Source organism: Magnolia sinica, chromosome 19 (genome assembly GCF_029962835.1).
Source record: "Magnolia sinica isolate HGM2019 chromosome 19, MsV1, whole genome shotgun sequence".
NCBI classification, from domain to species: Eukaryota; Viridiplantae; Streptophyta; class Magnoliopsida; order Magnoliales; family Magnoliaceae; genus Magnolia; species Magnolia sinica.
In genome coordinates, this window is record NC_080591.1 from 46916143 (window position 1) to 46988231 (window position 72089).

At 38.0% G+C, this 72089-nt stretch overlaps 2 protein-coding genes across 3 annotated transcripts; both read right to left on the reverse strand.

Moving 5' to 3' along the window:
* Positions 1 to 27896: 27896 nt before the first annotated feature.
* Positions 27897 to 29220, reverse strand: LOC131234770 (DNA repair protein RAD5B-like). Of its 2 annotated transcripts, none has more exons than XM_058231721.1 (3): positions 29039 to 29213; positions 28344 to 28571; positions 27897 to 28054 (listed from the first exon to the last, which is right to left on the reverse strand). In XM_058231721.1, the coding sequence occupies exons 1-3, from the start codon at positions 29096 to 29098 to the stop codon at positions 27956 to 27958; spliced, it is 387 nt and encodes a 128-aa protein (XP_058087704.1). In that variant the 5' UTR covers positions 29099 to 29213; the 3' UTR covers positions 27897 to 27955. The 2 variants fall into 2 exon arrangements, 1 of the variants encoding a protein (XP_058087704.1); XR_009165773.1 differs by lacking the exon at positions 27897 to 28054 and adding an exon at positions 28809 to 28860 and having other exon boundaries at positions 28133 to 28571; positions 29039 to 29220.
* Positions 29221 to 30679: 1459 nt separating this feature from the next.
* Positions 30680 to 33752, reverse strand: LOC131235281 (cysteine-rich receptor-like protein kinase 11). The gene is made up of 3 exons (XM_058232415.1): positions 33157 to 33752; positions 31376 to 31475; positions 30680 to 31264 (listed from the first exon to the last, which is right to left on the reverse strand). The coding sequence occupies exons 1-3, from the start codon at positions 33282 to 33284 to the stop codon at positions 31040 to 31042; spliced, it is 453 nt and encodes a 150-aa protein (XP_058088398.1). The 5' UTR covers positions 33285 to 33752; the 3' UTR covers positions 30680 to 31039.
* Positions 33753 to 72089: the final 38337 nt, after the last annotated feature.

Below are 72089 nucleotides of genomic sequence, written 5' to 3' on the forward strand. Positions count from 1 at the left end.
CCCAGATCCCTAGTTTGAATTCAGTAGTAACGCATGAGGGCAGGTCTCTAAAGCAAGATGGGCCCTCATTGATGGATTCACGGCCTTGGATTTGGTACCCCAAGGTAGCCTTATGCACCCCGCGAACTCTAGAGAGTTACCGTGGCCAACCCTGTGCGTAAATCCTATCGAGTTCACTACCCCGCTAGCTGGGCCCCGCCCCTTTGATGGATCACGGTTTGTGAACTCCCCAGCCGCAATAAGCCCCCTGAACTCTAGAGAGTTACAGTGGCCATTCATGTAAGACCAACTCCAACTACTTATGAGTCTAAACTGTGATTGTTCTAACTACTTATGAGCTTAAACTGTGTGTGCAACTAACTAAAACCGAAACTTAGTTCCACCCATTCTAAAATGCCACATAAGTGATGTTATGCTAATAACTATAAATAGATTGTTACTTTGATTAGCATGTATCTATCAAATATGCTTACGAGGATTGTTCAAGCTTAAAAATAATTATGAAGCCTGAATCAGCATATAATTCTGAAGATGCGTATGTTCATACGTCTCGTATAGAAATGCTCTATTAGAGATAAATGCAAGAAAGGAAAAATGTCATATTTCCTATTCACATATAATAATGTCAAGTTTGATTAGAACATTTGCTAGTTTCTATTTTGAAGAGGATGAATCTTCAATAACAATATGTTTGTCCTTTTGAGGAGAACGACGACGTCTTTCTATCTCTTGTCTTTCTGATACTACAGGAGTACTGTCTTTTAAAATTTACAAGGGAAGAGGAGGATAGAATTGCAAAGAATCAATGTTCGTTTCTTGAAAATTTGAAGATTTAGGAGTACTCTTCAAAGGCATACCAAAGGCTACCCATTCCTCAAGGGTATCAACTGGTTTCGTTTCAAAGATGTCATCTGCGGTAGAAATTTTCATGCAGAGTTGACCTAGAGAGGAGGCGCAATCTACCTCTTTGAAATAACCGATGCATTGGTCTCTATGGAAATTCCTTAGGCGAGGAGGAAGAATCCATACAGCATGATCAACTGGGTAGCAATGTTTTACTAAATAATACTAATGAACCCACCATCACATCCAGCAGTAAGAAGCGCTAAAAGGGTAATCACAGCTGGGAATTATGAAGTGTGATCCGGTGCGAACGATCAAGAGCTACTTCCATATCAAAGCCCAATTATATGGTTTGATGTAACAATATCGAGAGTCTCCAGCACCATTTGATCGAATCCAAACTGGTGCGCAAACCTGCTAGGATAGTATGGCTCGTGCTAGAATATATCACCTTCTCTCCAAGGAAGGGTACTGGGCCTGATGGAGACAAGAAATGAGTGTTCACCAAATGAAATGGAATCATCATTAAGAACTGTCACGCCATCAGAATAACTAGTAAAAGGGAATTGATAGAAGTCAATAGGATCATTGCTCTCTATTTTTCTAGTGACCCATCCATTCGACGTTTTGATCATCTCTCTCAGTTGATAATGTTAGAGAGGGAGTCGGTCAGGCTGTAAATACACCCTTTCAGAATTGACAAATGTCCAAGGAAAATATACTCCTAACCAACCCACAAAGAAATGTTATGGAGCACAAACAGCAAAAGAGTCAGGACTTTTGAAACCAGAGATGATGTCCCCAAAAGCGCGGTACAAGGAACAAAGGACCGAGGGAGCCAACAAATCTTTTCGGCTTTCCGCCATTGCACCCGTGACCATGAAGAAGGATGGCCTGATAATGTCTGTTTCTTCGGAATCTAGGAATATTACTATGCTTAACCAGTAGGCTAAGAAGGCATTTAATTCGCAGGAAGAACTGTATTTAAATATGTTCTTAACATTTCTGTGAATGGTCTTAAGTTCTTGATAATTATGGCCTACAAAGTTGTCAAGGTGAAGAAATAATCATTAAAATCAGAGCATATAATATGAAAATTTGGAAGGGTACAAGTGATAAAGGCAAAAGAGAATTAAGCAGAGTTTCTGAACAGGGATTTCAACACTAAGTGCAGGCGAGTTGCGTGGTCAAGTTGCGTAGTCAAGTTGTGCAATCGTGTTGCATGGGTGACTTGTGCGGAAATAGAATTTAGGTTTGAGGAGAATTTTAAAGTAAAGAAATGAACAGGGGTTAAGTATTTATAGACACTCCAGGACTTGGCCAGGGTCGTTTGAGACCACTGAAAGGGAGTTGCGTGGGTCCGTGCAACTTGATTTAGTGACAAAGTATTTTTAATCCTTCAAGTTGACTCGATATGAAGTCAAATCTTGGATCAAAGGGGCATTTGTTGGAGCATAAAATTGATTGAAAAAGGAAAAATGAAAAGAAGAGCATTTAACGAGAAAGAAAGAGATGAGTTGCGCAGACCCACACAACTCATTGAAGTTACGCTGAACCACGCTACCCTTCGTAGGAGAAGTTGAGCAGGTGATGCGAAGTGGGGTCCACGACATGGGATTCGAGGGCTTACATGTGCAGAAGCCTATAAATACCCCCTACCCCCCTCATTTGCAGCATCGGATGTTTGGAAGATAAGTGCCTCTGATAGGTATTGAAGATGGAGAGAGGGAGAGGGAGTGTAGAGTGTAGAAGGATGGGCTGCGCTACTCCTTGTGAGTTGCGCGGGCCAGTGCAACTCCTCGACCCGCACAACTCATGGAGGAGTTGCGCGGATACTCTTTGAGGTAGCATTATGCTGCATTTTCTTAAGTCTTTGGGCTAGTTCAGATGTTTTAAAGGGATCCTGGCACTCCTTTATCATGTCAATGAGGGACGAAATGCATAGAAAGCCCACACAACTCATCTCCCCATAGAGACATGATTGATATGAGCCAGAATGCTACCGAAATTCACATTTGAGCCTATTCAGTACTTGTATTTTTGCATTTTCTAGAAATTCTATCCTAGAATCAGAGGATCAAAAGGATGTAATGAACTCAAAATGAATAAATTTGATGATTATTCTCTTAGTCCTTTCTCTTTGTCATTATTGAATGAGATAATTCCCCGAATCAAATACTTTTCATTTCTAGTCGAAACAGTATTAGAGGTGGGTTCATTGAAAAGTCTTTGGTAATTATTTACAGCATTAGATTGCTCATTTAGTACTCTTGAGAAGCAGGTATTGTTGGGCAATTTTCAGTTGTGTAAATGTTGCAAGCACAAACATTGCAAACAATTTCCTTAGTTTTATGCTTCTTTAGATCCATGGCTTTGAGTTTCTTTATGAGATTAGCTACTTTAGCATTAATATAATCATCCTCTTTTAGAAGGTATATTCCACCCTCCTTTGATTGAGTGGGTCTAGAAGTGGTGCTCAATTTTGGGGAGGTGTCCCATGATTCTGCGTTTTCAATAAGTCTATCCAAATAATCCCACATATCATCAACATTTTTGTTCATAAATTCCCCATTGCACATTGTCTCGACCAATTGGCACATGAAAGATGTCAGTACATCATAGAAAAAGTATGTAATGCACTACGTTTCAAAACCCTATTATGGTCATGAACTGACAAGATCCTTGAACCGCTCCCAACATTGGAAGAATATTTCATCTTCCTTTTGAGCAAAGTTCATGATTGACTTTTTGAGGGTGTTCGTTTTATGGTGTGGGAAAATTTTCTTTATGAACTCCCTTGTCATATCATTTCATCTACCAAGAGATCGAGGACCTAGTAAATGTAACCACGTCTTAGCTTTCTCTTTCAAAAAAAAAGGGAAAGAGTTTCAACCTAACCGTGTAATCAGACACATTAGGAAAATATAAAGTGGCTACAATCTCATTAAACTCTTTCAAGTGTAAATAGGGATTTTCAAATTAGAGCCCATGGAATTTTGGAAGGAGTTAGATCACCCCTATCTGGATGTCCCTATGTCCCATTTTTTTAGAAAATCATGCATGAAGGTGTGCTCACCCCTGCTGGTTGTAAATAATCTCATAAAGTACGAGGCGGGGGTGCTTGATGCACCTCATTCTCATCCTGGATTTCCTCAACCCTAAGTTGATGTCGATTTGGAAGTTGATTGGCCGGTTGATTGACAGCCATAACTCCAGTTAAATTTGTGGATCTCGAGTGGTGTCTAATCCTGTGATGGATAGATAACCCCTCAACCAATCATCCTTCACTCAAAAGACGTCAAGTGTTATCACGGACCCACTTGGGCATGAAACACACTCAGCCCACAATTTCATAATCTAACCTAAACCTAAAAAGAAATAGGGAAATAGAAATCTCTAGATACAAAGAGAGAGAATTAAAAAGAAGTTACTAAATTAGAAGTTTCTATATTGAGATCTTGCAGAAGAAAAAGGAAAGGAAATTAGTTTCTAAAAAAAGGAAATAAGAAAGCAACCTAGTTTCTAAAAACAAATTAGGAAAGTTTCTAATCTTAGAAATAGAAAGTAAATTAATTTCTGTAAAAAAAAAAAAATCTAACATAAAAATAGAAAGTAAACAAATCCTAATCTTAACCTAATTTAAAACTAGTTAATTGCAGAAAAATGCAACCGTTAGTCCCCAGCAATGGCACGAAAAAAATTGTTCACAACCCCAAGTGTAGGGTCGCGATGTAGTAATAATCTCCGTAAGACTGAGGTCGAATCCATAGGGACTAATCTTGTGTGTATTTTGTAAGTAACTAGAAGTTGAACTAGAAGAAGATGTGAATCTAAATCTAAAATTGTAGAGAGAATAATTATGAATTGTTTAACTAAAACTTGTAAATTCAAAAGTGGGAACTAGCGTTTCGAAGGATCCACTTGTAGTAATCAGGGTGATTCCTTACTTGATTCAAGTAACACGATTGGAATTGGAGTCCTATCCTATCCAATTAGAAGATATATTAATTAAGATCAAATCTGAACTTCCTTTGACCTAATTTTTAAAAGAAGAGAATTATGATAATTAATAGCGCTTCCATCACTAAACCATGCCTATAAGACGATGGTAAATAACAGGATTTACTAATCACATAATCTCAAAATAGAAAAGAAGATACTCAAAGCTATATCAGATATTGTAATTTAAGTCACAATAAATCATTAAAAAATGAGAGTATTCCTTAAATATCAAACTAGAATCGAGGTAAGTTCAATATAAACATGAATCAAAGCAATAAAAACATCCCATCATGCGACAAGCTTCACCTCTTAGCTCTAACGAAGACGTTTAGCCAACCATAGATTGTAAGTACTGTGGCTTCATGCTCCTCTAATTTTCAAATTTTTTAGTGCCAAAACTTCAATCTTGTCTTGTGTAGCATGTTGTTATATATGTTCAAGACAATGCATCTCATGCTCAAGGACAATGCTTTAAGTCAAGTACAATGATCTACTTCAAGAATTGCAAGATCAAGTACATTCTTCTCGTCTCTAAAGCTTCAGAGTTTTTAAATCTATGAGATCTTGTTCAAGACTCAAGGTGATGTACAACGTAAGAACTACAAGTTCAAGCTTCTAAAGATCTCTGAAGTACAACTCAAAGTTTAAGCTTTCAAGCTTCATCAAGTGTCGAGATCTAAAGCTTCATGATCTTCGAAGATCATCCATCATCTGAAGAAAAGAATGTTCAATGTTCATACTTCATGTCTTAGATATGAATGACCTTAGATTGACCTTAAGGTAGGTAATTTCGGATACATAAGTCAATTACTTATTTTACATGTGTTTTGGTCTATTCTTAGACTCGTCCTGGACTCTGTTCGGCTAGTCCTGGACTCTGTTCGACTAGTCCTAGAACTAGCTTGACCAGTCCAATAAATTTCAAGACCAGTCCTAAGTTGTTGTAAATTTTCAGAATTTTTTGGTTGAGCTACGACTAATCCCGGAGTCTGCTCGACCGGTCGAATGAATAATGTTGACTCGTTCATGACCATTCCAGCAGCTATGACTTAAACTACAACAATGAATTCTGGCTCCTCACGACCAGTCATAGGTAGGTCACAACCGGTCGTGGAGGGTTCACGACTGGTCGTGGAACAGTTTTATCCGATCGCGCTCAAAATTTCAAAATGTTGTTAGTCCTACGACCAGTCGTAGTGTCCACAGGACCAGTCGAAGATGCGATTTCTACAACTATAAATAAAGCATGATTTTCAGAGTTTTATATCCAATTAAAGTAAAATCAAGGGATCACTCTGAGAGATAAGTTTATGTTCTTTTTAAGCTACATTGTGCATATTTAATATTCTCTTTTGTTAGCTTTTTATATTTGATTTTGTTTCTGTATTCCAATCTGATTTAAATGAGGAATTGTGATATTCCATTTCTTGCAATCAAAATCAAATAGAGCTAGTCCAACTTGATTTAATTTAAAATCAATTAGAATCTAGAACCATTTCATAGTGAGTATTGGACATTGAACTTCTATATTCGAACTTCTACTCCGACTTGGTTCTTCCGGGCTGCTACAAAAGGAGAAATCCAGGTATTATACATTTGTGTAAATCTTCTATGTTTTTGGTTTCTTTGAGATTAAGCCAAAAAAATCTCTAAGTGTTGGTTATCTGAGGAGAGCCAGAAAACTCAGAGTGTGGGGTTTTTGAATTGTGTAAGCCCATTAGAAAGACATAATTGTGAGGGTTTTAGGTGAACCTGAGAAAAACTTATTTTCATGGTGAACGCTAATATCCCCTGTGTGAGGATATTAGGAGCAGAGTAGCAAGCTATGTGGCTGTTGTTTAACAGTTGGTGAACACACAGGCGAACCACTATAATTATGTGTCTTATGATTTGAATGTTTATTTAATTTCTATATCTTTTATCATTCAAGTTTGTGGGATGTATGTGTGGATGTGAATGTTGTAATCTTTCATTTCAAGCATCATAGGGAATGTTGTAATAGTTTAGAATTTCTTTCTTTCTATTTCCTTTATTTTCTTTCCAGTTTGAGATTTTGTTTATCTAATTGTTCTAGTAAAGTTGTCCTACCATAAACCCTTGGTTTTTATGGTGAAAGGTTGTCCTTAGAACAACTAGAATTTGAGGTTGCTTTACATTCTGTATTGTGGATTGTTATCTTTCCTTTACTTGGCTATCTTATTGTTTTATTCCGCTGTTATCTTTTTAAATTTCGCATAGTCCTATTCACCACCCCCCCCCCCCCCCCTTTCTAGGACATATAGCTTGGCCTTTCCATAGACATGATTGGATCTAAAACCCCAGAAGAAAGCATGAAAAACTAAGGAATAAAGGAAGAAAAATGCTTGACGACGGCTCTCCACCCTTGTGTTTTGCTCCTTCAAACCCTAAATGGCTCTAATTATGCCTATTGGAAAGCCAGGATAAGAATTTTCTTAAAATCCATGGATGAGAGTGTGTGACAAGACACAGTGACTAAATGGACCCCTCCTACCATTGAAGTAACTGGTATCGATGGATCCAAATCTATGAAAATCTCACCTTATTTTTCTTGGACCACTCTTCAGAAAAGTGAGAATAGTGCCAATGCAAAAGCACTAAATGCAATCACTTGCGCACTATCACCGGATGAATTCAAAAGAATTATATCCTGTGATACTGTAAAGCAAGCCTGGGATATTTTAGAAATGACACACGAGGGAACATCAATTGTCAAGAAATCTAAAGTCCAAATCCCAGCAACCAAATTTGAGAAAATACATATGGAGGAAAATGAAATGATCATGGACTGTTATAATAGATTAAATGACATTGTGAACTTTATGTGGGGTCTTGGTGACAAAATCCCAGAAACTAAAGTGTGTCCAAAGATACTATGTTCACTTCCTGAATGGTTCAATTCTAAGGTAACTGTGATCCAGGAACTTCGTGATATGGACAATATAAGGATAGAAGAACTAGTTAGCTCTTTACAAACCTATGATTTAAATTTTAAAGCTCTTAAAGGTAAATCTATTGCCCTTAAATCTTCTAAAAATGTTTCTCAAGAAAACAATAGCAATTCTGATTTAAAAAACTCAGAAGACGATATGACCCTCCTAGCGAAAAAGTTTTACAAAATTTTCAAAAGTAAAAAGAGTGTTAATTTTCAAAAAGCTAATGATAAGAAAAAATCTAAATCTAAAACTTGAAAATCATTAAAAGATAGTCAATGTTACAACTGCTAAGAATATAGGCATTTGGCAAACAAGTGTACTAAAAAGGACGAACCTAAAAAGAAGAGTATGTTGGATACTTGGGATGAATCTTCTAGTTCTGAAGCTTCTTCTTAATCAGAAGATTCTGAAACCGAGTCGGGGAATGAAGTCAAAGCCTTTATGACTCTAGCCAAGTTCACTTTTTCAGATAATGATGATCTAACTAGTGAACAAAATCTGAATAGTGGTCATGAAAATGAAGAAGATCTTCAAGATGCTTACAATGCTCTATACAAGGAAAGTTGTAAAATTGCCGTTAAATTAAGACTTCAAAAAGAAAAGTTTTCAAAACTTAAAGAAAATTTTGATTCTCTTGTTTTAGAAAAATCCCACATTTCAAATCGTTTTGAAAAATTGAAATGCGATTTAGATTTGAAAACCTCCTTGATTGAAAATCTTAAATTTAAAAATGAAAAACTTAAACATGAAGTCTCTTCGCTTTTGAGTTTAAAGGATACATGGAAGTATGCCCAAGGTGATCCAAAGTTAGAAAAACTTTTATTTGGATCAAGAAAATGTGGCGACCGATCCAGTTTGGGCTACAATAGAGATATTCCTCATAAACAGAAGAATACTCCTCCTAGGTTTGTAAAAGGAGAGTCCTCAAACTCAAAAGAGAAAAGTTCTAATCAAAAGTTTTCTAAAAATACCAAAATATTTCAATCATTTAAACCTAAAAGTAACCATATCAACTATAATAATCAGAACCGAAACCCTTTAGCTGAAAAAATAGTTAATTTGCTTAAGGAGCTCTTAAAATATAATTCAGTGGGTCATTCTTATAACAACTACAAACATAAGAAGACCAACTATACTCTTAAACCCAAAACAGTTATGAAATGGGTTCCCAAGGTTACTTGCTTAGTTGCCCACACGACTTTCAAAGCTACAAGTCACTTAAAGTGGTACTTAGACAGTGGATGCTCAAGGCATATAATTGGTGATAAAGGTCTATTCACCGATCTTAAAGTCATGACTGATGGTTCAGTCACACTTGGTGATGGTAGCAACTGCAAGATTATTGGTCAAGGTACGGTTTAACTTTCTAATATCCCTTTATTTAAGAATGTTTTCTATGTAGAAGGTTTAAAACATAACTTGTTAAGCATTTCTCAAATATGCAATAAAAACCACAATATAAAATTTTCTAACTTAGGGTGTGAAATTTTAAACAAAACGGGTTCAGTAATATTAACTGGTCGTAGAACTTCTGAAAATTGCTACATCGTAAGTAATTCTAGCTTATCTAATCAATTGTGTTACATGGTCCATACTGATGAAACTAAGTTATGGCATAAACGTCTTGGACATGTACACTACCGCAATCTATATAGATTGAGCAAAAGAGAACTGATAAGAGGTCTACCTAAATTACAAAAAGTAGACAAAATATGTGGCGAATGCCAGATTGGTAAACAAACTAGGAGTACTCACAAAAAGGTGAACTCCAATGCCACATCAAAACCTCTCGAACTTCTCCACATGGATCTTATAGGACCAACCAAGATGGAGAGTCGAGGTAGGAAAAAATGTATACTGGTGATTGTGGATGATTATACTACATTTACTTAGGTAGCCTTTTTAAGGGATAAATCAGAAACCCTTGATGAAGTAAAAAGAGTTCTCAAATGAATCCAAACAGAAAAAGGTTCTCAAGTCTGTAAGATCTGTAGTGATTATGGATCAGAATTTGAGAATAGCAACTTTGAAAAACTCTGTTGCGATCAGGGAATATGACATGAATTCTCTACACCCAAAACACCACAACAAAATGGAAATATTGAAAGGAAAAATAGAGCACTTTAAGAAATGGCAAATGTAATGTTAAATAGTATGAAGCTCCCTAAAAATCTATGGGCTGAAGCTGTAAATACTGCATGCTATATAATCAACCGGGTCTATACAAGAAAATCAAACGGTAAGACGGCTTATGAAATATGGTTTGATAAGAAGCCTACTGTTAAATACTTTTGATTTTTTGGCAGCAAGTGCTATATTTTACGTGACCGTGAAAATCTAGGAAAGTTTGATACTAAAAATGACGAAGGGATCTTTTTAGGGTATTCTTTGAACATTCAAGCATATTGAGTACTAAATAAGAGGACCGGTGTTATTCAAGAGTCCATTAATATGGTGATTGATGATCACTTAAATATACCTACCTCAAGTTCTGATAATGATGAAGTTCTTTTAATTGACAAATCAGATACTTCATTAAATCAAACTAACTCTGATTTAAGGACTATTAGAGATCATTCAACCACTCAAATTCTTGGAAACCCTCTCACTGGTGTGCGCACTCATAGATAACTAGAAGATATATGCAATTATGTGTGCTTTACATCCCAGATAGAACCGGCTAACATAAAAGAAGCTCTTACTGACAAAAACTGGATACTAGCGATGTAAGAAGAGCTTAACCAATTTGTGAGAAATGATGTTTGGTATCTTGTTCCTAGACCTAAAGATAAACATATTATTAGAACTAAGTGGATTTTCAAAAATAAGTCTGATGAACTTGGTAATATAATTCGAAACAAGGCTAGACTGGTTGTATAAGGATACACTCAAATTAAAGGCATCGATTATGATGAAACCTTTGCCCCAATAGCTCGTCTTGAATCAATCGGACTATTTATATCCATTGCTTGCTTTAGAAAATTTAAAATTTATCAAATGGATGTAAAGAGTGCCTTCTTAAATGGCGATCTGCATGAAGAAATTTATGTTGAACAATGAACAGGTTTTGAAGACCCTAAGAATACTGATCATGTCTATCGCTTGAAAAAGGTTCTCTATGGTTTGAAACAAGCTCTTAGGGCATGGTACAAAAAATCGACTAAGTTTCTACTAAGTCATAATTTTCAAATGGGTAGTGTTGATAAGACTCTTTTTGTTAAGAAACATAATGATCATATCTTAATAGTGCAGATCTATGTTGACGATATTATTTATGGATTGACCTATATTAACATGACTGTTGAGTTTGCAGATTTAATGAAATCTAAGTTTGAAATGAGCATGGTTGGAGAATTGAATTATTTCCTAAGGTTGCAAGTAAAACAACAACCTGATGGTATTTTTATTTCTCAAATCAAAATGCTCTGAACTTAATTAAAAAGTTTGGATTTGAGAATGGGAAAAATTTTGATACTCCTATGAGTACAACTTTAAGACTCTCAAAAGACTATAGGTAAAAATGTGGATCCTAAATTATATTGTAGTATGATTGGTAGTTTACTTTATTTAATTGCAAGTAGACCTGATTTTGCTTTTAGCGTTCGTATTTGTGCTAAATATCAATATGACCCTAAAGAATCTCATCTAACTACTGTTAAGCGGATTATGTGATATATCGCAAGTTCAGCTAATTTGGGTCTCTGGTATCCATATGATACTAGTGTTTAGTTGGCAGGGTACACTGATGCTGATTAGGCTGGAAATATTGATAATAGGAAATCAACCAGTGGTGGTTGTTTCTATATCAGAAATTACTTAGTTTCTTGGTTTAGCAAGAAGCAAAGTTCCGTATCACTCTTAACTGCTGAAGCTGAATACATCACAGTTGGAAATGCATGTACTCAGCTTGTATGGATGAATAGAATGTTAATCGATTACGGAATTGCACAGGATTCTATGGTTTTATATTGTGATAATTTCAGTGCGATAAATATATCTAAAAATCCAATCCAGCATTCACGAACCAAGGACATTGACATTAGATATCGATATATTCATGAATTAGTTGAAGAAAAGATAATCTCTTTGGATTACATTCCAACCGAGACTCAACTTGCTGACATTTTCACTAAACTGCTCGACAAAAGCAGGTTTAATAAATTAAAATTTGATCTTGGTGTGTGCATTCTAAATTGATTATTCATACATGTTTGTATCATAGTGTATATATATTTGATAATTTATTAGTTTAAATTTCAAATTTTTATGAAAAATGCATGTTTTTGTCTTTGCATGACCAGTCAAGGATGTACTCGACCAGTCGTGGCACGACTAGTCGAGGATGGTCCACGACCAGTCGTGTAGCGCGTTGGACCTTTTTAATTTGGGGAAAATCATCATTTTCCTCATTTCCTCTTTCTTCTCCAACGGGCCGTAGCATGAATAGTCATACCCAACTGTTTGATTTATTAAGGTTAGTGCATTATTTCAGTTATTCTTGTAGATTCAAGCTTTAATCTCTTCATTTTCTTCCTTAGAGTGCTTAATTTCAAGTTTCTTTGAAGATTTTGGGGTTCTCTTCACCCAAATCTATTTTTGAGAAAACCCATTCCACACATTTGCTACTCCTAGTTTCTTTGATTCTCTTGTTGCAAATGGATGCTAGAGGGAAAAAGAAAACTTTCCGTGGTGCTTCCTCATCTATATCGACTCCTTTAACAAGGCGTCATCTTCGGTACCCGAAGATGATCCCATACATGTGTGAGATTTAAGAATGCGCAATGTTATTGTTATTGTCCATTAGACCTGTTGATCTTGAAAACATTGCTCCTTTTGGTCTCTTTCCACTTCTCTAATCTGTAGGTTGGGCTAATATCCTACATTGGGGTGGGCCATCATACCAATCTATTGCACAGGCTATGTTTGCTTGCATTTCTGATTTTTCGACTGAGTATTTAACGTTTAAAATAACTACTAGAGAAGGTTCATTTGATATAGATCGTCATCTGATTTCAACTCTAATGGACATACCTGTTAATGATGAGGGTATTCCTATTCATACTTTAGTTGAAAAACCCTCTGAATCAGAAAAATGTATACTAACTAGAGCATTATGTAACATGGATGTGCAATGGACTCTTCTAAGTATTTGTTATCCAAATACAGGGTTCTTCATTGAATATTTATTTCAAATCTGTATCCATGTTTTGGTAATAAAACAGAACTGACTTCCTTTATGGTTCGGGTTTTGCATTCAATTTCGTCTCCATCCTGGACAAAGTGATATTACATTTGCCATATCTTATGACTGTGTTAGTTACTTACATGCTAGTTGTTATCCTGTTGGAGAGGCTCTTATTCATTATCTTATTTTCAACAATTCAAATATGAACAAGATGAAATTGGAATTGGCACCTGGACAAGTAGATGTGGGTGGTGGTGGAGCTGAAGTAGGGAATGTAAAAGAAGGTGGCGATCTTCCTCCTGATGATATAAATATGGATGACATTTTTGATGAAATTGAATCAGACTCTACAAATGATCCTGATTATGAGCCATCCGATTTTGATGCTCGTCTTCGTGCACTTGAGGAGAAGGTAGAGAACATGAATGTTGCCCATGATTTACAATTTAAATATATGTGCAAGTATCTTAAGCGCTTAAACAATGAGCCTTCATCAACTTGATCCTACCATACCTGCTCCTTCTTCAGGATCTGATTAAGTGCTTTTATCATATGGTCTGTAATAACTCTTATACGACTTTGGTTTCTTTCAGTTTGTGAGACTAACTTTGGTTGACTTTGGTTACTGATATGTGATCTTTGATTTTGCTTTCATATCTTTCATATCTTACCTAATTAACTCCCTTATTACTCTCTTGTTTGTCTTCCTATTCCATTTCTTTTTTGCTTACTTTGTCATATTGTGACAAAAAGGAGGAGAAATATTTTTGGATTGATTGCTTATGGATATGGATTGATATGGATTGTGGAGTAGTAGCATTATTTTTTATGAATATATGTGTGCTACTCAGGAGGAGTAAGTAAGGAGGTATTTTACCTACTTCATGATGATGTGTGCTAGTTAATGATAACCGGTGCATGATTCTTTAACCAGGTTGTAACTGGTTTTCTTTTATAATTGGTGCATGATTCTTTATTGAGATGCTTCTCTCATTTTTATTGAGTGTGTTTTATCACAAATTTGACGAAGGGGGAGATTATAGGTGCCATGGTTTCATGCTCCTTTGATTGTCAAATTTTGTAGTGCCAAAACTTCAATGTGTGTCTTGTGTAGCATGTTGTTATATATGTTCAAGGCAATGCATCTAATGCTCAAGGACAATGCTTTAAGTCAAGTACAATGATCTACTTCAAGAATTGCAAGATCAAGTACATTGTTCTCTTCTCTAAAGCTTAAGAGTTTTTAAAGCTACGAGATCTTATTCAAGACTCAAGGTGATGTACAACGCAAGAACTACAAGTTCAAGCTTCCAAAGATCTCTGAAGTACAACTCAAAGTTCAAGCTTTCAAGCTTCATCAAGTGTCGAGATCTAAAGCTTCATGATCTTCAAAGATCATCCATCATCTGAAGAAAAGAAAGTTCAATGTTCATACTTCATGTATCAGGTATGAATGACCTTAGATTGACCTTAGGGTAGGTCATTTTGGATACATAAGTCAATTACTTATTTTATGTGTATTTTGGTCTGTTCTTAGACTAGTCCTGGACTCTATTCGACTAGTCCTAGAACTGGCTCGACCAGTCTAAGAAATTCTACGACCAGTCCTAAGTTATTGTAAATTTTTGGAATTTTTTGGTTAAGCTACGACCAGTCCTGGAGTCTGCTTGACCGGTCATATGAACAGTGCCAACTCATTCACAACCAGTCCACCGGCTACGACTCAAACTACAGCAACGAATTCTGGTTCCTCACGACCAGTCGTGGAGGGTTTATGACCGGTTGTGGACAGCCTACGACCAGTCGTGGAACGGTTTTATCTGATCGCACTCAAAATTTCAAAATACTGTTGGTCCTAAGACCAGTCATAGTGTCTACAAGACCAATCGAAGATGCGATTTCTACAACTACAAATAGAGCATGCTTTTCAGAGTTTTATATCCAATTAAAGTAAAATCAAGGCATCACTCTGAGAGATAAGTTTGTGTTCTTTTAAGCTACATTGTGCATATTTAATATTCTCTTTTATTAGCTTTTTATATTTGATTTTGTTTCTGCATTCCAATCTGATTTAAAAGATGAATTGTGATATTCCACTTCTTGGAATCAAAATCAAATAGAGCTAGCCCAACTTGATTTAATTTAAAATCAATTAAAATCTAGAACCATTTGATAGTAAGTATTGGACATTGAACTTCTATATTCAAACTTCTATTCCGACTTGATTCTTCCGGGCTGCTACAAAAGGAGAAATCCAGGTATTTTACATTTGTGTAAATCTTCTATGTTTTTGGTTTCGTTGAGATTAAGCCAGAAAAATCTCTAAGTGTTGGTTATCTGAGGAGAGCCAGAAAACTCAGAGTGTGAGGTTTTTGAATTGTATAAGCCCATTAGAAAGATACAATTGTGAGGGTTTTACATGAGCTTGAGAAAAACCTATTTTCATAGTGAACGCTAATATCCCCTGTGTGAGGATATTAAGAGTGGAGTAGTAAGCTGTGTGGCTATTGTTTAATAGTTGGTGAACACACAGGCGAACCACTATAATTCTTTGTGTCTTGTGATTTGAATGTTTGTTTAATTTTTATATCTTTTATCATTCAAGTTTGTGGGATGTATGTGTGGATGTGAATGTTGTAATCTTTCATTTCAAGTATTGTGTGGAATGTTGTAATAGTTTAGAATTTCTTTCTTGCTATTTCCTTTATTTTCTTTCTAGTTTGAGATTTTGTTTCTCTAATTGTTCTAGTAAGGTTGTCCTGCCATAAACCCTTGGTTTTTATAGTGAAAGGTTATCCTTAGAACAACTAGAATTTGAGGTTGCTTTACATTCTGTATTGTGGATTGTTATCCTTCCTTTACTTGGCTATCTTATTATTTTATTTCGCTGTTATCTTTTTAAATTTGGTATAGTCCTATTCACCCCCCTCTAGGATATATAGCTTGGTCTTTTCATAGACATGATTGGATCTAAAACCCTAGAAGAAAGCATGAAAAACTAAGAAATAAAGGAATAAAAATGCTTGGCAACGGCTCTCCACCCTTATGTTTTGCTCCTCCAAACCCTAGATGATGTCCAAGGATGCCCAGGGAACTCCTATTTATAGATGTGCAGCAGCTCCTTTTACACTAACTTGGAAAAATCTAGAAACCGCTTCAAATTTATTCAGTTTTAATTCTATCGAACGGTCTTTGATATGTCCTTCGATTCTATCAAATAATATTCGATTGAATCGAAGATCGGTCCAGAACTGTCCAGCAAGTTTGGCCTGAAATCCTGAAATTTTCGATTCTATCGAAGTGTCTTTGATAAAATCGAAGATCGGTTCAAAACTGTCCAACGAGTTTGTCTTGAAATCCTGAAATTCTCGATTCTATCAAAGTGTCTTCGATATATTCTCCAATTCTATCGAATAGTCTTTGATAGAATCGAAGTCTATTATGGCAGTTTTCCAGAACTATGTTTTTCTGGCCTCAGAATTTCAGATTATCATTTTTCATAACAGTTTTCAAGATTCTTTCACTTCAAATCTTTTGTTCTTCTTCCTTCATCGCTTAGTTTCCTTGGATATTTGGCATGTGAATTCTTCAATCTTAGTCTCATAAGATCCATCCCTTGCCTTAGTGAATCTTGAGCATTAAATCTATGCTTTTAGCACCCTTTTCAATCCAAGCTCTTAAATTCATCTTGCAACACAAACATAAGTAAAATAGAACATTAAGCATTATCATGTTCATAAAACCAAGATATAAATAGGGGATACTATACAATATTGGACCCTCAACATACTGCAATATTCAATTTCCAATTTAATATTTGATTAATGCATGAATATATGAATGTACAAGTCATATGAGACAATCATCGACACTACCCAAAATGTCAAGTGACAGAATAATAAAATCACAAGACATGTCGTTGGCGTTACCCAAAATCTCAAGTGATATAAAAATTGCCTAAGTCACAAGAGATAGTCATTAGCATTACTTGAAATCTCAGGTGACCCAAAAACCTGAGTTTCATATATGCATGATTAGTCCATCTTTTTATTATTTAAATTTACACACTTTATTTTGCAATCAATCCATTTCACAAGAAAAATAATATATAAATAATCTAATTTATAAGCAATCTAATCTGCAAGTAATCTTACCTTCATCCTCTTGACCGGAGGTCTACCATGATATAACAAGTGGAACTTTCCATCAAAGATATCCAACTAATATAATTCCTTCAACATGCTACATTGGGCGCAAAGTCCATTAAAGGATACAAAGTGAGGGTTAAACCCATTGGCCAATATCCAATAATAAGGTGGCAAATCGACGCACCAACTTTCACAATAAAGTGGCAATCCCTAGCTACAATTCCACTTCCAGTCCAACCTCTAATACACATCCGGTGGGGAAAATGGAATGAGGAAGAGGAAACCTCTCTTTCTCGAAGGGTCGTGGGTGAGTGCCCATTTAACCGGCTTTTCGATCAGTTGTACAATGGGTACACCACCCTATTGTGTACACTCATAGTGTGTGGGGTCCACGGTGATGTGTGAACCAATGTACTCTGTCCATTCATTTTGTAGGGTTCTATTATGACCCTAAATAAAATATGAGGCCAATTCACAACTTGGGTGGGCCATATAACTTCATTTGTGCACCACAAAATATGTTTTTTAACCATCCATTGGTCTAACACTATGCCAAAACTGTGAAAAAAGGACGGTCCAAAACCGTCTCAAATGACCAAAAAGTACGGTCATGGACCGTCGCAAGGGCTGTCAAATTTTGACGTGTCGTATTACTTAAAGGACGTTCGAAAACCGTCGTTCTTATTGACGAAAAAAGGACAGTCATGGACCGTCCTTAAAAAGGACGGTCATGGACCGTCTCTTATGAGCCTTCAAAGGACGACCATTGACCATCCTTTAAAAGGACGGTCATGAACCGTCCTTAAAAAGGACTGTCATAGACCGTCTCTGATGAGCCTTCAAAGGATGGCCATGGACCGTCCTTTAAAAGGACGGTCATGGACCGTCTTTTATGGCCCTTCAAAGGACGACTATGGACCGTCCTTTAAAAGAACGGTCATGGACCGTCCTTAAAAAGGACTGTCATAGACCATATCTTATGAGCCTTTAAAGGACGACCACAGACCGTCCTTAAAATGAGAGGATCAATATACACCTGTTAAAATATATTTCATCGTATTCTTCCTGATATACACCTGTTATATAATATATTTCATCATATTCACATTCATATCCATCTAAACCCAAACTACGTAAATCCAACATAAACTACATTCATCCAAACATAAACTACATTCATCCAAACACAAACAATCTTATCCACATTACATTCATCCACGCATAAATACATATAAGTTTAACATCATAAATAAAAAAAGAAAAAAAATCAGCAACAATTTTCTTTGTCTTTCATCTGAAAAAAAAATATTAAACCAACAAAACATTATAATTCAGAATCATGAAGAATTGCATAAACTTCTTCCAAAAAAGTGGACACTTTTTTAAAATAAAACTAATGCAAGCAAATAATGCAAAAAAGTATTTCAATTCAAGTTATAGGTTTAGGGATTTGAGAATACATTTAGGTTTTAGGTTTATGTTTAGGTTATAGGTTATAGGTTTAGGTTTAGGTTAAGGTATAGGTTTAGGTTTCGGTTTAGGTTATAAGCAATAGGTTTAGGGAATTGAGAATAGGTTAAGGCTTAGGTTTAGGAAATTGAGTTCGGGTTCGAGATCGGGTTTAGGTTTAGGTTTAGGTTAGGGAGTTGAGATTAGGATTAGGTGTAGGTTTAGGTTTAGGGATTTAAGAATACATTTAGGTTTTAGGTTTAAGTTTAGGTTATAGGTTACAGGTTTAAGTTATAGGTTACAAGTTTAGGTTTAGGTTTAAGTTAAGGTTTAGGTTTAGGCTTAGGTTTAGGTTATAAGCTATAGGTTTAGGGAATTGAAAATAGGTTAAGGTTTAGGTTTAGGAAATCGGGTTCGGGTTCGGGATCGGGTTTAGGTTTTGGTTTTCAAGTTTAGGTTTAGGTTTAGGTTAGAGAGTTGAGATTAGGATTATGTGTAGGTTTAGGTTTAGGGATTTGAGAATACATTTAGGTTTTAGGTTTAGGTTTAGGTTATAGGTTTAGGTTTAGGTTAAGGTTTAGGTTTAGGTTTTGGTTTAGGTTATAAGCAAAAGGTTTAGGGAATTGAGAATAGGTTAAGGTTTAGGTTTAGGAAATCGGGTTCGGGTTCGGGATCTGGTTTAGGTTTGGGTTTTCAAGTTTAGGTTTAGATTTAGGTTAGAGAGTTGAGATTAGGATTAGGTGTAGGTTTAGGTTTAGGGATTTGTCAATACATTAAGGTTTAAGTTTAGGAAATCAGGTTCGGGTTCAGGATCGGGTTTAGGTTTGAGTTTTCAAGTTTAGGTTTAGGTTTAGGTTAGGGAGTTGAGATTAGGATTAGGTGTAGGTTTAGGTTTAGGGATTTGAGAATACATTTAGGTTTTAGGTTTATGTTTAGGTTATAAGTTTAGGTTAAGGTATAGGTTTAGGTTATAAGCAATATGTTTAGGGAATTGAGAATAGGTTAAGGTTTAGGTTTAGGAAATCGGGTTCAGGTTCGGGATCGGGTTTAGGTTTTGGTTTTCAAGTTTAGGTTTAGGTTTAGGTTAGGGAGTTGAGATTAGGATTAGGTGTAGGTATAGGTTTAGGGATTTGAGAATACATTTAGGTTTTAGGTTTAAGTTTAGGTTATAGGTTACAGGTTTAGGTTTAGGTTAAGGTTTAGGTTTAGGCTTAGGTTTAGGCTTAGGTTTAGGTTATAAGCTATAGGTTTAGGGAATTGAGAATAGGTTAAGCTTTAGGTTTAGGAAATCGGGTTTGGGTTCGGGATCGGGTTTAGGTTTTCATTTTCAAGTTTAGGTTTAGGTTTAGGTTAGGGAGTAGAGATTAGGATTAGGTGTAGGTTTAGGTTTAGAGATTTGAGAATACATTAGGTTTTAGGTTTAGGTTTAGGTTATATGTTATAGGTTTAGGTTTAGGTTTAGGTTATAAACTATAGGTTTAGGGAATTGGAAATAGGTTAAGGTTTAGGTTTAGGAAATCGGGTTTGGGTTCGGGATCGGGTTTAGGTTTTGGTTTTCAAGTTTAGATTTAGGTTTAGGTTAGGGAGTTGAGATTAGGATTAGGTGTAGGTTTAGGTTTAGGGATTTGAGAATACATTTAGGTTTTAGGTTTAGGTTTAGGTTATAGGTTACAGGTTTAGGTTTAGGTTTAGGTTTAGGCTTAGGTTTAGGTTATAAAATATAGGTTTAGGGAATTGAGAATAGGTTAAGGTTTAGGTTTAGGAAATCGGGTTTGGGTTCAGGATCGGGTTTAGGTTTGGGTTTTCAAGTTTAAGTTTAGGTTTAGGTTAGGGAGTTGAGATTAGGATTAGGTGTAGGCTTAGGTTTAAGGATTTGAGAATACATTAGGTTTTAGGTTTAGGTTTAGGTTATATGTTATAGATTTAGGTTTAGGTTTAGGTTTAGGTTTAGGTTATAAGCTATAGGTTTAGGGAATTGAGAATAGGTTAAGGTTTAGGTTTAGGAAATCGGGTTCGAGTTCGTTATCGGGTTTAGTTTTGGGTTTTCAAGTTTAGGTTTAGGTTTAGGTTAGGGAGTTGAGATTAAAATTAGGTGTAGGTTTAGGTTTAGGGATTTGAGAATACATTTTAGTTTTAGGTATAGGTTTAGGTTATAGGTTATAGGTTTAGGTTAAGGTATAGGTTTAGGTTTCAGTTTAGGTTATAAGCTATAGGTTTAGGGAATTGAGAATAGGTTAAGGTTTAGGTTTAGGAAATCGGGTTCAGGTTCGAGATCGGGTTTAGGTTTTGGTTTTCAAGTTTAGGTTTAGGTTTAGGTTAGGGAGTTGAGATTAGGATTAGGTGTAGGTTTAGGTTTAGGGATTTGAGAATACATTTAGGTTTTAGGTTTAGGTTTATATTATAGGTGATATGTTTAGGTTTAGGTTTAGGTTAAGGTTTAGGTTTAGGCTTAGGTTTAGGCTTAGGTTTAGGTTATAAGCTATAGCTTTAGGGAATTGAGAATAGGTTAAGCTTTAGGTTTAGGAAATCAGGTTTGGGTTCGGGATCGGGTTTAGGTTTTCATTTTCAAGTTTAGGTTTAGGTTTAGGTTAGGGAGTAGAGATTAGGATTAGGTGTAGGTTTAGGTTTAGGGATTTGAGAATACATTAGGTTTTAGGTTTAGGTTTAGGTTATATGTTATAGGTTTAAGTTTAGGTTTAGGTTTAGGTTTAGGTTTAGGTTATAAACTATAGGTTTAGGGAATTGGAAATAGGTTAAGGTTTAGGTTTAGGAAATCGGGTTTGGGTTCGGGATCGGGTTTAGATTTTAGTTTTCAAGTTTAGATTTAGGTTTTGGTTAGGGAGTTGAGATTAGGATTAGGTGTAGGTTTAGGTTTAGGGATTTGAGAATACATTTAGGTTTTAGGTTTAGGTTTAGGTTATAGGTTACAGGTTTAGGTTTAGGTTTAGGTTAAGGTTTAGGTTTAGGCTTAGGTTTAAGTTATAAAATATAGGTGTAGGGAATTGAGAATAGGTTAAGGTTTAGGTTTAGGAAATCGGGTTCGGGTTCAGGATCGGGTTTAGGTTTGGGTTTTCAACTTTAACTTTAGGTTTAGGTTAGGGAGTTGAGATTAGGATTAGGTGTAGGTTTAGGTTTAAGGATTTGAGAATACATTAGGTATTAGGTTTAGGTTATATGTTATAGGTTTAGGTTTAGGCTTAGGTTTAGGTTTAGGTTATAAGCTATAAGTTTAGGGAATTGAGAATATGTTAAGGTTTAGGTTTAGGAAATCGGGTTCGGGTTCAGGATCGGGTTTAGGTTTGGGTTTTCAAGTTTAGGTTCAGGTTTAGGTTAGGGAGTTGAGATTAGGATTAGGTGTAGTTTTAGGTTTAGGGATTCGAGAATACATTTAGGTTTTAGGTATAGGTTTAGGTTATAGGTTATAGGTTTAGGTTAAGGTATAGGTATAGGTTTCGGTTTAGGTTATAAGCTTTAGCTTTAGGGAATTTAGAATAGGTTAAGGTTTAGATTTAGGAAATCGGGTTCGGGTTCGGGATCGGGTTTAGGTTTTGGTTTTCAAGTTTAGGTTGAGGTTTAGGTTAAGGAGTTGAGATTAGGATTAGGTGTAGGTTTATGTTTAGGAATTTGAGAATACATTTTGGTTTTAGTTTTAGGTTTAGGTAATATGTTTCATGTTTTTGTTTAGGTTTAGTTTAAGGTCTAGGTTTAGGCTTAGGTTTAGGTTATAAGATATAAGTTTAGGGAATTGAGAATAGGTTAAGGTTTAGGTTTAGGAAATTGGGTTCGGGTTCGGGATCGGGTTTAGGTTTGGGTTTTCAAGTTTAAGTTTAGGTTTAGGTTAGGGAGTTGAGATTAGGATTAGGTGTAGGTTTAGGTTTAAGGATTTGAGAATACATTAGGTTTTAGGTTTAGGTTTAGGTTATATGTTATAGATTTAGGTTTAGGCTTAGGTTTAGGTTTAGGTTATAAGCTATAAGTTTAGGGAATTGAGAATATGTTAAGGTTTAGGTTTAGGAAATCCGGTTCGGGTTCAGGATCGGGTTTAGGTTTGGGTTTTCAAGTTTAGGTTCAGGTTTAGGTTAGGGAGTTGAGATTAGGATTAGGTGTAGGTTTAGGTTTAGGGATTCGAGAATACATTTAGGTTTTAGGTATAGGTTTAGGTTATAGGTTATAGGTTTAGGTTAAGGTATAGGTATAGGTTTCGATTTAGCCTATAAGCTATAGGTTTAGGGAATTGAGAATAGGTTAAGGTTTAGGTTTAGGAAATCGGGTTCAGGTTCGAGATCAGGTTTAGGTTTTGGTTTTCAAGTTTAGGTTTAGGTTTAGGTTAGGGAGTTGAGAATAGGATTAGGTGTAGGTTTAGGTTTAGGGATTTGAGAATACATTTAGGTTTTAAGTTTAGGTTTAGGTAATAGGTTACAGGTTTAGGTTTAGGTTTAGGTTAAGGTTTAGGTTTAGGCTTAGGTTTAGGTTACAAGATATCGGTTTAGGGAATTGAGAATTGGTTAAGGTTTAGGTTTAGGAAATTGGGTTCGGTTCGGGATCGGGTTTAGGTTTGGGTTTTCAAGTTTAAGTTTAGGTTTAGGTTAGGGAGTTGAGATTAGGATTAGGTGTAGATTTAGGTTTTAGGATTTGAGAATACATTTAGGTTATAGGTTTAGGTTTAGGTTATAGGTTACAGGTTTAGGTTTAGGTTAGGTTAAGCTTATAGGTTATAAGTTTAGGTTTAGGTTTTGGTTATAAGATATAGGTTTAGGGAATTGAGAATAGGTATAGGTTTAGGTTTAGGAAATCGGGTTCGGGTTCGGGATCTGGTTAGTTTTGGGTTTTCAAGTTTAGGTTCAAGTTTAGGTTAGGGAGTTGAGATTAGGATTAGGTGTAGGTATAGGTTTAGGGATTTGAGAATACATTTAGGTTTTAGGTTTAGGTTTAGGTTATAGGTTATAGGTTTAGGTTTAGGTTTAGGTTAAGGTATAGGTTTAGGTTTTGGTTTAGGTTATAAGCTATAGGTTTAGGGAATTGAGAATAGGTTAAGGTTTAGGTTTAGGAAATCGGATTCGGGTTCGGGATCGGGTTTAGGTTTTGGTTTAGGTTTAGGTTAGGGAGTTGAAATTAGGATTAGGTGTAGGTTTAGGTTTAGGGATTTGAGAATACATTAAGGTTTTGGTTTAGGAAATCGGGTGCAGGTTCGGGATCGGGTTTAGGTTTGGGTTTTCAAGTTTAGGTTTAGGTTTAGGTTAGGGAGTTGAGATTAGGATTAGGTGTAGGTTTAGGTTTAGGGATTTGAGAATACATTTAGGTTTTAGGTTTGGGTTTAGGTTATAAGCTTTAGGTATAGGGAGTTGAGAATAGGTTAAGGTTTAGGTTTAGGAAATCGGGTTCGGGTTTAGGTTTAGGTTAAGGAGTTAAGATTAGGTTTAGGTTTAGGTTATAGGCTACAGGTTTAGGTTTAGGTTTAGGTTAAGGTTTAGGTTTAGGCTTAGGTTTAGGTTATAAGATATCGGTTTAGGGAATTGAGAATAGGTTAAGGTTTAGGTTTAGGAAATCGGGTTTGGTTCGGGATCGGGTTTAGGTTTGGGTTTTCAAGTTTAAGTTTAGGTTTAGGTTAGGGAGTTGAGATTAGGATTAGGTGTAGGTTTAGGTTTAAGGATTTGAGAATACATTTAGGTTTTAGGTTTAGGTTTAGGGTTTATAGGTTAAGGTTTAGGTTTAGGTTAGGTTTAGGTTTAGGAATACAGGTTTAGGGAATTGAGAATAGGTTAATGTTTAGGTTTTGGAAATCGGGTTTGGGTTCGGGATCGGGTTTAGGTTTGGGTTTTCAAGTTTAAGTTTAGGTTTAGGTTAGGGAGTTGAGATTAGGATTAGGTGTAGGTTTAGGTTTAGGGATTTGAAAATACATTAAGGTTTAGGTTTAGGAAATCGGGTTCGGGTTCGGGTTCCGGATCGGGTTTAGGTTTGGGTTTTCAAGTTTAGGTTTTGGTTTAGGTTAGGGAGTTGAGATTAGGATTAGGTGTAGGTTTAGGTCTAGGGATTTGAGAATACATTTAGGTTTTAGGTTTGGGTTTAGGTTATAGGTTATTGGTTTAGGTTAAGGTTTAGGTTTAGGTTTAGGTTTAGGTTATAAGATATAGGTTTAGGGAATTGAGAATAGGTATAGGTTTAGGTTTAGGAAATTGGGTTCGGGTTTGGGATCGGGATCGGGTTTAGGTTTGGGTTTTCAAGTTTAGGTTCAGGTTTAGGTTAGGGAGTTGAAATTAAGATTAGGTGTAGGTTTAGGTTTAGGGATTCGAGAATACATTTAGGTTTTAGGTTTAGGTTTAGGTTTAGGTATAGGTATAGGTTTCGGTTTAGGTTATAAGCTATAGGTTTAGGGAATTGAGAACAGGTTAAGGTTTAGGACATCGGGTTCGGGTTCGGGATTGGGTTTAGGTTTTGGTTTTCAAGTTTAGGTTTAGGTTTAGGTTAGGGAGTTGAGATTAGGATTAGGTGTAGGTTTAGGTTTATGGATTTGTAAATACATTTAGGTTTTAGGTTTAGGTTTAGGTAATAGGTTATAGGTTTAGGTTTAGGTTTAGGAAATCGGGTTCGGGTTTAGGTTTGGGTTTTCAAGTTTAGGTTTAGGTTTAGGTTAGGGAGTTTAGATTAAGATTAGGTGTAGGTTTAGGTTTAGGGATTTAAGAATACTTTAAAGTTTAGGTTTAGGCTTAGGGATTTGAGAATAGGTTTAGGTTATAGGTTTAGGTTTAGGTTTAGGTTTAGGGAATTGAGAATAGGTTTAGGTTTAGCTTTACGTTTAGGTTAAGGTTATATGTTAAGGTTAAGGTTATAGGTTTAGGTTTAGGTTAAGGTTATAGGTTTAGATTTAGGTTTGGTTATAGGTTTTTGGTTAAGGTGTAGGTTATAGTTATAGGTTTTGGGATTTGAGAATAGGTATAGGTTATAAGTATAGGTTTAGGTTAGGTTATAGGTTAAGGTTTAGGGAATTGAGTTTAGGTTATAGGTTCAGGTTATAGGTTATAGGTTTAGGTTATAGGTTTTGGGATTTGAGAATAGGTTTAGGTTATAAGTATAGGTTTAGGGAATTGAGTTTAGGTCATAGGTTTAGGTTATAGGTTTAGGGTATGGTTTAGGTTATAGGTTTTGGGATTTGAAAATAGGTTTAGGGATTAAGTATAGGTTTAGGTTAGGTTGTAGGTTAAATTTTAGGAAATTGAGTTTAGGTTATAGTTTATATGTTTAGGTTATAGGTTTAGGTTGTAGTTATAGGTTTTGGGATTTGAGAATAGGTTTAGGTTATAGGTTAAGGGTGTGGTCCCTGCAAATACAGATATAAACACGGCCTGCTCCAATTGGCCAGGCCCTTCCAATGTTGTCCATAGGAAATGGATAGCTTCATCATAGTCATAACAGCGGTTCCCATCTTTCAGGGATCCCCGCTCAACATCCGGATAGTTCCGACGCACATCCGGGTCTGCTCCATCAATTTCGAGTAAATACATAAACATGGCCTGTGCAAATGGCCAGGCCACTCCAATGCTATCCATAGGAAATTGACAGCTTCGTCATGGTCATAACAGCGGTTCCCACCTTCCAAGGACCCCCGCTCAACATCCGGATAGCTCTGACGCACATCTGGGTCTGCTCATTTAAATAAAATGGATTATCAAGATCATTTAAATAAAATCAGGTCCAATCAACAATCTGACCTGGAGGATTTTATTAGTATTATTGACGGCACCTCGAACATTGTTTAAATCCAGGTTACAATCTGTGGCCACTGATGTTATTTGTCTTTCTGTGAAGTTGGCGATGATTTCTGCATCAAACCCAGCGAAAGCAGCCCTAATGATAAAGAACATTTCTTTTCATGAATTTATTATTTCTCTCTTTTAATTTTTTAACTTTCCATTACAATAATAACTACCTGAAATCATGGCGTTTTCTCAAGATAGAAGTCCAATCCATCCTAACTTGGGCACCTGTCAGGACAAGTAATTCAAACAACATCCTGCAACACATTTAAATGCCTAATCAGTCTCACTCTAGTCTTATATATTGAATGCCTAATGTATAGTCTCTTGAATTGGTGCAAACCATACCTGAATTGTTGTACACATCATTTGATTTCCAACCTCCCCAGGGAGTAGATTGATAAGATTGAACGGGCTGCTTCATTGCTTACTTCTTTTTCTTCAACATCTGCACCTAGACATTCATTGCTTGCTTCTTTTTCACTAGAAATAGTGGTTACCAAATGGACGAAATCATAGACATGTGTTATGACATCTAGATTTGATGCCACCTAGAAAAAAGAAGAAAGAAGGTGATTCATATTTATGCTTATTAAACAAAGTCTAATAGTTTACATAGCTAGGTTATTAAACTAATAAATTCTAAGAAAAATAGCAAGTGCCAAGACTTATGGCATAAAAAAATAATCGTTGCATGGATTAACAATCAAACAACAATGGTAAAGGGAAGAAAACTAACTTCTTTCTTGCTCCACATAATTAGTTAGGGTGTCGTATTAGTTCACGTAAGACCCGCGGACACCACATGCATATAAATTAGTTCATGTAAGACCTAAGGACACCACATGCATATAAATACAATCATTAAAATCTGAAAAATATTAAAATCAATCAACGTGCATCAGTTAACTAGAAAAAGGCCCTAATTACCTTAGTTCCAATCAAAACACCTGTAAACAAGTACCCGGCATCCTGAGCTCCCATTGATTTTCATCAAATAAACACAAACTTCAAAAACTAATAAACAGAAAAGTATCTACATAACAGAAAAGTTACCTTAAACGCATAACCACAATAGCTTTTTTCACTACAGGTAGCACACACAAAGAGGAAGGAAAAACCATTAAAAATATAAATTCATAAACACAAGTAAAAAAAACACCATCTTTCAATTTGATCTTTCTAGAAAGGAAATAATTTATCTAAAGCAAAATCAAATTACTATCTTAAAAGAAATGCACGCCACGAATGCGAAACGTCATTTTCAAATCAAACTACACTCGCTATTTTCAAATCTCACGCGGCCACTTCATTCCCCCACTATCTCCCTCGATTTCCCCACTCTTACCTCTCCATCTCTCTCTCTTGAAGCAAAAAAGAAGAAGACGAAAAAAAAACTCTTTTATGTTTTTTCAATCCATCTTCCATTTTCTTCTTAATAAGAAAATCCATATTTACTAATATTCCCATTTTTCTATTTTTCAAAAGAATGAGTTCGGACTCCGAAAGCGTCAGCTCCAACTTAGTATATACACATGGATGGTGCCGGATGGCTTCTTTTATCTTTTATCTTCTTCTTGTACATTTATGTTGTTTTGGTTTGCGAGAAGTTCAAACATACTCTTAAGTTGGTAGTGTTGTTTCATGCACATACCAGGCCCAGTTGCACCATGGCTCGACGTGTAAGAAGCACAAAAGGCTGTAGAGGTCTTCCAGATTATTCTGTAACCATTGTAAAACAGGCATTTTAATGGCTATTGTAATTTATTTAAGACCCACCAGCTAAAATGATAAAAAATCAGGCAACAAGGCTGTGTTTGGATGCGCTATTGACTGAAGTGTGTTCAACAATTGGAAAAAATGAAATCTTACCTTCCACTGGCCTAACAATGCCATTGGACAGACAACAATGCGCTATTTTAATTTTTCATTCAATTGCATCATTAAAAGAATGCCAACTTTAACTACAAGATTAGTAGTAAACATTTTATGGAATGAAATGAAATCTTACCTTCCACTGGCCTAACAATGCCAATGGACAGACAACAAGAGTTCCTCCTTTAACTGTGGGCAGGCTTTTGGTTTGAGGATCTTTCTGACCATTCTTTGTTTTCTTGTTGTCAAAATCCTGATTTTGTTCTTCAACTTGTTGGTCATCTGGACTCTCCCTAAATAGTTTTCCAAGTATTACTGCAATAGTCATTACAGTCTTTCCAAGCCCCATTGCATCTGCTAAAATCTACATTGAAAAACATACAGTCAGATGGCAGCAGCAGCAAAAGATCACCAAACAAAACCAACTTTTTCCTATACCATTGTACATTGTCTAAAGGCTCTTTGAATTATACGTAAAATGATGAAAGAAACCAATGTTGTGCCAATGCTCTCTTTGGGTAGGTCATCTCACATATAGTGATGCAGATGCTCATGTTGTTATCTGACACTAATCATAAATGTGAGGGTTTCCATGACTCACCATCCCAACATGAAGTCGATAGCTCTTTGAGCAACAGTATCATCAAAAAAATCTGGGTCCAGATCCAATTAAATCAGATCAGATATATTCATCAAAATATCAGGTTCAATATTTCAGGTATACAGAGATCCTGGTATCCATTGACACCCCCAATCATGAGCAAAAAAGAAGCATGTAGAACTCGAGGGAGAAACTGGCTTATGACATAATAAAACGGAGTTCCATCATACCCATAGATCTGCCCACAAACTGGTTCCAGACTTTGGAACAATTACTGCAACGTTTGACATGCGCTTGGCAGCCGGCAGAACATCACTGCTCCATCCAAGAGCAACCCACACATCTCCTACTCCAAATGCCTTTAGGTAGTGCACACTGTCAAATAGTCGAACCTATAAAAACCAGAGGAACATGAATACCTCATTACTGTCAAAAGATTTGTTACAATGAAGCACTGGAGTTAAATATCTTCAACTGTGCATTTGTCTTTGTTCTATGGAACATATTGTACAATACAATTTCTGATCCCCATGTACCCCATACTACATTGTGCAGCCCAAATCCTTATATAGACTCTATAGATGCCAACCCAAAGTAAATGAAACAGCTGACATTACACAAATAGGCCTGCTGCACAGTGCAAATCAATGATCAACAAATGCTTCAGTGTGCAGCACAAAAATAAAACATGTTTAAAGACTTGCTAGGAACACACTTGAGTTTGAGACATACAATTCAGACAGTGGGAGATTAGCCAGGAAGATAACTAATCCAGTGAATTGTTTTTTCTTCAGTGTGCAGCACAAAAATAAGTTGTTTTTTCTACTTACAGCAGTAGATAAGTAACTTATTTGAGATAAGTTTGGTTTATGATCAATTATGAGTAACCTTTTTTACTAAAAAGTTACTCGATTGCTTTAGCTTAATAAGTAGAAACCAAGATAAGTTAATTGAGGCATAAGTAGCTTATCTTAAGTAACTTACGATCCAAACGCCCCCTTAATGACTTCTTTTAATTACACATCATGCTTCTAAGATAATTTAAACTGAATGAAAAATATAAACTTTAAATTATCTATCCTAGAATGTGGTAATCGAAGCACCAGCTAACACAAAAAGTCATGGACAATGGTATCAAAGAATAGGAGTGATTATGTCTGTTCTTCAATCACTGGTTTTTCCCCTCAACCCAAAAAAATTTAACTCATTTCTTTGTGAGCATGCAGTCATGCTTCTAGCTTTTGCAGTCTCTTTTTATGTTGCTTGTTTCCTGTTTGTACAGAGGACGTGAGTTCAAGTGTCAGCAGTCATAGGATGATCCTAAGGTGGTATTATACAATTCCTTGGTCCAAAGCATCTACATGAAGCTTGGGGTTTTCAGTTTCCGCAAGTGGGTCCCATGGTTCACTAATCTAATCCATTGATGTGATTGGCCCCACACTGGAAGACACATCCACCAAAACTCTCCCAATGAGATCCTTCTAACCCTTCAATTGGTGGTCAGAAAATTGATGGTTATTAAGAAATGCAGCAACAATCCACATTCAATGAAAAAATGGCCAAAGATTCTATGGTGAGGATCTTCCAATCTGGGATTCATGTGCATGAGCCATCTAAGCGGCACCATCATATCATCAATTGGATTACTAAACCACGGGCCTACTTTAGAACTGAAAACCCAAGCATACAGTGGAAATTCTTGAACTGGGCGTTTTAGACATTTCCTGACCTGTAAAGAGTGGAGGCAGGCTCCTTTCGGGTTCCACTTACAGAGCCCAGATCAGGTAGTACATTTCTCTTTTGGCTCCAAAGCTTCTGTTTTGATGGTGTAGAAATCCAGCATCTCATCTTCAGTCATTAAGGAGGAGAAAAGTGCCAAGTGCCAATAGCCTACATTTTCAGTGGAGACAAGGCCACAGAAAGAATGTTCAGTTTATGATTAGTGGAGTATTTTCCATCAACAATAGAAACATCATATTTTATTACAGTTACATGCAAAATTAGGACAGCATAAATAGGATTCCTATAGTGAACTAGGATAGTTCTCCTTTCTTAAAAAAGAAAAATAAAAGGAAAAAAAATTGGTCCTAGGATAGAGAAAAATCAGAGCAATCCAGAGAATGAAAATCAGCCAGATTGAAGTTTTGAGTACCCATTTGGCCAGCAACACCAAGGAACATCTCTGCTTGAAAAAACTGTCATAAAGCCGTGTGTTTGAAATAACCACATCATCACCTGGTGAATCTCAGCAATATGATGACCACCAGTGTCGTGAGGCAGATGACGAACAATTTAACTGCCCGGTAGTAAATGTGCTCCTTCGCAGAGTACTTGTCATGAGCATGCATGATTACCAGATAAATAGCAACAACCACAACCACATAGATCCAAGACAGCAAATAGACGGCAATGCTGGTGCTTTTATTGGCAATGCCAAGCTGGTATACGATCCCATACTGGAAGAAAAAGAAGCGAAGATCTAGAATTATCTCCAAATCAAATGATTCAAGTCTACAAAGGGTAGATTATGCATTTTTACAGAAACAGAGAAGTAATTGAGCATGAACCTGTATCATGTCAGCTGGACCATTAGTTTCTGTCCGTATAATTACAAGACGGTCTAACAGGCCAACATGTATGCCATGTGGACTGCTCATATCAGTTCCCCTACATCATATGCATTGAAGAAAAATGACATGGGATAATATTTAGCAAATGGCTAATTATCATCTTCTAACAATACACTTTTTCAATGGATCTCCTAGCAATATATTTCAAGCTCTTAAACTGGTAACGTGCTAACATCACTGTAGCTAGGAAGAAAGATGATTTGTGAACATAAGGGAGGCAAGTTTCTTGCCTCATTCTGCAAGTAGAGAACCATGGCAAGAAATAGTCATATTAAACTTCACATAGTGATACTACTATTTTAAGGTAAAAGGAAATGACACAAGTTATGTTAACTTCACATAATGATACTACTATTTTTATGGGTTGGAAGAGAGTTGCCATCTTCATCGTCAATTCAAATAGTTTCTTCTGTCTCCCAGTAAGATTCGAGTAGTCTACTTCGACATTTTCCTCAACAGGCTGTCCATTATCACCATCAACATGTTCTTCACCATCAATTTTTTCTGCTACATCTAGTTTTTGTTCTTCATTTTGATCAGACCCATCTAAGAAGGATATGCCTCCACCACTCCCCTTTTTAGTTTCTATAACAATACGTAAAATAGTCAAAATTGAGAAAGAATTAAATGATTGAAATGGATGAATCCTTACAATACTAGAATATAATATCATAATGTCTTCATGAGGCAATTGGGAGTTGTTTGATGCAACAAAATCCAATGAAGGAATTGCAGATTTTATTTATTTTTTGAAAGATGACAACTTTATTAAAAATGGCAGAGCCGAAATAAAAAAAAACAACAAACAACAAAAAAGACAGAAAGAGGAAGCACAAAAATTACAAGAGCTGCAGCCGAACCCAAAGAACTACATTGGCAAGGGCCGAAGAGAAAACACTTCTAGAAGAACCACATTTATCTCAAAAACATCTCTCATAAGCATTTTATCGAACAGTATGTGTGCATCTTTAATCTAACCACATTTTACATACATATCAATCAAAGAGGTCCCAACATACAGATCAAACATGGGTTATCAAGTATGTGAAAGAAAAAAGTCACAAAGGTGAGGAAGTCAATCTAGCAGATGTAAATGTGTCTATGAAATCAACTAATCTAGATCAAGAACTAATATAACAAACTATCATAAAACTAAAAAGAAAAAACTAAAGAAAAAATATACTCTAAAAAATCCACATGGAAGAAGCATCAGCTAATAATTCCAGATATATACCATTTTATAACTAAAAAAATAAGAAAAAATATCCTTAAATGGTCTGGAAAAATGTATGGACGGCGTGGATATACAACACATCATCAAAGTGGGCTCCACGGTAAGGGTAACACCACTAAGGTGTGTTACCCAAGTAACACCTAATCCACTCTTGTTACTGTCCTTAGAAAAATTTAAAAAGCTAGTTCATGTTTTTGCAAACTCAGTTCAACATCAAACATGTCAACATTGCTTGGTCCATTTTAAAAACACAGAACAAACAGCTTGCACGCAAGCCATCCATTAGGTGAGTCCAGTCTTAAATATGTTCTGACCCAGCAATAAGATCAAACTTACAATCTTTGCCTTTTGTCTGTCTTCGATTAACCAAAAAGACATAAAAATCAAGAAAAGAAGATCTGAAAACTTAACAGTGGTAGTTGTGTTAGTTAATGGAGGAGCCGGTGTTGTGCCCAAGTCCTCATAGAACTTGTACGTCTCATACCTCAAATTGCAACTTGGTCCAACAACTCTCCCACCTTGTTTTCCATTACAACACGTAGGAATCCGACCCACAGCATCTTCTAAACACGCACCGCAATCTCTCCTCGGCAGATCGTTTGTGCACTGCATAAGCCCATATGGTTTACCTTTGTAGATCGATCGGTAAACAAAGAAGATGACGAAGATCGACGGTGTCGGAGGGGAGCATTGACAGATCGGAAGGTTTCATATGCAAAATCGATGGGTTCCGATCTATAGGGGTTTAGGGTTTTCAAAGGGGCTAGGTGCGGACGATGATGGGGGTTTTGACAGGGATGAGTTTGAGGTTTTGGAAGGACATGGGAAGGAGATGGGGGTTTTGAAAGGGGCTAGGTAGGAGGCTGGCGGACCTTGGCCGGAAGAAATGAGAAGAAAAACGTGAGAGGAAATCGATTTCTAACCTCGATCGAGAGAGATGAAAGGAATGAGATGTAGATACTTACCTCGATCGAGAGAGATGAAAGGAATGAGATGTAATACATGGAGCGGTGGTTTTTGAGGGCGACGCACGGTAGAGGGCAGGGGTGAGAGAGAGAGAGAGAGAAGAGGGAGGGCGGCGAGTGAGAGAATGGGGGGAGATTGGGCGTGGCTCTGTTTTGAGCGCGCGCCCAATTTTGGGCGGGACCATGGATGGTGCCCTGTAGGCCCTACCATGATGTATGTGTTTCATCCATTCCGTTCATCCATTTTTAAAGATCATTTTAGAGTTCTATGCCAAAAATTAGAGGGATATAAATCTCAGGTGGTCCACACCACATGAGAACAATAGTGATTGGATATCCACCATTAAAATCCTCCTAAGGCCCACTATACTGTTTATTTGACATCCAATCTGTTGATTTGGTCATACAGGACCAGATGAAAGGAAAAAATAAAAATCAGCTTGATCCAAAACTTTTATGGCTACCAAAATGTTTTTAATGGTCGACGCTCATTCAACACTGTTTCCTGTAATGTGGTCCACTTGAGATTTAGATATATTTCATTTTTGGTGTCATATTGTAAAATTATCTGTAAAAATATATGGACGGCATGGATGAAACACATACATCATGGTGGGGCCACAGAGCATTGACCACCAGCCATTGGTTGGTATGAGGGGGAGTAGCCAATCTGTTCCCAAGCGTACTAAGTAAATCCTGTGGGGCCTACTATGATTTATTCATTTTATCCACTCCATCTATCCATTTTAACATATAATTTTATTAGATAAGCTTAAAAATGAAGCATATAAAAATCTGAAGTGGACCATATCATAGGAAATAGTATAAACTGAACGTCTATTATCTCCAAATTTTGGGAGGCCACTGAAGTTTTGGATCAAGTTGATATTTTAGTTTTCCCTTCATCCATGTATTTATGATCTATTGAACAAGTTGGATGACAAATAAAAATCATTGTAAGCCATAGGAAGATTTCAACGGTGGGAATCATTATTCCCACTGTTTCCTGTGGTATAGTCCACTTGAGCTTTGGATATGCTTTAATTTTGGGCTCAACCACTAAAATGATCTGGAAAAATGAATTGACAGTGTGGATAAAACACTTACATCACTGTGGGCTAAAAATGAAGCATATCCAAAGCTCAAATCGACCACACTACCAGAAAGAGTGTGAATTGAACATCTACCATTGAAAATATCATGGGGCCCACAAAAGTTTTAGATCAATCTGATATTTGTGTTTTCATTTCATCCATGTCTTTGTGATATTACAAACAGGTTGGATGACAAATAAGCATCACCGTGGGCCATAGAAAGGTTTCAATGGTGGAAACATTATTCCCACGGTTTCCTATGGAAAAAATGAGTTATATCTCAATCTCAAGTGGACCACATTATAGGAAATAGTGTTTAATGAACGTTGACCATTAAAAATGTTTTGGGGGCCATAAAAGTTTTGGATCAAGCTGATATTTATTTTTTCCCTTCATCTGGGTATTTATGACCTAATCAACAGATTGGATGTCAAATAAACAGTACATTAGGCCTTAGGAGGATTTTAATAGTGGATATCCAATCATTATTTTTTTCCTGTGGTGTGGTCCACCTAAGATTTATATCCCTATAATTTTATTTTTTTTGTAAATTACTAAAATGATCTGTAAAAATGGATGAAACACATACATCATGGTGGGCCCCATGGAGCACCGACCACCAGCCACAGGGCTGGTGTCAGGGGGAGTAGCCAATCTGTCTCTTAGTTTTTAAGTCTTGTGGGCCCACCGTGATGTATGTTATTTATCCAACGAATTATTTTAATAGTTGATCCAAAAAAGGAGTCAGATCTGTGTGCCCCACCATGATGTATGTATTATATCAACACCGTCCATTCATTTGGAGAGATCATTTTATGGGATGATCAAAAGAACGAGTCAGATCCAAATCTCAAGTGGCCCACCACCGAAAACAGAGACACCCACCATTGAGACTTTCCTAGGGCCACTATGATGTTTATTTGAGATCGAACAATAAGTTAAAAAAAGAAAAAAAAAAGCCATGGATGAAGAGAAAAATCAAATATCAGCTTGATCCAAGACTTTTGTAGCCCTCTGAAAATTTTTATTAGTAAGCGTTCAATCCATACATTTTTTATTTTTATTTTTATTTTTTATTTTTTGTGGTGGATCAACTTGAGATTTTGATCTGCCTCATTCTTTGACCCATGCCTTGAAATGATCTATATAGATGAATTTTTGTGGTGGACATTATTGTGGAACTATATAGGCCCCACCTAAATGACTACAGCTGTGACCCCTGTTTCCTGTGGTGTGGTCCACCAAAGTCTCCTATCTGCCTCCTTTTTAGCATCATAACCTAAAATGATCTGTCAAAATAGATGGACAGAGTGGAGGTGTAGGATTTGCACGCGGTTTGGCAAGTGACCCCAACACCAGCAGTCCACGAGTCAAAGCTCTATAGGCTACGATGATGTACGGGAAGTTCCCATGAGGTGACCTTATAGTACTATTGCACTATTTTAGGTAACTCCTTCATGGGTGTTACTCTAACTGTGTAGGGCCCACCTTGATATATTTTATGTATATCGACACCGTCCATATATTTTTTCATCGTATTTTAGGATGTGATTTTAAATCATAAGAACTAAATGATCTTAGGTAGGCCATACCAATCAAAATAATATGATGAATAACCATTAAAAACCTTTTGAAGGCCACAAAAGTTTTGGATCAATTTGATCTTTGTAGTTTACCTTCATCTAGATCTTCTTTACATTATCAACAAGTTGGATTGTAAATAAACATTACTAAAACCTTACGATGGGCTCTTTAAAAATTTTAATGGCGAGGTACTATATTATCATTCTTTCCAGTGGTGTGGTCTACTTAAGATTTAAATCTACACAATTTTTTATACCCGACCAAAAAATGGGTTGGAGAAACGTATGGGCGGCAAGGATATACAACACATCATCAAAATCTCACTTTTGTTATATAACTTTTCAATTTTTCTTGTCAAAATACAAAATCTAGTTTTCCTTTTTAAAAAATATATTTTTTTTACAATTTGACAATTTTTTCACAATTTTGTTTATTTTTTAAATTTTCTTTTTCAAAACATCATTTTTTTATATTGAAATCTCCCTTTTGTTATCTAACTTTTCAATTTTTCTTGTCAAAATACAAAATCTAATTTTCTTTTTTAAAATATATATATTTTTACAATTTGTCAATTTTTTCACAATTTTGTTTAATTTCTCAAATTATTTTTTTTAATATCATTTTTTTAATCTCACTTTTGTTATATATAACTTTTCAATTTTTCTTGTCAAAATACAAAATCTAGTTTTCTTTTTTTAAAAATATATATTTTTTCAATTTGTCAAAATTTTCACAATTTTGTTAAATTTTTTAAATTTTCTTTTTCAAAATATCATTTTTTATATGAAAATCTTTTTTTTTTTTCAAAATTATCGACAGTTCTTTTTTTTTTTTAATCAAAATTTAAATTTTTCTTAAACATTGTTAATTATTTTTCTAAGCTTCTTAACTTTTTTTTCTTTTCGAATTTCATAATTTTTTTAAGTGGCTTAATTGAGCATTAGAGACGGTCTTTGACAGTTTCTAATAGAGATGGGTCTTTGATAAGGCTATAAGACGGGTTAGGACCGTCTCTAATGAAGACGGTCCTTGACAGTCTCTAATAAAGACGGACTAGGGCTGTCTCTAATAGAGACAGTCCTTGACCGTCTCTATTAGAGTTGGTCTTTGACAGTCTCTAATATAGACGAACTTTGACAGGGCTGTAAGACGGCTAAGGACCGTCTCTAATAGAAACGGTCTTTGATAGTCTCAAATTGCAAGTAAAAGATGGCCAATAACCGTCTCTAATGCAGACGGCCAATGACTGTCTCAGATGACCGCATATAAGACGGTCAAGAACCGTCTCTAATGCGGACGACCAATGACCGTCTCGGATGACCCATATAAGACGGTCAATGACCGTCTTAAATGATTTGTGGACGTTTAAATTTTTATGACAATGTTAAGGACGGTCAGGTGCCGTCTAAAATTTTAGAGACGGTTTACGGCCGTCTCTAAAGCGTCTTTAAACCAAGCAATTTTAGAGACGGTCCAGAACAGTCTCTAAATCCGTCATTTTTATTTTTTTTCCCATTTTTCACGTAGTGTGATTACTTTCAAGTTTGATCGTGAATAATACTTAAGAATTTTCTAGTTTAATATAAAAGTGTTGGGTGTTCAACCTTGTTTCCATGAAGTAAAAATTTAAGACGATGCAAATTTCATCTACACCATGAGGAAAAATAAAAATATGCTTGATCCAAAACTTACATAGCGGACAAGAAGTTTTAATAGTAGGTGATCATCACCGCTGTTTCTTACTGTGTGGTCTGCCTGAAATTTGAATCTGCCTTATTTTTGGGCTTATGCCCTAGAATAATCTGAAAATTTGGATGGACGGCATAGATTAAACACACGCATCATAGTGGGGCCCGCAGTGCATGGTATGTCCTAGGTTAAAGGCTCCACGTTAGTGGGCACTTTCATCATTTCTTGAAATATCGTACTTTAAGCCGATGTCAGAGAAAACCAATGACAATAACTTAATTGATGAAGTAGGTTTAACGAAAATTTAATTTAAAAAGTGCCAGATTGTAAATACCATATTTGTATAAATTATTTTGTAAAATTCACATAAACATGTTATGACCACAAAATTTTTGTGGTTTCCCGTCATCCATATCTGTGTGACCTAATTCATTAGTTGGATGGCAAATAAACATTTCAGTGACCCTTAAGAAGTTTTTAATGGTAGACATCATATCACCACTAATTCCTGTGGTGTGGTCCGCTTTAGATTTGAATCTACCTTATTTTTTAGGCTCATACTCTACAATGGGCTGACAAAATGGATGAACCAGGTGGATAAAATATACTCAACATGGTGGGGCCACAGACCACCGACCAGTATCGACGATTGGAGGGCTCACCAACGAATGGGACACCGGTTTTATGCGATCTCCAACAGCAGAGGAAATTATGGACATAGGGAACCTAAATCCACAAGGTGGACCCCACACAACCGACCAATAGAAAATCTGGAAATTCCTTCATTGGCTGTATAAGCTTTATGGACCCGATAAACATTTGCCCACAGACGCATTCATTATTACACTATGCCAGGAGCAGATTGACACGATTTACTGTCCCCTTTTGGGAACATTTAGGGAACAAAAAAAAGAGAAGAAGAAGAAGAAGATTTGGTACTCTGGCATAACATGATATCCGTACATACGCAGAAAAAAAGAATAGAGAAGAAGTGGACACGTGGCATCCATGTACTTCAGAATAAGCTGTACAAGCAGTGCGGTCCACTGTAGACTGGTAGGCATCTGATGGACTGTTAAAGGAAAACTTGGGCAACCGTCCAAATTGAATAACTAAAATAGGCATATGTTGGGACCGTTCATGTCTACGGAGCCCCACACCTTACCATTATACGGCGGAATAGGTGCGGCCCCGAACTCACCCACGACGGTGAGGCCCTTGCACTGGGCCCCACCTTGACGTATGTATTCTATATCCACTCGGTCCATCCGTTTTGCCATATCAATTTAAAGCATGAGACAAAAAATTGAAGAGATCTAATTATCTGGTGGACCATACCATAGGAAAAGTGATGGTTGAATTAGATCAGCTTCACGTCTTCTGTTCATGTCCAATGATACGGCAAAACGGATGGACGGCCTAGGATATAAAATACGTACATCAATGTGGGGCCATGGTATTTTTTTTTTTTTTCAAGGTCCATTTAAATTGGTGCCTGCAATTTGGATGGTTTACTTTCAATTAATACATGTAACGTGAGTAATTTTTGCATAATTTCTGGCTGCGTACCTATCACCCATCATAGTTTTGCATAAAAATCGATTGAATAACAGAGTCTTCGACCCTTTAAATAGGGATACCAAGACTAACTAAAACTCCCTAAAATTTGCAACTTACTATAAATAGCAAATTAACTATTTATAGTAAGTGTCCTATGTGGCTTAACCACGTTATTCTCCTATTTTTATAAATAGATTTCATGTGGACTCCTAAAGCCCAACGGATGAAGAGTTATAATCAAACTAGAACTTACTATTATTTATAGTAAAAACGGAATTAAACATAGAATTCGGCTGACGATTTGATGGAATCTCACAAATTCAGCGTGGGCAACCCGACATAACTAGGTTGGTTGGCTAAAGTAGCTCGTCCTACTCCAAAATCATAAATGGTACATCGAGTAACTTATTTTGATTTGCAAGATATGCATGTCTTAAGGTTATGACGGTCTTGATGACTTTTGCCTCTGATCAGGCCTTCTTTGATCCATCTTGGACATGAAAGTTTCCGTGACTTGCTCTACAGCAATACCTCATGCCCGAATAACATCTCAAGTAAGTTGGCCATGTCATTAAAAACTTATTTTTGTTGATCTTACCGCATAAGGAATAATACTCTCATTCACTTCTTTTGATGCGTGTACCTTGTAACAACTTCTTTTTTTCTGCTGGTTCCATACGAAATCTTTAATTAAGGAGAACATACCACAAAAGCTTTATAGAGCCTATTATGATGACTATTGTTGTAATAAATGTTTTAAATCGAGTTTGTTACAGGGAATGTCAATGCAATCGACAGATCATTCGATGTCACCTTCGATGGCATCGAACAGTGCTCGATCCCATCGAGATTTTCCTAATTTTCTCCAGTTGGTTGTGGACTAACTAGGCATCTTTTTGATGACATCGGTAGATGTTCGATGCCATCGAATATGTGTTCAATATCATCGAACATGGCTCGATGCAATCGGAGAAAGTCGAATTTTCCAATGTTGTCTCTGGACAGTTAGGGTGTTAGTTCAATGCCATCAAAGGATAAGTTTCAATGACATTGAAGGATGTTCGATGCCATCAAACCAATCTGCGCAGCTTTATGTAGAACTGCAATTTTTTAGGATTCATTTTCGATTTTGCTTGGGATCCTTCTATAAGCTTATATATATATATATAAACTTATATATATACAGAGAGAGAGAGAGAGTCATACTCACGTGCGCACCATTGCATGCGTGTCATGGGTGTCTAATCTGAACGGTCCATGTGATGTGGAATCCCATGAAACCCCAATGGACAAATTTTCACCCTGATCTAAAATTCTAATGGGCCATAGCAAAGAGAAATGCAAATCAAGGGAGGAAATTGTTTTCATTTTTCATGGCCCACCAAAGTTTTGGATCAAAGTAAAACTTGGGCTCTTGGGGTTTCATGAGGTGCTGCTTCACTGGATGGTTCAGATTTTGGATCCACATCACATATGATGGGTTCTCAAAAAAGTTTGCACCAGTTCCGTGCGAACTGGTGTGCAGGTGAGCATTTTCCTATCCCTATATATATATATATAAATTCTCTTTGTATTTTCTTGGTGTTATTGGATTGTTCTCCTAAACTCATCTCTGTTTGCTTCTGCTATCCCTCAATAAGAGGTATCAAAGCTATCGTTGGGGCACAGGCTTGAATTTGAAGGATTAGTATCAATGCGAAATACTAAGTATGATATCTTGAAGTACCGGGGCAAAAATAACTTTGAGTCATGGAAGATTAAGATGATTACTCTATTAACTCAGCAAGGGATAGATGAGGCTCTTGAGGAGCGACATGAGTCAATGAATGATGATGATTGGAAGATTCTGAATAAGAAAGCTAAATCATCAATCTGATTGTGTCTAACGAATGGAGGTTCTCTACAACGTCATGAGGGAGAAAACCACAACGGAGTTGTGAGTGAAATTAGAAGATATATATGCAAAGAAGTCTTTGAAAATTTGCCTACACTTGAAGCCACATTTATTCAAATTCATGATGACAGATGATGGAGATGTGGAGGCTCACATCAGTAATTTTAATAAGTTGATTTGCAAGTTGCTAGACATAGAGGAAGTGGTCAAAGATAAAGATCAGACATGTATTTTACTAAATTCTCTTTCCGCATCGTATGAGTCTTTTAGGGACTCCTTATGCACTAGTAATACATCCCTAAGTATATACATTGTTATCTCATCCATTCAAGAAAAGGCCATCAGAAAGAAAAGTGGTAGCATAGGGGCCCCTTCTTATGCATTGTTTACAAGGGGTTGGAATACTGAACTAGATACATGATTTTCTCGGTCAAGATTCAAATCCAAGGGCAAGGCTAAAGGCAAGTTAAATTGTTGGAACTGTGGGATGACTGGACACACGAAGAAGGATTACATAAATCGTAAGTCGAAGAAAGAAAACTTAGAAGCTTCTTTTAGGGAGGCCAACATTGACATGTTTGATGAAGAGACAAGTACAGGTGATGTGTTGTTAGTATATATGATCGGACACTTATACAATGATTGTAAAGATGAATGGATCCTTGACATAAGGGTGTCGTATCACATGACTCCTTATCGGAGTTAGTTTGCCAGTTATAAAGAGTACGATGGTAGACATGTGTTTATGTGCAATGATAATGCCTATAACATTATGGCTGTTGGTATGGTGTGCATCAAGATATTTGATGGAATGGAGTATACATTGACTGAGGTCAGACACATTCCTGACATGAAGAAGAACTTGGTTTCTCTCGATGCACTCAAGGCATTAGGGTGCAAGTTCACCATTGTTAATGGTGTCCTTAAATTATCAAAGGGGGCACTCGTGGTTATGAGAGTACAGAGGTACAGAAACCTTTACAGGTTGAACGGGAACACTTCAGTAGGTTGAGTAACAGCGGCTATTACGAATTCCATATGTATAAGTATATGGCATGCTCGTCAGGGTCACATGAGCGAGCGAGGTATGAAGGTACTTTTCAATCGTTGTTTAATTCCAGTTTTTAAGAATTCATATTTAAATATATGCGAGCATTATATATATGGTAAACAATCTAGATTATCTTTTAAATATTGAAAACATGTATGTACGGGAGTACTTGATTATGTGTACTCTGATGTATTCCGTTGGATGGTCATCTTGGTTTGTCTCATTCATTGATGACTACTCCTAGAAAGTTTGGATTTACTTCATGAAATGTAAATCCGAAGTTTTTACCACATTCAGACAATGGAAGGCAATGATAGAAAAATAGTTAGGGTGAAAAATAAAGGTTTTAAGGACTGATAATGGTGGTGAATTTACTTCCACTGAGTTTAATAAATATTGCGAAGATGAAGGATCATTAGGCACGGCATAATGTGCTACATGCTCGAACAAAACGGTGTGGCTGAGCTGATGAATCTGATTCTCTTAGAGATGACCCGATGCATGTTAAATAATGTTGGTTGGGCAGGGACCTATGGACTGAGGCTATTAACACGACTTGTTATTAGGTGAACCGGTCCCCTTTTACAATAATTGATTGCAAGATCATAGAGGAAGTATGAAGTGGTTATAAGATGGACTACTCAGATTTGTGCATATTTAGTTTTGAGGCTTACTCTCATATACTGTCAATTGAGAGAGATAAGCTAGATCATAAAGATAAAAAGTAAATCTTTGTTGGTTATGGTGTTCGTGTTAAAAGTTACAAGTTATACGACAAGGTCACACGTAATGTCATCACTAGTCGTGACGTCAGATTCGATGAAAGCTCCCTATTCAGCAAGAATGATCAAGAGGAGCAAGAGGAACCGTAGAGGTTGGTCGTAGACGTCCATATTGATACAAATGATAGTCAGGGAAAGACAGATGCTCAGACAGAGGTACAGGACGAGGTTGAGCAGCAACCTATGAGAAGAAACCCACTGCATAATCATAGGTTACCGACAACATATAGGGATGACTCTAATATCACATATGCTCTCATTACAGATGAGGGAGACGCGTCTACTATTCAGAAGGCTCTTAATGAGCCTAGTGTAGAAAAGTAGAAGGCGGCTATGGACGATGAGATGGACTCTTTGTACAAGAACCATATATAGGAGCTAATTGCAATGATCGTAGGGAATTCAATCATACACCATACCCATAGACAATGGTGAACAACAACTTTTACACATCACACAATTCCAAAGCCAATAAGATCATATTAAAAGCTTTCATAGCATTTACTGTAATTTTAGTCACAATAAATCGTAAAAAAAAAAAATTGGAAACATATCTTTATTTAAATTAAAACTTAATGGAAGTTCAACATATACTTGAATAAAAGCAAACTAAAATCAAAATAAACTACAAGTTTCATCCCTTAGCCTTAGCTAAGAGATTAACCTTACAAACTAACATCATAAAAGAAAAATAAAAAGATCAACTAGAACCCGTGAAAAAATCGAAGTGGAAGAAAGTTGTTAGCATTCCACCTAAGCCTTCTCTCCCTTTCCAAACCTTAGAAGATGATTTAAAGTAGCCTAGAGACTAATTTAAATAGTTTTCCAACTCAAACTTTTGTACTGCCTTGAAAAAGTTCGCAAACTGCCTCAAATTTATGCACTCTGCACATCTTTGATGGCAAACTTCGATACCATCGAAGGTCTTCGATGTCATCAAAAAATTTTCCAAAACTGTCCAGCAAGTTTAGCTCGAAATTCATGAAATTGTTGATGTCATCGAAGTGGCTGTGATGTCATCAAAGTCTTAAAATTATTTCAGGATTTTTTCTTTTTATGTTCAAAGTTCCAAAATATGATTTTTCTGGCCAATTTTCAGGATTCCTTTTCTTCACTTCAAATCTTCGATTCTCTTCATTCCTCACTCGGTTTCCTTGAATCTTTGGCATGTGAATTCTTTATTAATGACTTCCAAATGTCCAATTCTTCATTATCTTCTTTTGAGCTCTAAATCCATCATTTTAAGCACATATTCGTTATAGGCTTCCGAATTACCTCGCATGATAAAAACACATATAATTAAATCAAGTTAACACTAATATGTCAAGAAAGCTAATGTATTTGAAGGGTTAAATATACAATATTTGACTCTCAACACTCATACAATCACAATCCCAACCAATCAACCCCTCCATCAAGTACTCCAGAAGCCCGAGGTATCGAGGAGACTCACGAAATGGGCAATCGAGTTCAGCAAATTTCATATCCAATATTAGCTCTAGACCACCATCAAAGGTCAAATGGTGGTCGATTTCATTGTCGAGTTCGCCTATGACCAAAACTTGGAAGCCTATCCGAGTAGCAAAACCGACCAACTACCTAAAGCTGATCAGGTGGTCAAGCCCGACCCACCAACCTGGATATTATACGTCGACGACTTATCCAATTCTAAAGGCAGCAGGGTCGGGGTAGTCCTGAGGCACACGATCAGGCTTGTACGCAATATGCTTTAAGATTTGAATTTCAGACATCGAATAACGTGACAAAGTAAGAAGCACTGCTTGCCTCACTTAGGCTGACAGTAACAATGGGAGCTTAAATTCTAAAAGTCCATAGTGATTCACATCTCGTCATCAACCAGGTCGCTAGTGAGTAAGAGGCCAAGGAAGAAAAAATGATTGCTTATCATCAAAAGGACAGTGAGGTCATCAATAAACTCCAAAAATGTGAACTCATCATGTCCCCAAAGTAGAGAATTCCAAAGCTGACGCACGGGCAAAGTTTGCCATAACGACTGAGGACGACATCCCGAACTCAATCCCCATTGAGTTCCTATCCAACCCGAGCATTAATGAGTCCGACTCAAAAGTCACTTGCCCAATCAGCTCGACCATGAGTTGGATCCGATCGGTAAATATCATTGGGAAGGCACGCTTCCCGAAGACAACCTTAAGGCAAGTACAATTCGGGTCCGGTCAGCTCGGTATACCATGGTGGGAGACACCCTCTATAAAAAGGGTATTCCTTGCCCTACCTACGATGCCTTCGAACTGAAGAAGCCAATTATGTTCTGAGGGAGATACATGAGGGAATTTGTAGAAACCACTCCGGTAGTCATGCTCTTGCCCATAAGGTCGTCCAACAAGGGTACTTTTAGTCGAGCATTCAGAAAGATGCTAAAAAATATATAAAAAATGTGACAAATGTTAAAGATTCGCAATGATACCTCATCAACCTCCCCAGTAGCTGACCCCTATGACTGGACCATGGCCATTCACCCAATGGGGGATAGACAATCAACCCATTACCCACAGGTAAAGGTCAGACCAAGTATGTCGTCTCGCGGTCAACTACTTCACCAAATGGGCCAAGGTCGAACCGTTGACCAAGATTATCGAGCAGAAAATCAACAACTTCATCTCTAAAGCATCATATGTCGGTACGGGATCCCACATAAGATCATCTCGGACAATGGTAGGAAGTTCGACAATGATCGATTCTAAGGCATGTGTGAAAGGCTTGGAGTCCGCAATGCTTACTCATCTCCTCAGCACCCTCAAGCTAACAGATAGATAGAAGTGGTCAACAAAATCATAAAAAACCACCTCAAAACCAGGCTCGAGAAATCCAAAGGGGCATGGGCCGAGGAGCTCCCTTATGTACTCTAGGCATACTAAACTATTGCTTGGACGTTGACAGGAGAAACCCCTTTTTCCCTAACTTTTGGGGCAGAGGTCATCGTCCCATTCGAAATGAGGCTCTCCACGGCACGGGTTCGGTCCTATGATAAAGCTCAGAATATCGAGCAGATGGCTCTGACCTTAATCTGCTCGAAGAAAAGAGGGAGTAAGCTCAACTCAAGGTTGTGACCCGACAACAATAAGTCGCTAGATTCTGAAATGGGGAGCTAGCGATGTCCTAGAGGGGGTTGAATAGGACAATGCCAAATAATCAAAATAAATATGAAATATGTAAATATTACAAAAATCTCAATCGCTTAAGTATTGAAACCTTGATTCCAAATAATTTATAGGACAACCTTCACCTAAAATATTAGGTAGGGCAACCTTATTTAACGAATGTCTTTAAAATCAAACTTTCAAACTAGCAAGAGTATATAAAGAATTACAACATTCACCACCGAAATTAAATAATAAATTGCATCCAATCATAAAAAATAATAAGGCATTCACCACATGGCATGAGGAGTTATAGTGGTTCGGTGCTTAAAGCAACCACACCTACTCCACTCTCAAAATTACTACCCTTATAATTTTGGCTTTCACTATAAAAAGGTTTTCATAGGATCACCTTAACAACCTGATACAGTTCCTTATGATTTTCATGGGCTATCACAATAAAAACCCTACTCAAACTTTCACAGGCTATCTCAGACAAAACTTTAACTGAGATTTTCACAGGTTATCTCAGAAAAACCTAAAAAGAATTTCAGAAGGTATACTTAGCTTCAATTGTAGAAGACGTATCAGAAGCTTGTAGTAGAAGGACTTCTTTCTTAAACGTAGATGGCGCAGTGTTAAATCAAACAGAAAGAGTATAGGATTTTATAGATTTTAAAAATGAAAAATCCAAATGCTACTTAATTCAATTCTCTTAGATCTCAAAGAGGAGTATATTTTATTCTCTTAGATCAAGACTAAAATGATCTTGAGAAAAGCAGAATTGAATAAGCTATTAAAATAAAATTTATAAATAACAACAAATAGCATGCCGAGGACTTGAGCCTCTCTCTCTCTTACAGAAGAATTATAGAAATCTTCATTGTAATTTGGAACGAGAGAAAGACTCAATTTATAGGCAAAGAAGTTAGAACTTTGGCTAGCCTAAGATAGGCTTCGACTAGCCCAAGTTCACCGTATTCTGTTCAATGGATTTCAGATTGCCTAGTATAAGAATTCTCAAAAATTCGTTGGCCAAATTCCCACGAATTCCAAAAGATTATGTTGCTAGAATTTTACCCGAACTTTCTTGAGCTAGTCGAATTTCAAGCTTGGGCTAGCCGAACAAAAATTTAGGTTACCTGAATTTTCAACAGTTGTTATTTTGCTTGTGCTTGAAGTTAGGTTGGTTGAGAAATTTTAAGCTAGCCAAACCAGAAGTTAGGCTGGCTGAATTCTAAAGAAAAAACACTTATATGGGCCTCTCATACGATCCCATCACATTAAGGTGGGCTTGCACATGCAGCAGGTGGGTCTGCACATGCTAGATGGGCCCTACCAGATGGACAGCATGGATATACCACACATACATTTCGGTGGGTCCCACGTTGTATGGATGCTGTGAATATACAACACATATATAATAGTGGACCCATGTCTCACGTGGTTGGATGGAGTAGATACAATACGTACATCATGATGGGACCATGTCCAACCCATCTGGACAGACGGGATGGATAAAACCCATACATCGAGGGGGTCCCATAGACGGATAGTGTGTGTACAACACATACAAAAAAGGTGGGCCATACAATGCAATGGGGCCCACAGCCCTGGAAAAATAGTTAAACGGTGTGGGTATAATACAACATCATGGTGGGTCCCATGGATGCACGGCGTGTATGAAGCACATACCTCATTGATCAGACCCTCAGAACTTGCTGACGTCAACACGGCAGCCATATTGCTGGTGAGGTACACTATCCAATCCGCTTATGGTGGGTCCCACATGATCTGGACGGATAGGATAAAACACGTATATCACGTGGGCCCCATGGACAGTGTGGATCCCATACACACATTAAGGTGGCCCCACGTCCAAGCAATGGATGGTAGGGATGAAACATATACATCAAGGTAGCTTCCTACCGTCCAAATAATGGACGGTGGGGATATCACAAGCATCAAGGTGGGGCCTACAAAAGGATTAATCTGTGGATGTCATTGTCTCCACTACTTCCTGCTGTGTGGTCCACCCGAGATCTAGATCTTCTTAATATTTTTAATCCTGGACATAAAATAATCTGGAAAAATAGATGGATGTTGAGGATTCGATGCACATACAATTTGGTGTGGCCCACATCCTCTAACAGACGGATGGTTGGATATAGAATATATACGTCAAGGTGGGTCCCATCCCACATGCGCAACATGTGTGGGTGGGCCCCACGAGCTGCCATATGGATGCCTGGTATGGATGAAATACATACATCATGATTGGGACCACAGAATTGACAACAACAGCGGCTTAACTGCTGGGATCAACCGTCCCTTTAACGGTTTGGATACAACATTACATCATGGTGATTCCCACTTACTTCCAGGTGGCGAACAATTTGAATATAGCATATACCTGATGGTGGGACCCGCGGGACTGGTAGACGTCAGAGGGTAGCAGTAGCTATTGCGTGGGTACTCACAATAGATGGACGGTGTGGCAGTAGGCCACATGCATAGAGGTGGGTTCCCATTGTCCAAGGTCTGGATGGTGTGTATGAGACCTATACGTCACGTGGGGTCCACATGTGTGGGCCCACCAGCCACAGACCTGATATATGTGTTTTACCTTCGTCCAGGTCTATTTAAAATAGTCAATCCGGTGGGCCCAGCTTACTGGACGGTGTGAACACTATACATACATCAAGGTGGGGATCATGCAGGTGGGCCACACGGCCTCATCATCACCATTAAAAAAATGAAAGAGAGAAAGAGAGAGAAAGAAACGATGGAGATAGGAGAAGCCCCGCCACTATGAGCTCCTCCATATACATGCATACATCAAGATGGGCCCCAAAATCGTGTGGACCCTAATAAAAATCAAATCTAGCACTATGAACTCCCACCGATTTTGCTTCTTCTAGGCTCCATGGAATCCTTAGCTCTTAGGCTTCAATTTTGATGGAGGATGATGGAGATTGAAGGGTGGAGATGGGAGATTGGGGGGGGGGGGGGAGGGGGGGGGGGGGGTAGGAAATGGGCCACACCATAGCTCCTTCATGGGAAGCTTGGACATCCTCTCCTTGGGAGTTACTAGGGAGATGGACTTGTGAAAGAGAGAGAGAGAGAGAGAGAGAGAGAGAGAGAGAGAGATGACGTAAGAGTGATGGATGATGGGTGATGGTTGTAAGGAAAGGATGGGTGGAGAGAGAGAGAGTTGACTTTGGGGATGGTTTGTGTACTTGGGGATGGGATAGAGTGATGGGTTGAGATGAGATGTGTACTTAACATGTGATTAATTAATGTGATGGATGGTAGAGATTCTTTTCTTAGGATTGCAAATGTGGGGCGTTTCTTCAAGATAAACGCGGTTCCACATCTCCTGGTCTAGGTATCGCATCGGTGCGCAAGACATGGTATTGAAACCGCAACGACGGTGCGGTCGCGACGTACAAGTCTCGAGCCGAGCTGACTCAGATCGACAGGACGTGACTCAAGGTAGCGTACAAATATTGGTTACAGGTCGCGATTCACTGGAATTCGATAGGGAGGATCACGGAGGTCTACGGAACAATATGGTCTAGGATATGGGTCTTACAACTCTTCCCTTCTAATAAAAATTTCATCCTCAAAATTTAAACCACAATACAACCAATTACAGAGCTCACCAAGGGAGAAAAATCTCATCACTATAGATATAATCACAACATACCAACATAATCAAACCCCAAAAAGATGGGGATAACGCCCATGAATCTTAGCTTCTTGCTCCCAAGACGCCTGATCAGTACTATGATGACCCCACTGATCTTCGGATCCCGGTCAGAAATGATCGAAACTGGAATACTATGCAGCCTCACAATCTTAACAGTAGGGAGCTATGTCAGAAAGTCTCTAAGTTATTCGAACTCAGGGATCTAATCATTCTAAGTTCTCAACAATCATAGAGTGTAGGGTGGCTATCAGTAGATATGTAATGTTCTCCTTAGGTATTCCCAAGTTATACTCTAATACCAACTTTTGTAATGCCCCAAACTCGAAAACTGGGCTCATAAAATTCCCAATCATCGAATCTGGCGCTGACAGCCTTCGTAGTGCCCCATTCTCGGCTCCCGGCACCCATATGCCATGTTCCGATCCTGGGACCATACAAGGAAGATTTTCAGTACGTACATTTATCTTATAAGAAGCATAACCACAAGTTTACCCAAATCACAAAGGCATCAACATCATCACATATCCACTAATATAAACAGTTGATTACAGTGCTAAAGGGGAAATATACATATTTAAAAAATCAAAGCTCTAGAAGACCACTGCATGCTTTAAGCTCAACGCTGCTACAACCTAACACCACCTGCACACATCTGTAGTGCATAAGTTTATAGAAAGCTTAAAGGGTGGTGTAAGTGTGTATACAAGGTAAGTGCCAAGTATATAATATCAGTACAATGCGGAATATGCTGGTAAGTTTATAAATACCACTAGCCTTATCCAGGATATGTGATGCAAAAAGATAATAATTCAATATCATATACTGAGGATACAATGTAATATACAAATCCTGACGAGTCCACGAATGTCGTCAACCTCATCTAGGCCATATAAATGTAGAAATGTAGCAACTCAGAATACCATATGCTATGGATGTAATGCAATATGCGGTGTGAATGAAATGACTAACCTAGAGTGTGAAGTCGGGATGATAGTACATAGTATCGTAGGCTACGAGGTCCACCATAAGGGACTTCTATCTAAACCAGCCCCATACCTAAATTTGGATAGATAGACTCAATGTGGTAAACTCCTGACCTCAGGTTGGTCGTGCACCCCAACTGAAATCCTATCCATTGCAAAGGTACATATATCAATTAGTTGCAAACCACCAGCCTGAGTGGATAGCGAATGAATGAATGAGTAAAATGCTGAGTATGCAACTCCTACTCAATAAATTCACATATCAGTACTGTACATCTCTAGGATCATCACTGAGGTCTAGTACACTCTACACACGATTGATGCCCACTAGACACGTAACCATGCAAGTAGAAGAGACTTCACTATCCGCCTAGCCATTAATCAGCCAATATCTACCCGATATGTCATAGCGGACCCATTTACGAGCTGGTTAAACTTAGCCTAGCTATGCCCCTACCCTTGGGCGAGTAAGGCCATACTCCCTTCTAACCGACCACGACATAGTGAAAGACACGGCATACTGGTATTCGGCACTCAAACGCTCATGTATCCACTTGGTCTAGACGTTAGAGCATCTCCTGGCCACGGAGGTTTAGGGACTTTCACCCAGGGACATCTATGACATCCCATGTAGAAAAGATTTTTGGTGTCCCATCTGGTCATCTACGATATGCCTGTGGTGGCCACGGCCCGGATGTCACTAGGGCGTACGGTAGTCATATCCTAAAACGTGAGATGTATGACTCACACAGTCCAATCATGCATCAATCCTGCGCATATCGTGCGCTCATGTAGGACAACTCCGCCTATCAGGGAGTCCCATAAACAACCTGCATTGTGGCATATACAATAGTCATCCACATCTCATAACAAACATGCAGATGATGCGTATGGGCATGTATCATGATGCTATGCTATCACATACTCATAATCGGTATCGAAAACCGGCACCGATAATCAACATCGATAATCGGCCTCGATAATCGGCATCGACGATTAGCATCGGCCTCAATAATTGGCACCGATAATCAACATCAATAATTGGTACCAATAATCGGCATTGACAATTGGCCTAACAAAGAGCCTAAGGGAAGGTCACAATATAGGCATTTAACTATCGTCGCCCATCAATGTGGACATTTAACCAACATTGCTCCCAAGGAGTGGCCACATAGAGCCAAAACGTATAGTGGGCTCATGGCCTCACACAAGGCCTCACTTACAACATAATGGGCCTCATGCAAGGGCCTCTCATACATCATAATGGGCCTCATTGTATGGGCTATATATACATCATATTCGGCCTCAACATAAGGGCCTCATATACATTACAATTGGCCACATCCTGAAATTATGGTAATGACCGCTTTAATGAAGTGGGAATATACTAAGGTGTCTTAAAGGGGAGTGAATAGGACTTTTCAAAATTTTATGATGATTTAAAACCTATCAACCCTATCCTGAAATAATATGTAAGTAACAGGATTTCTTCAATGTATCTCTAATGGCTTCTAAGCCAAATAGAGGATTCAATCATGAGACCATTCAAAACATAAACAAGATGAGGAACATAGTTCATGATGAATGTGACTATTTGTGAGATGTGATTCTAATCGGTTCTAGGTAATCATGTAAGTAAGCACTATGAGAACATTCAAAGAAATCACACAAGTATTAAAAGTAGATAGTAATCTCAAACACAGTCATTTTTATAGTGGTTCGACTATGTGTCTACTTCACATCCGGCGGACACACTCAACACTTGAGTGTACCGGATCTCACTAATAGTGGTATCAAATCAGGTTTACCTCAAACCAGTACAACCTACACAAGGCTCACTCTAGGACCTACACAAGGTACCTAACATGTCACCACAAGACACAAGTTTATGCCCCACACAGGAGCAAGGGTCAACACACAGCACCCACATTTTAGGCCACACAGGCCAAGGATCCACACATGGAACCTAGAGTTTATGCCCTACACAAGAGCAAAGGTCAACACACAACACCTAGGTTTTAGGCCACATAGGCCAAGGATCCACACAAGGAACCTCGAGATTATGCTCCCCAGGAATAAGGGTCAACACAAAGCACCCACACGTATTCTCCTGTCGGAGGACTCCTATGAGGACATAAAAGGGGTGAGAAGCACCTTTGACCCAATCCTACAAAAGGAATGATCAAAAGCTTCTATGGACTCTAATGACTTACAGATAAGCAGATGAGCCCTATTATGCATGTCGATGAAGATCTCTTCCTTAGTGACGAAGATTCTTCAACTCACTTAATCCACAACACTTGATGATGTACCAATATAGGCGACAGGTTGGGTCAAGGTTATATTGAAATCCTACTCTATTAAATGTTTGCCTATTTCAGAGCAAGAGTGATTCCAAACATCTAAGCATTCAAGGTATCCCAACTCAATGATTTGCCATTAAGGTGTTAGCTGGATGATCCTTGAATGCGGAAGTGCATTCCCCAATCCACTCTATTGAATATCGATGATGAGGGTGGATTGGAGGATGAACTCTCATGAGAGAAAAGGGCTTAGGGTAGGTGATCTGAATTAAACACTCAAAAGCCCTATCTATCTTCTCTCTACACAACCTAAGGCAAGCTCCCATTAAATAGGCAAAAAGATCCAACGGAAATAAAACAGTCATATTTTTTACAGAGTTCGGTATCATCGAGCATGCTTCGATATCATTGAGCGTATACTCTCATTAACGTCGAATGGCCACTCGATGACAAAAACTCCATCTGTCAAACGCTTTTGAACCTTTTTACCAACTGATGAAGGATATCAAAGCTGCTTCGATGTCATCAGATTTTGAACTCCGATTTCATCGACCCATGGTTTGATTCCTCGACATTTAAAAACATGAGAGAAAACTTGCCCTAAAAATTTTAACAGGTTTTGATATGATTAAGCATCCCTCGATATCATCTGATTTTGAATATCGATGATATCGATACCAGTTTTGATTCATCGATATTTTCAAGGAATTTTTCTATAAACTCACTGGACAGTTTGTGTCCCATTTCGATGACATCGACCTATTCTCGATATGATCGATCTTTGAATATCGATATCATCGAGAGATCCTCGATACTTCAAACAATTTATAGATTTTACCTGAAAGCTAACTAGACAGATTTATTTCCTAATCCGATATCATCGAAGGCCATCGATATCATCGAGATTTGAAATTCGAGGATATTGAGGCTCTCTTCGAGATTTCGAACACCACATGATTTTCCTTAGCTACTTATTGGATACAGACTGACCAGATGTCAATTTTATCGAGCCTGTTCGATGAACTCGAGATTCGAAAGTCGATGATATCGATCCTGTCATTGATTCATCGAGAATTCAGCCCAAAGTTCACTTTGGTTACTGGGCATCCAAAGTCCTCATTTCGATAACATCGAGTGAATATCGAGGACATTGATAACAGAGTCCGATTTCATCGAGGTACGTATCGATAAATCGACAAAGGCTAAAAACTTAAAGATTTTCCTGATTCTGCAAAATAGTTTTCATACCTTAAACCCTATGTTGTTCTAACCATTTTTTAAGGTTTTATATACCTAGTGTTTTGGGATATGGGATGTGAGGCTAAGTTTACCTTTGATGAGTTTAGGGCACACATCCAGTTGAGGCAGACGCTTGAATGATCTTCTTGTGGGGCTCACTTGTCTTGCTAACTTAACACTCACGCTAATTGACAAACCAAGGCACTTTCACATCCATGGGCCTCAAATGCATCACATGGGCCACATCACATGGGCCTCATATACATCAAATGGGCTGCAATATATAGGCCTCATATACCTTACAATGGGTTGCATCACATGGGTTTAATATATATCACAATGGGCCGCATCACATGGGCCTTACACATCGCAATGGGCCGTGGGCCTCATCAAACGGGCCATAAATACATCACATTGGGCCACATCAATGGGCTATAAATATATAACATCGGGCCATACCACCTAGGCCTCAAATACATCACAATGGGCCATGTTCCATGGGCCTCGAATACATCACAATGGGCCACAACTCATGGGCCTCAAATACATCACAATGGGCCACAACCCATGGCCCTCAAACACATCACAATGGAGCTCTCATATGGGTCCATCACATTACGGTGGGCTTACACATGCAGCAGGTGGGTCTGTACATGTCAGATGGGCCCTACCAGATGGACAACATGGATATACCACACATACATTTCGGTGGGTCCCACATCCTATGGACGGTGTGAATATACAACACATATATAACAGTGGCCCCACGTCTCACGTGGCCAGACAGAGTGGATACAATACGTACATCATGATGGCCCACGTCCAGCCCATCTGGATAGACGGGATGGATAAAACCCACACATCAAGGGGGTCCCATGGAGGGATGGTGTGTGCATAACACATACACATAAGGTGGGCCATATAATGCAATGGGGACCACGGCCCTAGAAAAATAGTTGAACGGTGTGGGTATAATACAACATCATGGTGGGTCCCATAGATGCATGGCATGGATGAAGCACATACCTCATTGATCAAACCCTCATAACTTGTTGACGTCAACACGGCAGCCATATTGCTGGTGAGATACACTAGCCAATCCACTTATGGTGGGTCCCACATGATCTGGATGACTAGGATAAAACACGCATATCACATGGGTCCCATGGACGGTGTGGATCCCATACACACATCAAGGCGGCCCCACATCCAAGCAATGGACTGTGGGGATAAAACATGTACATCAAGGTAGCTTCCCACCGTCCAAACAATGGATGGTGGGGATATCACAAGCATTAAGGTGGGACCTGTAAAAGGATTCATTTGTGGACGTCATTGTCTCCACTACTTCCTGCTGTGTGGTCCACCCGAGGTCTGTATCTTCTTAATATTTTTAATCCTGGCCATAAAATAATCTGAAAAAATAAATGGACGGTGAGGATCCGGTGCACATACATTTTAGTATGGCCCACGTCCTCTAACGGATGGACGGTTGGATATAGAATATATACATCAGGTGGGTCTCATCCCACATGTGCAGCACGTGTGGGTGGGCCCCACGAGCTGTCGTATGGATGGGTGGTATGGATGAAATACATACATCATGATTGGGACCACAGAACTGATGTCAACAATAGCTCAACTGCTGGGATCCACCATCCCTTGGACGATCTGGATACAACATAAAATCATGGTGGGCCCCACCTACTACCAAGTGGCGAACTATTTGAATATAACATATACCTAATGGTGGAACCTGCAGGACTGGCTGACGTTAGAGGGTAGCAGCAGCTACTGTGTGGGTACTCACAATAGATGGACGGTGTGGCTATAGGCCACATGCATAGAGGTGGCTTCCCACTATCTAAGGTTTGGATGGTGTGGATGAGACCCATATGTCACGTGGGGTCCACATGTGTGGGCCCACCAGCCACAGACCTGATATGTGTTTTACCTTCGTCTAAGTCTATTTAAAACAGTCAATTCGGTGGGCCCTATCCACTGGACGGTCGGCCCAGCTGGCCGCTGGTATCTGCTGGCTGGACGGTGTGAACCCCATACATACATCAAGGTGGGGATCACGCAGGTGGGCCACATGGCCTCATCATCAGCATTAAAAAATGAAAGAGAGGGAGAAAGAGAAAGAAACGACGGAGATGGGAGGAGCCCCGCCACTATGAGCTCCTCTATATACATGCATACATCAAGATGGGCCCCAAAATCATGTGGACCCTACTAAAAATCAAAATCTAGCGCCATAAACACCCACCGATTCCGTTTCTTCTAGGCTTCATGGACTCCTTAGCTTCTATGCTTCGATTTTGATGGAGGATGATGGAAATTGAAGGGTGGAGATGGGAGATTGGGGGGTAGGAAGTGGGCCACACCATAACTTCTCCATGGGAAGCTTGGACATCCTCTCCTTGGGAGTTGCTTAGGAGATGGACTTGAGAGAGAGAGAGAGAGAGAGAGAGAGAGAGAGAGAGAGAGATGATGTAAGAGTGATGGATGATGAGTGATGGGTGTAAGGAAGGGATGGGTGGAGAGAGAGAGTTGACTTTGGGGATGGGTTATGTACTTGTGGATGGGATAGAGTGATGGGTTAAGATGGGATGTGTACTTGACATGTGATTGATTGATGTGATGGATGGTAGAGATTCTTTTATTGGGATTGCAAATGCACGGCATTTCTTTAAGATAAACGTGAGTCCACATTTCCTGGCTTGGGTATCGCATCGGTGTGCAAAATGCGGCATTGGAACTACGGCGACAGTGCTGTCGCGAGGGTACAAGTCTTGGGTGGAGCCGACTCAGATCGACAAGACACAATTCAAGGTCATGCATAAATGCTGATTATAAGTTGCAGTTTGCTGAAATTGGATAGGGAGGATCGCGGAAGTCTATGGAATGGTACGGTCTAGGATATAGGTCTTACAGCTTGTATCCATCGCCTCACATAAATTAATAAGGATCACGCATAATTAAAATCATACCTTAACCATAATTCTCAGAGGAAAAATAATTGTTGGTGGTAAATTAAACAATTATAGGGACAGAATCATAGTAACATGAAAGCAAAGCATGTAAAAGGAAAGATAAATCATATTAACTTAAATAAAGGCAAGCTTAAAGAAATCTCTCACATAAATTCAGAAAGATCATGCATAATTAACATCATACCTTAACCATTATTCCTAAAGGATAAATAATTGATGGGGGGAAATTAAATATTTGTAAGAAGGATTTAAAGCATGTGAGGGAATAGAATAAATCAAACCAACTCAAGTTAATAAAAGCTTAAAGAAATCCCTCACCTTAGCCTTAGATCTAGGTAAATATCCATGTAGGAAAGCTTCTACATAAAAAGTTTCCACGTTAATCATGACATCGCTTGAGTAAGAGGGAGGTACTATATATATGAAAAAGGAAGAAGGCGTCAAGGCTTCTCCTTCTCTTTCTCATTCTCTCTCTCTCTCTCTCTCTCTCTCTCTCTCTCTCTCTCTTTCTTTTTCTCTTTCTCTTTGTCTTTCTCTCTTTCTCCATGGGCATTTATGCATGTGAGAGAAGAGGGGAATGCACACTCCCTTTTAAAAGGAGTGAGAGTATGAGAGGGTTGTGTTTCACATCCCACTTAAATTGGGTTTCTCCAATTTTCCCTTTTCTGGTGATCTTTATTTAAATCTAATTTGTCCATTGTGTCAGGGTCATCGAATAGAGATGTGCTATATAATTTTCTTGGTGATTCGAAATTTTGATTGGCCTATCTTGAAAATTCTCCTAATGGGTGTCAAAATGAACTTGATCTCAATTAACAGTCCACACTTAATGATCATGGCCAAATTTTAGGAGGATAGGCAAATGGTTGGACAAATTTTGTTGGTTGATCGATGGTGGAAAAAGCCTAAATCTAAAATTTTACCTTTTGTACCAAAAGAAAGGAGATGGCTTCAACCTTCAACGGTGTAGGATTATAGATCGAAGCCTAAATTTTATATAACATCGTAGTCGTATGAGACTAAAGTGTGGTCTAAGGTGTGATGGTTGAAAGAAAGTTGTTAAACTGGAAGATCCAGATTTATAAGGAGTTGGTAGGCCTTGACCGGATAACTTCATGCCTAAGGAAAAGCTTACCAAAGTGGGGTCTTTATATTTCACACTTGGTCTATATTATGGACAATCTAAGTCGTTCATATGAAGGAAAATATCCTACTACGACTACCCACGGGGTTTCTTCACTCGATGGACACCAAAATCAATGGTTAAGGGGCTGATTTGTCAATTGGGTCACTTTTACAATGATCTAAGGGCTGAAATTTTACATATATTGTTAATTTTTGATACATATGTATGGTATAAATTTTCACGTTAAACGAATCTTGGGAACCATGTGATCTAGAATTTAGGGGTCTGGGTTAATGACATTTTTGTCATTATTGTTAATATGAGAGTTTTAGAAAATCTAATTGTTCTACATGGTCATAGGCATGTTTCTAAGTAATTCTTACAAAAATGAATTACATCTTAATCATTATAAATGTGGAATTATTAACTAAACTAATTAAGGGAATGTGCATATATCAACCAACATAATGGATGGTCAGATGACATGTTAAAAATAGAAAAAAACTGATGGTTAGTACTTTGATCATGTAGGTAAGAGGGTGTACGGTTAGTTTTGTAAATGGATGATCACAGTGAGTTTTTGAAGTGATCAAGAGGTAGAACATGTATACCATTAAATTCAAATGACTTGTTCACATGTATAAGTTTTTTAGATTGTAGTTTTGATGGTGAGTTAAGTATATTCATAGGTAGTGAACAAGATGAACAGATCAGAATCCCAATTTAATATGTGTACAAGTGGATGTTGAGATCAAGTAGCTAGTTTACTATGATCAGGTGGTCCAAACTTAGAGTGGACAGTTAGATATCTTTACCAAGCGGTGAATAGTTAACTAACAGTTGGTTATGATGGACAAGTGAGAATAATTGGGTATATGATGATCTTATCTCAAAATCAATGGTCAGATGGCTTGATCTATGAATGGAAATTATTCCCAATGGTCATATTCGTGTTGGAGAATGGATGTAAGGTTAGGATAGCTAAATTAGTATCGTACACATGTACATAATAAGTTTAATTGCATGGTAACACTCGAGAACTTTCAATACTCGGGTTTTGAAAAGTTGGGGGTGTTACAGTCAGAATGTCACGCCCCGAACTCGGAAACCAGGCTCACAAAATTTTCGATCGCCGAATCCGACGCCGACAGCCTCCGTAGAACCCCATTCTCGGCTCCCAGCGCCCATTCGCCAGATTCCGATCCTGGGATGCTACAAGGAGGATTTCCAACATCAGTTTGATTCGTAATAAGCATAACCAAAGGCATAACCCACAAACAACAACCCAAAAACTCCATTACATTTCCACTATGATCAAAAACTGTACAAGTACAATGAGCATAAAGGGAAATACAAGGATGATGAACAAAAACTCCAAAATGATCTGCCACGCGTCCAAGCCTTAGCGCTGCTGCGATCCAACATCACCTGCACGCAACGGTCGTGCATAAGCTTATAGAAAGCTTAGAGGGTGGTGAAAGTGTATGCTCAAGGTGGTAATGCAGTTATACAGTATCAGAGTAATGCGGAACATGCTGATGAATGCCAAGAATACCATTAGCCGTACCAAGGCCATGCGGTGCAAAGAATGATGTCGGCCATACCAAGGCCATGCAATGCGAAATGCAACTCAAGTATACAAATCCTCATCTAAGTCCACATATCAATACAGCTCAAAATCTGGAATATCACCGGGGTCTAGTACACTCCAAGCCAGATTGCCGCCCCATCGCGCGCAATAAGGTGAGTGGAAAAGACCTCACTATCCGCCTGCCAATATCGGGCTCGGCTCGTCAATAGCGGACCCATTCCTCGAGCTGGTCAGACTCAGCCTAGCATTGCCCCCTACTCTCGGGCGGGTAAGGCCGCACCCCCTTCCAACCGACCACGACACAATGGAAAGCGCAACCGTCTGGTAATCGGCACTCAGTGCTCATGCACCCACTCGGTCTAGACGTTGGAGTAACCTCCTGGTACCATAAGGGTTTAGGGACTTTCACCTAGGGATATCTATCGCACCCCATATAGAACAGTATTTCTGGTATCCAATCCTGCCAACCACGATACGTCTGTGGAGGCTACGGCCCTGATGTCGCTAGGGCGTATAGTAACCATATCACACAATGCGAATGCATGAATCACACTATCCAGTCATGCAGCAATCCTGCGCGTATCGTGCGCTCATGTAAGGCAACACCGCCTATCCGTAAACAATCTGCCCGAAGGCATATGCTATGATCAGTCATTTCTCATATCAAGCATACGTATGATGCATATGATCATGAATCATGGAATTAAACATGTTATATGGGATGGATGATGTTCATAACGAAGATGAGCCTAGACGGCCTACACATAACACGTACGGCCTATAATGAGCCCTAGGGTGAGTCATAATGCAGACATTTAACCAACACTATACTTGCAATGTGGACGTCAAACCACCATTGCTCCCATGGCATAGCCCGACGTAAACATCATTACATAACCCATGTTGGGATCACACATTGCAATGGACCTTAGGTACATCCCATTGGGCCGTAAATACATCAAATGGGCCAAATCACATGGGCCTTATATTCATTAAGTGGGCCACATCAATGGGCCGCACCAATGGGCCTTATGTACATTGCAATGGGCTATAACCTGTGGGCCTTAGAGTGCATCAAATGGGCCTACTCACATGGGCTTTATATGTATCAAATGGGCCCCATACGTGCATCAAATGGGCCTCAACCCATAGGTCCCAATGCACCTTAATGGGCCTTAACCCATGGGTCCCAATGCACCTTAATGTGGCTTAACCCATGGGCCCCTAATACGCCAAATGGGCCTCGACTCATGGGCCGTACATATAAATCCAAGTGGGCCTCAACCATGGGCCACAAGTAAACTGCGATGGGCCTCCCATCACCAATAAATTATATATAATCAAATATAATATATATATATATACATTACATAAAATATTACATATAATATAATATTATATATATATATACATATATATACACACACGCACGCACACACCCACACAAGCACACACACCGTCCAGGACGGTGGGGTAAAATACAAACATCATAGTGGGCTCCACCGTCAGGCGGACGGTGGAAATAAAACATATACATCACTGTGGGCTCCATGTGGGGCCCACCACAATGTTGATATGCCATCCAACCCGTTGATAAGGCCACGTGGGCCTGATGAAGGGTGAGAACAAATTTCACCCTGATCCAAAACTTCTGTGGACCCAAAAAGGGTTTCAAAGGTAGAGGTTCAATCCCACTGTTTCCTACGGTGTGGGCCACCTGAGTCTTGGATCAGGCTGATTCAGGGAGTGGCCCACCCTGTGAACGGATTAGATGGCAGATAAACCTCAAGGTGGGGCCCACGGCTACAGCCGTGGCTGCTGCCCAGCCCGTCCGTCCGCTGGACGCTGTGCGCAAGCAGCGCCTGCTGCCGTCTGACACAGCAGCAGCAGCTGCTATGTTATGTTTTTTAATTATTTTTTTTATTTCTGTTTTTCAGTGGTTTTTACAGGAGGGGTCCACATCTAAGCGATCCACTCCGTCCAATGGCCCTCCATGGCTCCAGACAAACAAAACAAGCCCGATATTGGGCATATTTCGGTGTATAGAAGCAATATGGGATATTTCAATGGTAAACCCACTGTTTGCCATGTTATGGCCCGCCTGAAAATCTGATCAGTCCCATCTTTTGGCTCAACGCCTAAAACAAGCTTGGAAAGGGAATGGACGGCGTGGATTAAATACCTACATCAAGGTGAGGCCTACATGAGTGGGCCACCCCAAAGCTTGGGAACAAGCTGATATTTACATGTTGCCTTTTGTCCAGCGTCCAGAGGTGGGCCCTGCTTAGGTGGGCCACCCAATGGAGTATGGTGGGGTACATTACACACAGAGTGGGCCCCACTTGTAGATGGCTTAGATAGAGTACATACCTCGTGGTGGGGTCCATTCAAGTGGGCCACACAACCTCATTATCATCATAAAATAAAATAAAATAAAATAAAGGAGAGAGGGATAGAGAGTGGGACCCGCGTGATGGAGGGACCCCGGCACTATGGGCCCTCCCTTGCACTAAATCATACATCAAGTGGGTCCCATTACATGTGGGCCCATTAAATTAAAATCCAACGGTGGAGATCCCTTCTCCACTAAATTAGACGGTCTAGATGACCCTAAATATGCAAGAAAATAAACATCATGATGGGGTCCATGGAGAATGGCCCCATCATGGAATGATCATGATGATCCAAGTAGGCCATTGGCCACATCTTAAGGTCCAAAGTGAGATCCAAACCATTGATCGGTTGGCCTCACTTGGCCCATCTTAAAAACATCAAAAACTACCCTATCAAAGCACCCACCGCTTGATCTTCTTACTTCCTTGGCTTCCTTAGCTCCTTGTGCTTCTCTTTGATGGAGGAAGATGAGAAATGGATGGTTGAGATGAGAGATAAAGGGGTAGGAAAGGTGGGCCTCACAAATGCATTTTTCTCTCCATGGAAAATGCTTGGATGTGAGGAGCTCTTGCTTAGATTGGATTTGAAAAAAAAGAAGGAGAGAGAGAGTTGTAAAGGGAGAGAGAGAGAGAGGGAGTGATGGGTGATGGAGTGATGGATGGGAGAGAGAGGGATGGGTGTAAGAGCTCTTTTTGACTTTTTTGGCAAAAGTTGTAAGAAAGGTATGGCTTGTGAGATTTTTTTTTGACTTTAGGGGTTTGCTTGGGAATGGGTGAAAGGTGATGTGTACTTGACATGATGGGATTGATGAGATTGATTGATTGATGTGACACCTTGTAGAGATTCCCTCGAAATTCGCAAGCGCGGTATTTTCCTCGCACCGAACGCTGGCCCACATCTCCCAACCAGGGTATCGCATCGGCGCGCAAGTCGCGACATCGGAACCGCGGCGACAACGCGGTCGCTAAGGTATAAGTCCTGGGTTGAGTCAACTCGGGTTGACGGCATGAAAATCAGGGTCGCGCGCAAATACCGGTTAAGGGTCGAAGGTTGCCGAAATTCGACCGGAAAGACCGCGGAAGCCTATGGAACGGTACGGTCTAGGATACGGGGCTTACACAGAACCTTAAAACAGGACTATCTTGCAAACTGTAATGAGTTATCCAACATACCAGATATGATTTTGGGGTAGGACAAGCTACTTTAACTACCCAACCTCATTATGTCAGGTTATGCACACCGAATTTGTGAGATTCCATCAGATTGACGGTTGAATTTCCATTTTATTTCCATTTTTACTATTTATAGTAAGTTTTAGTTTGATTATAACTCTTCATCTATTGGGCTTTAGGAGTTGCGTCCAACACAAAAAGTGCATAAAATAATTAGGAGAATAGCATGGTTGAGCCAAATAGGACACTATGTTTGGCTGAAAACCATGAGGTCAGTGGGAATCATGACCGTCTATAAATAGTAAGTTTATTATTTATAATAAGTCACAATTTATAGGAGTTTTATTTGTAGTTTAATTCTAAGACTTCTTCTTAGGTTTCATGTCATTATTTATGAACGTTGTAAGCTCTTTTTAATGATCAATCAATTTATAATGAACTTCTAGAAATTATTTTATTTTCTTATTTTCCTTATGCATTCGAGGTATCTCTGTGAGGAGTCCAAAGAAGTTCCATGGATTCAGAATAATTATCCCCTGAGAAAGACGGTGCTTGACCTCGACACGTCCTCCCCTGCATCAAGTCCACTCCTCCCGCTACAGATAAGAACTTGCTAAATCATGTATAATTGTGTTCCTACATACAGTCTTGCTTAATTTATATTTTTGTTGTTTCATTTATATCCTTTCATAGAAGTCTAACTTGTAACTCCTTAAAACTCGCTATGTCGTAAGTCATTACGGTGCATGAAGGTTCCTAGCAAGTTAGGTTGTAAGTTGTTATACAAAGTTGTTTGAATATATTTTATTTTTATAAATAATGTTAATAGTTAGTTGGATGATGAATAGTACTTGTGATTGAGAATGGAAATAAAAAACTTATATAATGTGCGTGCGTGTGCGTGCGTGTGTGTATGCGTGTTATAAATGAAGGATACCTTGTTTAGGGGGACATGATATTCTCGTAGCTTATGATATGGTGCCCTAATATTGCTTATATGTTACTAGTATGTAGTATATAATATTAGGTAAATTACTGTGATTATACTCATGGAAATTATAGAATTTATTTATTCACTTTAAACACATTTAGTCAATAAGATCTAACCATCTTCTTAACATCTAGTTACTTTTAACACATTTACTTTGATTTTACTCACAAAAACACTTAAATGCATTTTTTTATATCAAGAATTGACCTGATTATCTCATTTGTTACAAAATGTCAATATTAAGTAACAAAGCATGGATGAACAAACTAGGTTAAGATGGACAAACTAGGTTAAGTCCAGAATATTTGAATAGACTTGTGCATTTTATTAAGTTTACAAAGAATAATGATTGTCACACTCTGGCTCTGGAAACATGAGTTTGCTTGACTAAGTCACCGAGTCAAGGGTGTGACTTGATAGAGAGGGGGTAATATTATACACATAACAATAATAATCATCACAAATAGTAAACTTATTTAATCATCATGCATCTAGTCAAAAGTATCAATTATCTACTTGTTGATATTCAACACAAGTTATTACATTATTATTTAAATCAATGAATATAAAATAAAAAAATTCTTATTCTCAAGCAAATCTTCAAGAGTACGCCTCTCAAAGTCATCACTCCACATGCGGAGACTCCAGTTCATTTTCTAATCTTAGATGGTTTTCCAATTAACAGAATAAGCTAATAGCCCCGCAAGTAGTTGTACACATGATTCACAAGATAGGCATGATACAAGTGCATATACATGAATTATGCCACATTACCATATAAATAATTTCTTTAGTGAACAACCAGGGCAATAGCTGCACACAACGTTTGGCCTGTCAACACTAATTCGACTAAGATCCATACGAGCCCAATACATGTATCAGTTTACTCACATTCAGTGCAAACACTTGCTTGAGGTATCTCACATATCGTGTGTAACTGTATAGTCTGCCAATGAGTGGCCCACTCTAGGGATGGCTAAAATCCTTCCCTAGCCGCGACTGTAATCCAAGATGGAAGCCTTATTGGTACTAACTCGGGTTACATTAGGAACTCTGCTCGAGAATTTGAGGGATAACTTGATCCCTGAGTTGTTTAGTGTTCTTAGAATGACATATCAAATACAAGGCAATTTCATACTTAAACAAATACCAACAGATTATAAAAGTTAAGCAAAAGTAAGCATGTAATGTTATGCAATGCATGCGAAAAAATCCATCCATAATAGTGACTACTTACCCATAACATCCATTCCTTATTCGATCATTTTGACCTTTTGATAATTTCTTCATAGATCTGATGACTGCACTCGGGTCTACGATACATAAAAAGTTTCATTTTCTTCTTTACTTAATATCCATTTTCTTAAGAGTAAGATCCTAAGATTGTTACATTTGTCTATTAAATCGATCAACCAAGTCCCTAATTTCTTAGATCTAAGTCGTAAATAGTCCATTTACCATGTTTCTAACCATATATCAAAGGTATTAATCTTTGTTAAGTTTTACTTAGGATCAAGATCTACCTTAAAGATAATTTGATGCTTACATTCATCCAATCCGACCATTTTTTCCTTATTTTCCATGATTTTGGTCCAATAGTTCTTGTTGAGCTACAAAAAGTAGTGAAAAGAACTAAAGAAATTCAAGAAAGGATCATGACGAAAAACAAAGAATAAAGGATAAAGGAAATATAGAAGGAAGGGGTAATTCATGATATTAAGCATGCCCGCGCAAAGCATATTAATTGTGCATGCCTGCACAAATGATATTAATGATTGCCCACACCTGCACAGCATCAGTTTGGACGGATCAAATTGGATGGTTGAGATCTAATGGAAGGTAGGCCCCGTGGCACAAAGACCGAGGGTTCGCACATGTGAAGGCCTATAAATACCCCACTCCCCCTCTCATTTAGAGAGAATAAAGATTATGAAGAAAATCAGAGCTCCGTAAAAGAAGAAGAGTTTGAAAGTATTCAGAGGAAGAAGAAGAGGAGTAGAAGGCACATCACGCTGACCCGTGCAAACACAGTGTGTTACACAGGTAGCCATATTAAAGCACCATGATGCTGTCAAAAGGATCCATCAGCAAGCCAATTTCCCTTCAATTCCAGTTCTTCTTCAAATTCATATTTGTGACTTTATGTCCAAGGAGAAGATACAGGATGATCATATTCCTCTTAATGGGATGAATGAATTAAAGAGACAAAATGCTACCGGATTTGATGATTTAATATTCAAATTTGATGTTCAAGCTTATTCAATACTTGTATTTTGGATATTCTATCGTAGAATCAAGGGAAATCAAAGGATGTAAACAAATTCAGAATGAACAAAATTGATGATTGTTCTCTATATCTTTTCTTTGTTATGATTTAGTAAGATAATTCCCTAAATCAAATCCATTCATTTATTGTCAAAATGGTCCTAATTGATCTTTGATCAGATGATTCGATCTAACATTAGATCAAGTAGATTTTTAATTTTCTTAAATATGATCCCTTAATTAGTTTATTAAACCTTTGATTAATGGTTGGATTAAACCTGATCATCGATTTAATGGTTCATATCATTATTATGATCTTTCCCCTAGTTTTAACAATCTAGATTTAGATTTATAGGGTTTTTAATCCATAATTACAATTAATGATAAGATTTCTAACGGTACGGTAATTTTATGTGGGGCCCACTTCACAATAAATATCTATAATGGATTTTCCACTTATAGGATTATAACACTATATAAGATATGGAAAACACAGATAATTTAATATGATAGACATGATCTTGTGGTGGGGCCCACTTAGATTTGATCTAAAACATCTAAATGATATAGTATTAGAGCGCTTACTTGATAAACGGTTTAGACCAGGAGGTAAGCTCTCAGAACTTCTCTTTTAATCTCTTTTCTCTATGTGAGTTCTTACAAGAAGTGGTTTGGCATGCCTTATATAAAGAAGTCAAACCCCTCTTACATTAATGCACATGCATATGTAACATTTGATAAAAACATGTAACATGTGATAAACACATGTTAAGTACATGTAACTCTCATGTTAAGGGTGAGAGGTTTTGTGGTGGATGAGGGTGTAAATAATATGTGTGTATGTGCCATGGAGATGTGGGTCCCACAAGTACAATTTTCTTAATCTAAGCGCATGATTAGATTGTTTATACCTTATCTCATCTTGTAAAAATAATTTCTTGATCAAAATGACCATAGTTAATTGTAGAAAAATTATAAGTGTTCGTAGACATGGTAATGCACCAAATTTTGTACACATGCATTCATGTTAAATAAGGTGTATAAATCTAATGTGTACATGTCGCGATCGTGTGAGCCATACCAAAAGTTTTTATGTCCAATCATTATCTCAAAATGAAACTTTTATTATAAAGATCATGAAAAAACTTATTTCAAGGTTAAAAAAATAAGTGTATAATACTATGGGACATGCTCAAATGTATGGTTATAATACATATGAATTAATTTTTATGATTTTACATATGTTAAAATAATTTAAAATCATAGCATTGAAGATCTACTAGAGTCATGAAATAAGAATCTAGTATACTTTGCTAGGGTCTACGAAATATGCTAAAATTAATGGTTCAAGAATTATTGGCCTTAGATCTCATCTTTTTATATTTATTTAAGTTAAGATTTTTATATGGCATTGTCGATATTGTGTCTTGGAACATATTAAAAGGTTGTCTATAGAAAGATCAAGTGGTCCAATGGAAAATTCTCAAGATCTTGACGATACATCTATTATATGATAATTTTAACAGTAAATTTGAAAATTAATCAGTTACTATTCAATTTGGATGATTTGGATTAGTGATCAAATGGACAGATTGTCCCTGATCTTGGTTTTAATGGTTAATGTTATGGGTGAAATGAAGATAAACAAATGTATGAGACAAATGAGTCGAGCAACCAGACTCGATGATTATGAATTGCTTGAGGGCCGGAAGATCAACCCGACCTCTGGGGTTAGCTACTTTCTACCTCGGCCTCAGTTATCACTTTAGCCCTCAAATACTGAACTGATCTCGAGTACTGACCTTGACCTTAGATACTGACTCAACCTCATGTACCAACCTCGACCTCAGATACTAGTCTTGGCCTTGGGTACCAACCTTAAATCAACTGAGATACGCAGACTGCCTAGAAAGCCTATAAATACACCCCCCGCCATAAAGGTACGCATAATAAAAATTGAGGATTCGCATGTGTGGAGGCCTATAAATACCCCATTCCCCATCTTATTTGGAGAGGATGAGGATTACGAAGAAGATCAGAGCTCCAGAGAAGAAGAAGACTTTGAAGGTATTCAGAGGAAGAAGAAGAGGAGTAAAAGACACATCACACTGACCCGTGCAAACACAGTGTTTTAAGCGGGTAGCCATATCAAAGCACCATGATGCTATCAAAATGATCCATCAGCAAGCCAATTTCCCTTTAATTCCAGTTTTTCTTCAAATTCAGAATTGTGACTTCAAGTCCAAGGAGAAGATACAAGATGATAATATTCCTCTTAATGGGATGAATGAATCAAAGAGTTGAAAATGATTTAATATTCGGATTTGATGTTCAAGCTTATTCAATACTTGTATACTTGTATTTTGGATATTCTATCTTAGAATTAAGGGAAATAAAAAAATTTGAACAAATTCAGAATGAATAAAATTGATGATTGTACTCTATATCCTTTCTTTGCTAAAATGGCTACTTTCAAAGGGAACATCCTTTCCTTCATCCCTAAGATAGAATACTTTATTATTCAAATACTAATTGAGATTTCATATTATTAATTGAAGGATATAGGACAACTCCAAACAATCAATGGCAACCATTACCAACAAGACAAATTTCTACTTCACAATGACTGGGTTCGTAATAGAATATGCTACAAACTGATCTGCGAATTGTGAAGATTGATCTACTGTAAGCAAAAATGACAAGTCCCGAGTTATGACCATAGTCATAACCGTCTCACCACTAGCTTAGGATAATAATTATGACTGGATTGTTGTATCATCCTGAAGGACAAGAGCCCGAAATTCTGCAATTGTCAGGATAAATTCATCTCCAAGGAAAGTTAGAGGATTGATTACACAGAATGTGGATAGAAAGAATCCCGAACTCGCTCCTCCAGCATTATATCCGAGAAGATTTTTCCCTCCTTTGACCTCACAGGACTTTCCAGCCACATCTGTGGCGAACATCCGATGGACAAGAAAGGAGAAGGACAAATCACCTATAAGAAATTTATCAGTTTCCATATCACCTCAAAGTACAAATTCAGAAGTTACATCTCAATCAGTTGAATTCTATGGAAGTACAGAAGAGTCAAACGAAACTCCTCTCTCGTTAAGCCCAATTATGCTAATATGTTCCCCTTCTATTCCGATAATGGCATCATCAAAGAGCAGAGAAGCCACTGTACATATGACAGGAGTTAGTTAAGGCTCTCAACCAAGTGTTGATGAACGAATGGCCAAAATGGCAGAAGCTCAAAGAACTTTGATGGAAGAGTGTCAAAGCCTCCAAGGAGCTTTGGCTACTCTTGCTCAAAACGTGGCTCAAGTGATGGCTCCACCGGTAATGGCTCCTACGAATGCACCTGAACAACAACACGAAGGTTCGTTACCACATAGAGCAGGGTCACATGGATCTGGTCACATGACGAGAATCATAACGCAAGAAGAAATGCAACAGATGGTTGCAGAAGTCATCGGTGAACGTGCACATACTGAGAGGTTCCGCTACAGAACGCCATATCCTAAGGAAGTAGAAGATGTACCATTCTCGGCCAAATTTAAGCATCCAGATTTCTAGAAATTTAATGGAGATGGATCTCCAGAAGAACATCTATTACATTTCATCACAACAATGGGTAACTTCTTCACTGTTTCATAATACCGTTTGCAACTATTTAGGTCTTCCTTGACGGGTAAAACATTTCGATGGTATTCTAATTTAGAGCCGGAATTGATAAGAACTTGGAAACAAATGCAAGATGCATTTATATCTAACTTCTTCTCGTCAAATCGTGACGTTAGTATTGCAGAACTGGCTTTAGTAAGACAGAGAGAGAATGAACCTATGGAAAAATTTATTAACAGGAGAGAGAATGAACCTATGGAAAAATTTGGGAGCTTCGTGTAGACAGTTACCCAAAGAAGAGAAAAAGCAAATATGTTCCTAAATTCTATGGAGCCAGGAATTACCTTTGGGCTCACAAGTGCTAACTCAGGACCTTTTGAGATCTTGAAACAATAGCACATGTGTTAGAGCTGATGGCCAGGAAAATGCCAGCACTTCAAAATAGAACAAAGAGAAAGGGATCAAATAGATCAATGGTAAACACTGTTGACCATGAAAAGAAAAGAGGTACCTTTTACAATAAGTGAGAAACAAGGAAAAGAGAAGATTCAAGTCATTAGAAGGAACGTATGAATGACAAACGACCTCGATCGTATGATTATCATAAAGAATACGATTTTGAAAAAGAAGATGTTATGCCGATGATGGAACAATTACTGGCTACCAGAACCATCCAACTACCTCAACCCAGGCGTCTGGAAGAAGTTGAGATGACTAAAGAAAGGAAATATTGCCGTTATCATCATTACGTGGGATATCCAACAGAAAATTGCATTACACTAAAAGATATATTACAAAAGATGATCAAACAGGGTGAGATAATGATAAGAAAGGATGAAAAGCGGAAGCGGAAAGAAACTGCAAATGTGACGTCTGTAAAGGATCCGTTAAAGACATGGAAGGATAAAGGGAAGGCTGTTATAAAAAAGAAAAACATCATTTTTTATATCTCCTACGGCAAGTCCCATTAGAAATGGTCATTATTATCGTTCACAGCTTCCTGGGCCATCCATCAAAGGAATTAGCCTTAATATGCTAAAGAGAAAACGAGTCAGTCAAAGAATTCATTAAACGATGGAGGATACTGGGGGCATCATGTCCATAATTGGCAAAAGAAGAAAGACAAGTCAAGTTATGTATAGAATGCATATGAACAGACATTGCAATAGGTCTTGATGTTTCGGGAGTACAGACCTTTCAAGATCTGATCATAAAAGCTTGCGATTCAAAAAAGCTTAGCAGGAAAATGTTCGATTTCTATATGAATCAGATGTTTCAAG

Coding starts and splice junctions, on each gene's coding strand:
- LOC131235281 (XM_058232415.1), bottom strand. CDS start 33,284: ATGCAGTGCACAAACGATCTGCCGAGGAGAGATTGCGGTGCGTGTTTA. Junction 31,476..33,156: donor GGACCAAGTTGCAATTTGAG/GTATGAGACGTA, acceptor CATATGATGTAG/GGGAACTGATATGAGCAGTC. Junction 31,265..31,375: donor GTCCAGCTGACATGATACAG/GTTCATGCTCAA, acceptor TTTTTCTTCCAG/TATGGGATCGTATACCAGCT.
- LOC131234770 (XM_058231721.1), bottom strand. CDS start 29,098: ATGTCAAACGTTGCAGTAATTGTTCCAAAGTCTGGAACCAGTTTGTGG. Junction 28,572..29,038: donor GTTTGTGGGCAGATCTATGG/GTATGATGGAAC, acceptor TTTTCAATGTAG/ATTTTAGCAGATGCAATGGG. Junction 28,055..28,343: donor CATTGTTAGGCCAGTGGAAG/GTAAGATTTCAT, acceptor CAATGGTTACAG/AATAATCTGGAAGACCTCTA.